Source organism: Heteronotia binoei, chromosome 13 (assembly GCF_032191835.1).
Source record: "Heteronotia binoei isolate CCM8104 ecotype False Entrance Well chromosome 13, APGP_CSIRO_Hbin_v1, whole genome shotgun sequence".
NCBI lineage: Eukaryota > Metazoa > Chordata > Lepidosauria > Squamata > Gekkonidae > Heteronotia > Heteronotia binoei.
This window is the reverse complement of record NC_083235.1, coordinates 18,873,009-18,933,721: the sequence shown is the minus strand read 5'-3', so window position 1 is coordinate 18,933,721 and position 60,713 is coordinate 18,873,009. Positions and strand designations below refer to the sequence as shown.

The 60,713-nt window shown below is 44.3% G+C and overlaps 1 protein-coding gene and 1 non-coding gene across 3 annotated transcripts; both read right to left on the bottom strand.

Moving 5' to 3' along the window:
- Positions 1–950: 950 nt before the first annotated feature.
- On the bottom strand, positions 951–44,382 carry PBX4 (PBX homeobox 4). Of its 2 annotated transcripts, XM_060252338.1 has the most exons (9): positions 43,987–44,376; positions 25,435–25,508; positions 12,185–12,426; positions 10,375–10,565; positions 8,685–8,820; positions 6,881–7,037; positions 4,877–4,983; positions 2,596–2,682; positions 951–1,657 (listed from the first exon to the last, which is right to left on the bottom strand). In XM_060252338.1, exons 1-9 carry the CDS (start codon positions 44,169–44,171, stop codon positions 1,565–1,567), a joined length of 1,272 nt encoding a protein of 423 aa, XP_060108321.1. In that variant the 5' UTR covers positions 44,172–44,376; the 3' UTR covers positions 951–1,564. The 2 variants fall into 2 exon arrangements, with proteins under 2 accessions (XP_060108321.1, XP_060108322.1); XM_060252339.1 differs by lacking the exon at positions 4,877–4,983 and having other exon boundaries at positions 1,423–1,657; positions 43,987–44,382.
- TRNAM-CAU (transfer RNA methionine (anticodon CAU)) lies at positions 18,265–18,332 on the bottom strand. Its single transcript has one exon. It is a non-coding gene; the product is annotated as a tRNA-Met (tRNA).
- Positions 44,383–60,713: the final 16,331 nt, after the last annotated feature.

Below are 60,713 nucleotides of genomic sequence, written 5' to 3'. Positions count from 1 at the left end.
CCTTTTAGGCTTTGCCTTTGCATAGCATTCCTGGACTTCCTTGGTAGTCTCCCTTCCAAGTACTAATCAAGGCTGCTCCTGCTTTGCTTCTAGGATCTGGTGAGATCAGGCTAGCCTGGGCCATCCAAGTCAGGGTACAACAGCCCATACGTACCTGCAAATAGATCACAACTTCAGTGGCTAGGATTTCCTTTCCCCTCCCATTCTAGGCAGGCTGGCCCATTTTATTTTTAAAACTACCTCATACATTTATGAAGAGCCCCGTGGTGCAGAGTGATAAAGCTGCAGTCCTAAGCTCTGCTCACGACCTGAGTTTGATCCCGGCGGAAGCTGGGTTCAGGTAGCCGGCTCAAGGCTGACTCAGCCTTCCATCCTTCCGAGGTTGGTAAAATGAGTACCCAGCTTGCTGGGGGGAAAGTGTAGATGACTGGGGAAGGCAATGGCAAGCCACCCCGTAAAAAGTCTGCCTTGAAAATGCTGTGAAAGCAACAGCACCCCCGAGTCAGAAACAACTGGTGCTTGCACAGAAGACTACCTTTACCTTTTACATATACATTTATGTAATTCATCAATTCATTACTTTTTTAAAAAAAAAAGCTGGCTTAAGTTAAAAAAAAAATCCCTGGAGGACAGAGGGGGACATTTCTTAGCAATATTCTTCCAACTGTTTGAGTACATACTGACATTGGGGCAAGAAGTACCTTCATTAAAATACTTTCTTTTCTATACTACCTGCTTGGAAGCTGCCAACCACCAAAAACATGAAGGAAGGCTTAGAAGGAGGCAGGAAGTGGAGGGGAAAAAAGACTTTGGAAGTTTATTCTTTGATAAAATTTCAACTGAAAGTGGTGGACTTTGCAGTTAACATTTTTTTTCCTAAATGCACAAAAAACTATTCACAGGGAGGTCTGAGCTTACTCTAAGACATTAAATTAGAGCTACATGAGAGCGACACAGAAAATGAAGTTTCTATTCAAGGGGCAAAGTCCAACAATCATTTTGGTAAAGCAATGGCCCGTTCTGGTTAATGAGTTCAAAGAAAAAGAAATCTTCCTATACAAAATTACAATACAGAGAACGCGTACAATTACAATACGAGAAGGGCTATTTTGTTAGTAACTAGCATCTAGAACAGAATTATTTTATAATAAAAACACGTAGAAATTAAAATCAAGTTGCTATTTTCTTTCTTAAACTGGAAAAAAAAATGGAGACGAATCCCAAAGTTCATTCGAGAGACACTCTTCAGACTCTTAAGCATAAAAGTGATATTTCTTTTCTTTTTTTCTTTTAAAAAAGGAATTTGGTTTGGTAAATGAAGCCAGTTCCTTTACAACCCTAAAGGGCAGAAGCCAGAAGAACTCAAGCACAGCATGCCGAGAGGTAGAGAGGTGTCCATATATAATCACAATCTTCTATTGGTTTTCTTCTTTTTTTTTAAATCTGAGGTAATTAGCTGTGTGTGTCAAGTTGGAGAATCAAAAGTATTGGCAAAAAAAAAAAAAGCAACGTTGACGAGTTACACTAACGACCTCTTTCCTCTCCTCAAACAGGTCCTAAAAATTTAGTTAGATGCATCAGAATTAATGCTTCCGGGATCCCCGGCAGGTGAAGTGATTGATGAAGGGGTAGTTGCATCCTGCCAGCTGCCATTTGCCTGAAGAAGGAATAAATGCATTGTGTTAAGTCCACTGGGTGATACTTGCATCCTAAACCCATTTTGATTACGAGTTTCCATGTCACAACAGGAGAGCGTTACACCAGGTATGAGACACGCACTTTGGTCCATAAAATTTAGGCTTGGAGCAAAACTCACGACACTGCAGTTCACTTTCCGGGGCACGGAAGGCAAAGTACTGTGTAAAATGCTGTTTCCACTGCCTTTGTTTCACGGCTTCTCCCGTTTCCCCAAATGGGACTCCTTTGCTCTTGCCCAAGTTCTACTACTAACTGGCTTAAATAGGAAAAGAAACCTATCGTGAATGTGAATTGGAATTACTGAACAGAGTAAGGGATGGAACTGCATTTGCAACGAGATGTGCTCTCATATATAACTTTTTCAGTTTCCAACTTCAGATTTGGGGATGGATCTCAATCCAGGGCCATGTGCTGGATTTCATTGTAGACTAGTTCTGCACTCTGTCTGTTGCAGTCTCTTCCTCCAACTGGCAGCTCTCTCCTCCAATGGGAGGGGGGATTGGAAGTAAGGTGGCCTTTCCTTCTAATCCACTGAGCCGACTGGGGTGGGCAGATAAGCTGGCTTCTCCTGTGACCATCCCTAACCAGTCAGGGTTCTGGTCTTCATAGTACCATGATTGATACAGAGAAGGGCTTCCCTTAGAGTTTAAAGAGCAAGGGCTTTTTAAAAAAAATTCCAGTCCCTAGAGCGGCAGAGATTGGGAACAGACTGCCTATTGCCCCCCCTCTTTTTGGAGCAGCACTGCGTGATCGGCAAAGTGCTAGCAAACATTAAGGCCGCAGCAGAGGTTGGTTCATTTTAACTGTCTGCAGAGGTGGCAATGGAGGTTATGTCTGCAGGCATGTCTGAATTCTGGAGCTCTAGATAATTCACTCTCAAAATCGGAAGCTCCTTACGTCAATGCGCTGCGTCGAATATAGAGGGTTCCCCACGATGCTGTCATATCTTCCTGCCTGGTGTATGACATGGTGTAAGGAATCCATCTGTAACAATACAACCAGATTGGCAAGAAAAAAAAATTAAAAAGCAATTAAAAAGATCAAACTCTGAAGTATCTTCAGAACCACTGTCTAAAGCCCCACTACCCTGTCTGTCTTCAAGCAACCCTCGTAAGACCAAAAAAGCTGTGTGTGTCTGATGTACCAGCAAGTCCCAGCTAGCACCAAAGTCTGTATCCACTTTTGGATTTATATCCCGCCCTATTCTCTGAATCTCAGAGTGTTCACAATCTCCTTTACCTTCCCCTCCCCACACACACACACAACAGACACCCTGGGAGATAGATGGGACTGAGAGAGCTCTTACAGCAGCCGCCCTTTCAAGGACAACAGCTACGAGAGCTATGGCTGATCCAAGGTCATTCCAGCAGGTGCAAGTGGAGGAGTGGGGAATCAAACCCGGTTCTCCCAGATAAGAGTCCGTGCACTTAACCATTACACCAAACTGGCTTGTTCTACATTTCTGTGGCATTGTGACCACCCTATGTGTCTTGTATAGAGGGCAGAGCCCACCATCAGAGCGGGAAGGACTACTGCAATGAAGATGGATGAACCTTAAGGCACAGCAGTTTGACCAATGAAGGGAATGGCCCAAATACCTCCACGCTGGAATGTGTGGTGCAGCCCACATCCTTCATGGCTGACATCCATGCAACCCAGCCGGCAACACCAGAGACCTGCAGAGAGTGCCACCATGCACCCTGGAAGCTGGGACATTCACTTCTGGTCCAAGGTGTGGATGCTGATATCATTATAGTAATACTGCCACAGCCATTAAGGAGGACGCTAAGGGTGCAAGCATGTCTTGGCAGTTCTCTGGATTCCTCTAGGTGTAGGCACAACAGACCTGAAACATCCTTCATGCCTAGTTTGACACTGACCTTTCTAACGTGTGTATTTACACGACTCTACCTTCTCACACATGACATCATAAACACTAATTGGTTAGGCCTATAGATGGGAAGACGCAGAAAAAAACGGGGGGACTTTTTCTGAACTCTGCTGCTGGGGGTGGGGGGAAGAGAAATTTGGGAGAATGCTGGGAAAAAATCCTACGAAATAACTGCATTTTTGCAATGGCTGAAATGCTTCTTGAGATGAGCTTTCTCTCAGTCAAAATGTATTGCATGAAAGAAAATCCAAGAACTTGTTTCAATTTTTCCAATGGAAAAAATTGGAAATTTTGGAGAGGCCAGGAAAAAAAGCCCCATTTGCTTAAAACGACTTTAATTGTATAGTATGAAAATTAGTAAGAGTCTACAGCATCACAGAGAATAATAACTATGAATACTGGTGACACATTTTCAAGAATGTTTCTGTTCAAATGTAAATAACATTGACAACAATTAATATGCAATGTGTTTAATAATAATACATTATTAAAGAGATCAGTGTTGTCAATATTATAAAGATTAAGCTGATATCCTAATATACTGGCAGTCTTAGCTATTGTGACTGTTTGGTGCTGCTGTCCAAATAATATTTTCATTTACTGCAGAATTCATTTTCTGCTTTCAGCTTCCTTTCCTACCTCACACATGGTGAAAATTAAGATACATGTGTTAAGGTAGTGTGTAGGGTACAGCATTTTACAACTGTTTTCAAAGTACTAGGTATATTAGCAATTTTTCTTATAGAAAATGAAGACATTTATGCTTCTGAATTCCATAAATATGACAAATAATACGTTATATTTTAAATAATGCATTTTAAGATGTTAAATGGGCAAAATTAGTTTAGGTTTGATAGGAAAGCAGTACTGCATAAATTTCAATTTCCCCCCTCCAAATTTCCATTTTTCTGGAGGTGGAGGGGGGGGGAAAAAATTAATAAAAACATGTTGTTGCTTTTCTGTGGCTTCAAAATTTCTGGAAATATGACATCTCTAGCCAAGCCTACTTCCAAACTCCTTATAGCTTTAGGATAAAACAATACAACTTTCAGTCTTTCCTTGCCTAAGCCAGCACAGGGTGATTTAGATAGGATAAACTACACAGAAAACTACAAATTAATTATGAAATTATCAGTCTCCTAGTAAATAATTCCCATGGGGGCTGTCCCTCTTGCAACATTCCCAAGCAATCTTAAATTCCAATAATCAATAAAAACGGTTCTTTGACATATGGACTGGCAACAGTGTTGGGGGGGGGGTGTCACACAAACTTCTCTGCACACCCACCTGTGACTGCACATTGGCTCCCACTGGCGAGTTCTGGTAGGAAGTGAGTGACTGCAGGTTTATAAAGGAATCTCCAGAATTTGTCATTTTAAATGACCCAGAGGAACCTGAAGAGGAAAAGAAGTTACCTAAGGGCATGTCCGCACCTGCTCATTGCTGTGACAAAGAAAATAGCACAAGGAACTATTGTGTTTCACGGCAGATCCTGAGATTTATCACTAATTGTCTTTGTGTAGCGTTCCACATCTGAAAGCTGAGTGGGTACTGGCTGACAGCGCACAGCCTTAGCTATTTCACAAATGTGTCTCAAGGTCTCTTGTCCTGTTTTCGGACTGTGTTCCAGAGAACACTGGGGTTCCTTGGAAACCTAACGGGGATTCCTCAATCAGAAGATCAGGAGTGAAAGACAAACTTCTCTAGAATACAATTTTTCTACCAGTGTTGATCTTCACTTGCAACATACATCTGCATGGGAAGGACAGTGTGCTCTAGGTACTCTCTCGCATCACATAAGGCTCGAAAGGCCAGTGCCCCACTGAATGGAGTGAGCACCCTAAAATATGCCTGGCAATACTTGCAACCAGTGTTCCCTTCTAAGCTGAGTTAGCATGAGCTAGCTCACAGATTTTTATCTTAGCTCAGGAAGGATGACCCCAGAGCACACTAATTTATGCAGCAGCTCACAAAGCAGAATTTTTGCTCATAAGACTCTGCAGCTTAGAGCGAACATTGCTTGCAACACAGGTCAGTTCCTGGACAGATCTCCAAAGGACCAGCAACACGCAAGCCAAAATGAAACGGGTTCCCTTGAAGACTGAATCCTGTGCACCTTTAATATCCTGTGCATCCAGGTTATTAACAGATGAGTACCCACAACTGCACAGGTTCATCATTGTTTTAAAACAAACAAAAAAAAAAACCAATTGTCTCAAGCACAGTTTCAAGACAATGATGCATGTATGTGTATGGCAAAAGCATAAAAATTGATACTGGGAAACGGGAACAAACTGAAGCGAAATTAAATGTGACATGGAGCAGTGTGAAGACGCATCCTTATGTGAAAGACCTACAGCCTCCAATAGGTGAACAGAGATTAAATAAGGCAATTCCACTTCCCAACAGAGTTCAAGCAAATTTTTGTCTTCAGTGGAAACAAAAAATACTGCAGAAAAAGAATTTGGGCTTGGATCCTAAGGTGCCATCCCATCAGCCCAAGGGCAGTTCCTCTGATGGAATGGCAGTTCTGTTTGCAAAGGGTGGAGAATTTTGGTTGATTCTTCCTTCCCCCTCCTGCTACAGATTCCCACTGTGCCCCAACTACTCTTCCAAGGGGTTCACTGACCCACAGGAGCACAATTTGGGGGGGGGGGGCATAGAAAGCTGCAGTGGGAGGAGGAGGAGGCAGGAAAATTGCCAACCAGCAACTGAACTCTTTGACCTGTTCTTTGGTTGTCAAAATAATTTGTATTCTTTTTGTTTTGTTTTTTGTGTTTGCCTTCGCTTGCACTGGAATCCTCAAGTGCAACTCCTCCACTCACCCTGCTTAGGAGCTGAGCCTCAGTTTGTTCCTTTTTAGAGAGTTTTGTGTGTCCAGATGTCAGTCAAGCCCATCAAGGAAGAAACACACGTTTATTAAGATCAGTTTCTCTCAGGATTTCAATTAGCAACATGCCCTTAAAGAAGAGCGATTTGTTCAAAATGTGCATGGAACTAGCATTGCTTAATCAATCTTGAGTCAACCAGAAGGACAACTTACATATTGTCTTTTTGTTGCTAGACCCACAAGTAGAACAATTAGCAAGGTTCTCGAATGGCATAAAATGGCAAAATGACTGCAGAAGAATAACTGGAAGAATTTAGACATATAATGAAGTTCTAGACAACTTTCAAACAGGGCAGATCACTATACTTCAGTAGCCTTGATGGTTTCAGAAAACTGTGCACAGCTTCATTCAGTAGCTGCAAAACCAAGCACCACTTCAGACCCAGCCTTTCTGTACTCACCAGAATTTGGGGTAGGTGGAGAGCTTGCCTGGTTGCCCTGGGCTACCACATTGGTTGCATCCACCGCAGTTTTGGCAGCATAAATGTTAGCCTCTTCTTGGAATTTCCCCATATTTTTCTTATACCGGATCCTCTTGTTACCAAACCAATTAGAGACCTGCAATGACAACTTCAGTTAAGGAATAGTCGATTTCAATTCTATCAACAGAAGGCAAAAATTTCTCAAAAGAGAAATAAATCTGTATTTCAAATCTGTTGGGGCCCTAACCCAAGTGTTGACACCACCAACAAAACTGCACATCCTTTAGAATGGCACAAGATGATGCCTCTCTTTTAATACATAGATACACCCTATGTGCCTTGAGATGATCTTGCCTCAAATCAATTCTGTACAAGACACAGAAAGCAGTTTGGCATAAGAAAGACTGTAGAAATATATGCCTAACTGTATGCCACAGCCAGGCAACCAGGACCTCCTCTCCTTTTCCAACGCCAGATATTTAATTAAAAGATACAGCATACTAATAGCTCAGACAGAGGGTTCAATCCCATGGATCCAGTCCACCAACAGTGGCACTGTCCTCTTCTGCAAGAGAGGGAAAGCTCATAATGCCAGAGCAAAGCACCACAACAGGTGCAACAAATCTGCAAGAGCCAACTTGTCATTAAAATCTTTGATGTACAAACATCAAATTCCTTTGGTGCAACAGGACAGCCTGGATATGTAGCACCCTTCAGCTTCCCCTTTCTCCCCTGGCAGGCCTTGAGAAGGCCTCAGTAATCAGGAGGGGGTGGGTTGCTTGCACCCTATTCCCTCTCCCTTGTATTCTGGGCAGTGGCCTGTGTCTTCCTCCTTTGCCCTTCCTAGACCTGACTTCTGAAAGATTCCCTGGGGGAGGGACATCCCCAGCCTCTTTTTTCCCCTCCAGACTGAGATCTCAGCGCTGTAGACTGCCAGTGCCCCAGGTCTGAGCACATCCTGCCCCCCCCCCCAAAAAAAAGAGCTTGCTTGCAACCTGCTTCAGCCTAGTGAGGCTGAGACCTGCTTTGGCCTAGAGAGCCAGTTTGGTGTAGTGATTAAGTGAGCGGACTCTTATCTGGAAGATCCGGGTTTGATTCCCCACTCCTCCACTTGCACCTGCTGGAATGGCCGCAGGTCAGTCATAGCTCTGGCAAAGATTGTCCTTGAAAGGGCAGCTGCTGTAAGAGTTCTCTCAGCCCTCACAGGGTGTTTGTTGTTGTGGGGGGGGGGAGGTAAAGGAGATTGTGAGCACTCTGAGATTGAGTATAGGGTGGGATATAAATCCAATATCTTCTTTCCTTCTTCCACCCTACGAGGTGCTCATCTCTGGAGTGGACTTCTTCCCTATCTGGGCCTTCCCTGTATCGGGCTGGATCTTCCCTATCTGGGCCTTCTGTTGCCATGCCCCGGGACCCTTTGGACACAGCCAAGGCCTTGGCCTGTTGCTGGGTTGCTCCCTCAACTCGGCTGCCTCCAACCAAATTGGTAAGTGTGGCAGCATCACGTCCCAACAATAAATTAAAGTTGTACCAGCTGGGTAGACTTGTATTACATACAATTTCATAAATAAACACAATGTAGTAAGTTACAATACTGCACCATACATTTAATTGAGGATAAATGTCTACTTTGCAAAATATAATTACTTTTAAAATGGACCCATCTTTATGTACCCAGCTTCAGATCTTTTTTGTTGCGTATTTTCAAAAATTTTAAAAAGCTTGCACAATAATTTAATGATAGGTGTGCCAGAAGTGGCTTCCACCACAGTGTGCATCCTACCTGTGAGACTGTGATGCCTCCTTTCTTGGCTAGCTCTTCTTTGGCTTCTTCACTGGGGTAAGGATTACTCAGGTGAGAATAAAAATACTCATTCAAGACTTCTGTCGCTTGCTTGCTGAAGTTACGCCGCTTACGCCTGGGAACACAGTGCAATTATTTGCTCTGCTCATGTTAGGATACATTCTACTTTCAGCTCAAGGCTGGAAGGAGAGTCACTGAGGACCCCAGGAAAGGATATACTGGTTTAGGCAAGTTGTTCAAGCAGTATTTCTAGCATGGGGTCTGACTCTGGAGACTATCTCTATAATGGAACTTGTTACATACATTTCCCAAGACAGAAGTTATGTTGAAGCAAAAAGCATACAGTGTTAAAACTGTTATATTATACTTCCACAAGAAGTTTTTTATTTAAATGTAAATAATTTTGACAATGATTAATATGTTGTAATGATTTAATACATTACTAAAGCTCAGTGTTGTCAACATTATAACATAAAAGAGCAAGAGTCCAGCAGCACCTTGAAGTAACAAAATTTGTGACGGGGGATGAGCTTTCATGAGTCACTGCTCCCTTCTTCAGATTTTGTTAGTTCTTTAAGGTGCTACTGAATTTTTGCTCTTTTCTTCTGCTACAGACATTGGCCACCCATCTTAATCTTTCAACATTATAAAGTTTACCTTAATATCCAAACAAGCTGGTGATCCTACCTATTGTTATTCTACCAGAGAGAGTTTGCCCACATAAGATACTTCCTTTTGTTTATTGTTTTCTACCTTCTACCCCTGAACTGCCAACTTGCTCCTTTTGGGGAGTACAACCCTCCCCAAAACAGGCAGCCTCTTGCTCTTCTGCTTTGCTGAAAAACAGCACCATATTCACTTCTGGACAGCACTTCAAACTCAGAAGTTGGCAAACTGCTAAGCCCCTAGACCAGGAGTCCCCCAACCTTTTTAAGCCTGTGGCCACCTTCGTAATCCTGACATAGGGTGGTGGGCACAACTACAAAATGGCTGCCCCAGAAGGCGGAGCCAACCACAAAATGTCAGAGAGTGAGGCCATACGTAACTCTTGCAGTAACTCCAGCTTTTCAGGCAGAAGCTCTGTTTAACGGGATGCCTTTTAAAATGAACATAATGTTTAAAAAAAAAATTTTTGCATACAGTTTTCCTGCAGGCACGTACTGTGGAGGCAGCTGCTGCCAGAGCAACTTTTCAAATATCTGCCCAGACAATCAGATCGTCAATGGCCAATTTTTGCAGGGCAAAAGCCTCACCAAGCCCTGCCCACTTTCTAAAAACATTCAGTGGGCTCCAGGAAAGGTGTCAGTGAGCACCATGGCACTCATGGGCACCATGCTGGAGACATCAGCATTAAGGCAGTGCTTTTTCCAAGAAAGCATATTCCAGCCATTTCATACAGAGATCTATATCTGCTTGCACAACCAATGTCTGGCATAAGCAGGGATGGAATTCTAGCAGGAGCTCCTTTGCATATTAGGCCCCACCCACCTGATGTAGTCAATCCTCCAAGAGCTTACAAGGCTAGGTCTTGGAGGATTGGCTACATCAGGGGTGTGTTGGCTAATATGCAAAGGAGTTCCTGATAGAACTCCACCCCTGGGTGTAAGACTGTACGACGCCCTGTGCTGGACACGATGGGAGCAATGGATCCTGAGCATTCGTTAATTACCTTGCATCAAGAAACCGCGAGCGCAGGATCATCACAGCCTCACACGTGCTCTGTTTCAGCTGCATTTGGATGGTGCTGAACTTGCCATGAATTATATTCACCATGCGCTCAATTTCTTTGGGTGAAATTGGCCTTGTCCTACTCTGCTCCCGGAGCAGGTTCATAACATGGGTAGTGAACTCACTGCAGGCCTGGAAATAAAGAAATAAGCCCTTTTAACTGCAGAACAAATCAAGGTCTCTCAAAATAGCCTTCAGGTAGTAGCTGCATTGCATCCACAATTTAAATGTAAGGATTCAACCATGTGACATCGTTAGCAATCTCAAGATTAACACAAGACAGTCTTCTAAGCAGTACTTAAATGACTTCGCTGGATTTTGTATCAGGCATCGTCTACATGATACTTGTACGGCAGAGGTCCCCAACCTTTTTGAGCTTCTGGATATATTCAGAATTTGGACAAGGCATGGTGGTAGGGTTGCCAAGTCTGACTCAAGAAATATCTGGGAATTTTGGGGGTGGAGCCAGGAGCAATGGTGTGACAAGCAAGAATGAACTCCAAAAGGAATTCTGGCCACCACATTTAGAGGGACCATGCTCTTTTTAAGTGCCTTCCTTCCATAGGAAATGGAGGATAGGGGCACCTTCTTTTGGGGCTCATAGAATTGGACCCTCTGGTCCAATCTTTTTGAAACTTTTTGAGGAGAGGCACTGGATGCTATGCTGCAAACCTGGTGCTTCTACCTCAAAAAATAGCCCCCCCCCAGAGCCCCAGATACCCCCAGATCAATTCTCCATTATACCCTATGGGAATCAATCTCCATAGGTTATAATGGAATACCCAGCAGTCATTTTTCTCCCCCCCCTCCCGCTTTCTGATGACCCTGAAGCAGGGGATCCCCTGCCTCCAATTGGGGATTGGCAACCCTACATGGTGGGCACAGCAACAAAATGGCTGCCACAGGAGGTGGAGCCAGCCACAAAATGATTGCCACAGCTTAGCTTTAGTAAAATTGTGCAGATCCTTGTGCTGTGGTGGAAGATGCTACCAAAGCAACACTTTTTTTAAAAAAAAAAAATCTGCACAGACAATCAAATCTCCAATAATAAATCAGAAGCCTTGCTGGGCAAAAGCCTTACCTGGCTCCACCCAATTCCTCAAAATGCTTGGTGGGCACCAGAAAAGGTATCAGCAGGCACCATGGCACTTAAGGGCACCACACTTGGGGACCCCTGATGTACAGCCTATGCGAGAGACCACAAAACCAGCACAGTGCCATTGCATTTTATAAATAACAAAGACATATTCCAACAACTTGTGCTGCATTAAATATTCTTGTATACATTTAGGACTCGTAATATAGGATTATGTCTACACAAAAATGATCCTTTTTCAAAGGCACAGCGGAGACATTAGAAGCATTTTTTACAGGAGCTGTACACAACATTCAACCCCACAAGCTGATGTCGGCTTCCAGACAAGGAAAGGATACAGTCCATATATGAGACACTTCCTGGCAAAGTGGGGCAGTTCCAAAGAAGAAAGTTACACAAAACTGTTGACTCAAGTGCATTTCAGGCAGCCAAGACTTAGGCAAGGCTACATTGCTGTAGCAACTGGAAAGCCTGTAAACAGATAACAGGACTTGCAAGATAGAACGCCCTGATATTTCAACACCAGCGCAACAAATAACAGCAATGAGTCTTTAAAAAAAATAGAAATACAGTGTACTCCCTGCTTTGTGACCGCAAAGGAAAAACAATTGTTTTTAACGGAGATGATAAAAACTCTTCCATGCAGAAAGATCACCTGTTCATATTTCTCTAGCTCAGAGTGGTATATCTGTCGGATCTGTGACAGCTTGGCCCTGTAGTCTGAGTGTTCAATGCTATTGTCATTTGGACAGCCACCTGATGTTGCCGCTATAGCCGCTGGTCCTCCTCTTCCCCGCTTCTCCGGCCCGGAGACACCCTCAGCCAGCAACATGTTATCTAGTCTCATTAGCTGAGCATCAGGGGGGTCTTCTTCCTGAATACCTCGGATACTTAACACTGGACAAACATAAATAGGGAGGCAGAATGTTATTTCAGAAGCAGAGAGGTTCAGTGAGCAGTTAATACCACCCCCATGGCTCTATGTGTTGTTTGTATACGTATACATATAAGCAACTATAACCTCAGGTGCATTTGTGATGCAGCTGTGCGTCCCACGTAATAAAGGCCAGTAAAAATTACAAGTTTTCTTTTTGCTCAGTAGGTAACTACAAGCTAAAGGGGTGGGACCATTAAAGAGAAATGAGTCACATTTGTATTGGTAAAACACAATGGGAAGTTATTGATTACCAAGAAGAACAATGACATCCGATTGTCTACCCCACAAAGGTGAACACATGAAGTTGCCTTACACTGAACATGCTCAGAAGGTATGCAATGGGCCCCAAGCAAAACTGAGCTTCTTAAAATTTCAGTTTTCTAATCATCACCACAGAGGGAACGCAGCATGGTATAGCCCACTCTTGTTAGATCTTGGAAGCTAAGCAGGGTCGTTATTTGGAAGGGAGGCCAGTTTGGTGTAGTGGTTAAGTGTGCGGACTCTTATCTGGGAGAACCGGGTTTGATTCCCCACTCCTCCACTTGCACCTGCTGGAATGGCCTTGGGTCAGCCATAGCTCTGGCAGAAGTTGTCCTTGAAAGGGCAGCTGCTGTGAGAGCCCTCTCCAGCCCCACCCACCTCACAGGGTGTCTGTTGTGGGGGAGGAAGGTAAAGGAGATTGTGAGCCGCTCTGAGACTCTTCGGAGTGGAGGGTGGGATATAAATCCAATATCTTCTTCTTCTTCTTCAAAGCAGATTCTGCAGAGGAAGGCGATGGCAAACCATCTCTGCTTCTCGCTTGTCTTGAAAGCCCCTTGCAGGGGTTGCCATAAATTGGCTGCAAACTGACAGCACTTTACACACACACACACACACATCATCACCACCACTTACCAGGCTGCAATAAAAATGAAGTCCAGTGGCACCTTAAAAGTGGTCCAGCATGAGCTTTCATAAATCAGAGCTCACTCTGTCAGATGACTCAAGAAAGGTTATGCGGGAATACATGCAGTTAGTTTTTAAGATGCAACTGGAGTGAGATATTTAGCTGCAGCAGATTAACACAGAAACCACTCTGGAATTACTACTGCAACATTTACAGGTAGTTTCTACATGGACAGGGGTATAAGCTTGCAAAAAAAAAAGATTTGGTAACTATGCACTGTATACTGGAGTGCTTCCAAAAAGATGAGGATTGACTACACCTCTTGTAAAATGGAATTCCTTCCTAAGCCTGTCCTCAGTTTTTTGAAGACCATCTTTGCTAGAACCAGGGCTGCAAAGATTCAGTCTTTAAAATGGCAAACACCGCAGTTTTGTGCCAGACCACCTGAGACAAATCACAACTCTCTGCACCCAAGAAGGCTGTTTTCTTCAGCCTACAGGAGACAAAACTCTGCAATGAGGTTGTTCAGAGTTCTACATATGGGCAAAGTTCCAGGCACTCAGTGGATACGGGGGAGGGGGGGATGGAAATAGTAAACAAGTTGCCCCAATTTAGATAGCCTAGGCCAGGGGTGGCCAGCGGTAGCTTTCTAGATGTTTTTTTTGCCTACAACTCCCATCAGCCAGCATGGCCAATGCCTGGGGCTGATGGGAGTTGTAGGCAAAAAAACATCTGGAAAGCTACCGTTGGCCACCCCTGGTCTAGGCCATCCTGGTCTCATCAGATCTCAGAAGCTAAACAGGGTCAGCCCTGGTTAGGACTTGAGTGGGAGACCACCAGAGAACTTCAAGGTCACAATGCAGAGGCCGGCAATGGCAAACCCCTCCTATGAACATCTCTTGCCTTGAAAACCCTGCAGGATCACCATAAGTCAGCTATAACTTGACAGTCAAAAAAAAAAAGTCTAACTCAGAAAATATCTGGGGACTTCGGGGGCGGAGCCAGGAGACTTTCACATTCCCTAAAACAAATAAGGAAAAATACAGCAGTGCAGTTCTCTTGAATAGTCTTCATTTCCTCATCCCCAAGCAGCTGCACATCCCCTGTACACATACTCTCTCTCTCTCTCTCTCTCACACACACACACACACACACAGAGCAGCCAAAATAAACAGTTTGCAATCCTACACTTGTGTGGTCTCACTGGGGCAATTTACTCACAAGTTGCTAAAATTTCAAGTTCTTCAGACTAATGCAGGGAATCCAAAAGTTCTAGTTTACCCTTTACTATGCAAACAACTTCTGAAAAGACTGTAAAACAAACAGAGTGCCTAGGCTTCTTTCACAGCTGCTGGGAGCAGCCATGTTGTTCTGCTGGCTCACCGCTCCCCCATTCAGCCTGGCTCCTAGATTTAAAGGCACAGACACACCATCTAAAAAGTAAGCCTTTCCAAGCATCTTCTTAAGCCTTCCAAAGTGGAAAGGCACAGTTGTCTGGGGGTGGGAAGAAGCCTGCAAAACCAGAAGATCCCCCGCTGGGATCTGGGAATTAGCAAGCCTACTTTTTTCATATGCATTCTGCCATTTGTAGGATCAGGCCACTGCCACCCCTTAATCCCAATTTGTGCCTCTCCTATCCCATCTCCCTCACTCTAACACTTCACGCATGCAGCTTGACTTTCAGCACTCTCTGTATTCTCAAGGGGAGGTGGATGTGAGCTATTAGTGGAGGTGCCAAGGGCTGCTTCTATGTTGGTTCTCGAGTAGGGTCTAGCCATAAGCCCAGTGCCATCTGCTGCAGCACTGCATCAGATCTACACACCTGGATCGTCAGTGCTGCAATGACTATTCATCAAATCAGAATCCCAGACAACCTGTTTCCTAGTACCCCACTAGCTATAATGCCTTTTGGTCCTAATAAAAATTAATTAGTTATACCTTAAAGTGCGAGTGTTTTATTTTGTCTGTTTTATTTAAACGACACTCTAACTGAAGCTCTTATATTTAAAAAAGCTCATGTTAAAAAAAAAAAAAAAGCTCTTCATCAGGGCCAAAGCATTAAAAATCATTCCTTACACAAAGAAAGGATTTGTCTGTGTTAATTAGCGGAGTGAAACAGCTATCTTTATTAAACAGCTTCAAAATATCACTCAAAGCGAGTTACTTTAATATTTATCCCAATCAGTTAATTAATCAATTAAATGGGTAATAACAAGACAGTAAATTGACTAAAAGGAACCTTTTAATTGGTTGGCAGCTCTAATTTTTATGGATGCTCTTAATGGACAACGCTCAGCTTCATAAACCCCTTAGAACCTGTGCAGTCACAGACACTAACATGCCACTATTTGGTCTGATCCCTAATCATAACACCCTCTACATATTCATCAAAATGGAAAATAATTAGACTGAGCCAAGTGAAATTCCCATCATTTCTAATTAGCCCTTAATTAAAACACATCACAACCTAAGGTACCGCGGCCCTACTCAATATGCAAATGCAATCATTGCAATATATTTACATATCATTAATTAACACGCTGCAGTGCCGTAATGAACTGTACGAGAGCACCGGTGCCAAAACAAGAATGATATGCAATTTGTTTAGGCTCGTTTTCCAATCCAGATTTTTTTCTCTCTCCCCACCCCACCCCTTTCACGTGGTAAGAGAGAAGCAGGGCTCATATTCCTGTCTTATGATGGAATGTTTCAGAGGAAGAAACATCTACTGATTAACTCAACTATGCAGAAGATAGGCTTCAGATAACCATGCTGATTCAGTCAACATGAGTTTCACCAGGGCTTTTTTTTAGCAGGAACGCCGCAGTTCCAGCTGGCTTGGTGTCAGCGGGTGTGGTCTAACATGCAAACGAGTTTCACCTTTGGCTGAAATAAGCCAAGGAGTCCAAGGGATACGTGGTTCAACTAGGAGAAGAGGGACAAATCTATCCACCTATTTATTTTAATCCTCCCCTTCCTTCAAGCAGCTTGCCTCTCTCCTTCCCTGTTATGTCCTCACAACAACCCTGTGAGGAAGGTTAGGCTGAGAGAGTGTGGCTGGCCTAAGGTCTCCCTGGCCTTAATATGCCCTCCTCAACAGCTTTCTCCCATGTGAGAGGAGAAGCAATGAAGGGGCTCTTTGGGTCCCTTTGCGCCAGCGTAAATTCAATTGCAAGAGAGGCTTGGTTAAAGCCCTCCTTTTTATTGCACACTTCAGCTGCTGCAATCCCGACTGAAGAAGAGAGTATTTCAAGGGTTACAGCTCTGCCCAGTCCGCCAAAGTTGTCCTTGCTCCGTTCAGTACATGGTTCCTATTTTAAAAAAACTTGCTACTGACTGGGGATGTAGGTTTTACGTGACTCAGTACAATAGCGGTTATTAACAGTAGCTACTAATAATGAAGTGCATGGGTGTGCATTTGTATTATTAAAGATGCACTCATACTGCTAGCAGTAAGAGGACACATGAAACCAATTACCCCTGCAGTGAGATTGTCACTAACACTAGCTCCCGTAATACAGCGTGTTTCTGTTGAGCACTTCTAGGTGTGACAGTAATGTACCAATCAAGCACAATTACTGCCAAGTGCTTCAAACAGAACAAGAGCCCACCCTCACCCCTATTTCCTCTTTTAAATGCATATAACCTGACCAACTGCCCCACTTGGTCGTCTTTTTTATAAATACAGGTGCATGTTGAATAACTGGTGTCACCCTTTACTCCGTACACGTAAGTACTGGGTGAGCTGATTTATGAGTGATTCATCTCCAGTCATCAAAACCATCTTAGGCCTCACCTCCCCTGTGTTTAGGCTATTCTTTTCAGGCCCTTCATGTGTGGTAGAAGCATAATTATTGTCTTAAAGAATTAGTCCTCTGGAAGGTCCAAGAACTAAACTTGCAACCTAAAACTAAACTCTTTCACTGTCAGTAAACAGGAGTAGAAATCTGGAAACGAAAACAACATACCCCCCCCCCGCAGTTTTCACATCTGCCTTTCCCCCCCTTCCATATTCTATTCTCCTAACTTCAGTGGCAACTCCGTGGCACCTGCAAGCACAGTTCCACTAGTTTTCCTGGCAACTAGACCCCCCAACCCACCCTCTCTCTTTCTATATGTAATGGTTGAGCAACTGTTTCACTGTAGCTGAAAAAGTGTGCTTGCACATAAAAGCTCATCCTTTGGCTACTGTGTGACACAAGAGTGTTGGACTGGATGGGCCACTGGCCTGATCCAACAGGGCTTCTGTTGTGTTTTCATATCTGGGGCAGTGATGCTCTGTATTCTGGGTGCTTGGGGGGCACAGTGGGAGAGCTTCTAGTGTCCTGGCCCCACTGGTGGACCTCCTGATGGCACTTGCGTTTTTTGGCCACTGTGTGACACAGAATGTTGGACTGGATGGGCCATTGGCCTGATCCAACAGGGCTTCTGTTGTGAATAAAACTTTGCTGGTCATAAAGGTGCCACTGGACTCAAACTTTGTTCCACCAGCTTGTACTGTGAATGTACACTTTGTGCTGGGGGTGGGGATTAACATTCACTGCTTGTGATGCATAATGGAATATGAGTTGCCCCCACATTCAAAATGAACCCTACAGAACACTAGGAAACACAACAATAATTTCTCTGACCCCCAGAAACATCCAGGAACATTAGCTGATATGAGATGGCCTAACTGTTTCTGGCTTATCCAGCAGAGACCATGTCTGATTCAAAGGTTTTATTTATTTATTTATTCATTCAATTTCTATTCCGCTCTCCCCCACGATCATGGGGCTCAGAACATATGAAGCTGCCTTATACAGAATCAGACCCTTGGTCCATCAAAGTCAGTATTGTCTACTCAGACTGGCAGCAGCTCTCCAGGGTCTCAAGCTGAGGTTTTTCACACCTCTTTGCCAGGACCCTTTTTTGGAGATGTCGGGGATTGAACCTGGGACCTTCTGCTTATGAAGCAGATGCTCTTACCACTGAGCCACCATCCCAATGATTTGCCAACATAAATAGACAAATATAAATATAAATTTGCACTAGCAACACATGAAATGTGGTGATAGAGGGCCTTCTCGCTGTTGGAATGGGTGACTCAGCATGCCCGGACATGGGGGAGGGGGAGTTCCTACATCACTCTTAAGTGTGTATATCCCTGAATGGGATGCCTCTCCTTGTCTTAACCTGGGAGCTGCCCTCTGACCCATCCTCTATCTTTGTCCTCTCTCTCTCTGTCTACATGGCCTTCCATCTACATACATGTCTCTACTGGTCTCTCCTTATACTTCCACACACAAGATGCCGGACGAGCTGGCCATTTGTGACAGGGAAAGTACTCTTTGGATTAGGCTTCTCTTTCCCTTGTTTTGATTGCAACCTAAATGTGAACTGGAGTTACTTGAATAAATGTAAGTTTACCTTTTTTGCAATATACTCCTTGGGAGATGTATTCACTGCATTTAGTATCATGTTTCTATGACTGGGCAAAACTCTGCTAGATTAATCAAATAACTCAATACCAGTAAAATCTCCAGCAACAAACCACCATTGAGGTGTTATTATGAATACTATACTAGTAGCCATACCACTGCCTTCTCCACACCCTATCTTGAATCACGTGTGTGTGTACGCCTGTACTAACCATATATCCCATTACCACTCCTTTTCACAGACATTCAGTCATGGACAGTCAACATCTACACCCTTTGACTTAGCTGTATCCTCCACATAGCAGTACAGAGACTGAATTTTTGTTATGTTGTGCAAAACTGACCTGTTAACAGGATCCTTTCAGTATTAAGCAATTCATAGTTACAGCACATACATTCTCAGGGGGAGCCTGAGGCACTATGTGCAGCCTTCAAAGAGGGATATGAACATATGAAGCTGCCTTATACTGAATCAGACTCTTGGTCCATCAAAGTCAGAATTGTCTAAGACTGGCAGTGGCTCTCCGGGGTCTCAAGCTGAGATTTTTCACGCCTACTTTCCTGGGTTGGAGATGCCGGGAATTGAACCTGGGACCTTCTGCTTACCAAGCAGATGCTCTAACATTGAGCCACCGTCCCTCCCCGAATGCCATCCCAGATGCGATACTGAACATATGAAACACCCCAATATTTACAGTGAACCGAAAATTAGTTCTTTATGACAGGAACAGTGTACAAATGTTTTACCAGACCCTCCACTAAAATTTGGTAGAGCTGTCAGGACTTGCAAAAAACTGCTTCAAAGGTAAAACGGGTCTAAGGGCAACCAGCTGGCAAACTCTACCTCACCCCCCCCCCCCCAATGCAATGGATTCGATGCACTTCCTCTGCAATCTGACATGTCCTTATAGTAAAGCAGCAACATGGCATACTCTTCACATGAGAATAGCAGTCTGAGAGCAATGAGGATACCAAGAGCCATTAAATCGAAGGCTCAATCGTGCCTTCTACCCAAAATGCCTGCGGTTTTACTTGCCCCTTTTGTTCAGCTGCAGGTATTAATACTGAACTTGTAAGTCTAAGAATGACAGAATCTAAAGAAAACTCAGCATATAGAGACAGATTTTACCCACTGTAGTCGGGAGACACCACCCTCTAGCTTTTTGACCACGGACTATTGTAAACCATGCTGCCACCTCAACAAAGAGAACAGGGGTGGCGGAGAGCAAAGACAGAAGGCCAACCAATTTAAACTGATGCAAAGTTGAGAACAAGCCCGTATCCCTAAATCATCAAAACAGAGCCTCAGCCCTAGTGCTACAGTAGGACCAGGCCTTTGTCTGCTCGAAGCCGAAACATCTGCTCCCCATAATTTAAATAAGGAACAGACAGGCCATCAGACATTCAAAAACCGATGAGACCCAAACAAACCCAGCGTAACTATGGGGCTACAGTCCCTCGGTACAAACATGCTCAACTTTAAGTGAATCTTAACTTACAGGATTTGGAGGGGAGGGGGGAAAGCCAACTATACACCCAGAAAGGCAAATTCCAATCCAGAAACACATTTCATTAAATACAGCTTTTGAATCCATGCCCTTTCAGTTGCAGGAAGGAGAGAGGACCAATAAAAGCAGACAACATTCTCCTAGCCCTATAAACCTATCCTGCCATAAAGGGCAATTGCTATCGTAAGGAAGAAAAATATGCTACCTATAAACGTCTCATTATAAACCAACATGCCCAGATTGCTTTTTGCAGTATTTCCACAGACTGGGTAAAGCTGAAGAGAATATATTGAACTGAAGATGTCTCTCCAACTCAGTGCACGTGAGCCCTCACAACAGCGGGAAGAACCTCTGCACTAGGGAAAATTACCAGGCTCCTCTCTTACTACTCACTGCCCCCCCACCCCCATTCTAAGGGTGGTCTGCACACTGCTTATGATTACAGATAAGCCTCACAGTGGAGCAGCTTGGGGAAACCCCAAGCCAGCACAGGGCCAAATGTGGACTGCACCAGGGATGTGCAGGAAAAGACATCCTAAGCCTCCCTTAGCCCACATCCGCAGGATGCAAACAGGAAACTGAACTTTCCACTCGGAGATACAAGGACAATGCGCCTTACACGGGTGTCATACTCCTAGGCCTAATGAGGCCTACAGGCTCCATGGAAGTCTGTATCAGAGTAGCTAAAGGGCCTACAATTCCCAGGATCCCTTATGTCCCTCTGATTGGGTGGGCAGCAGTTTTGGAGGGAAAACTTGCCCTGTGGAGACCAGAGGGGTGGGGACCTGGAAAGAAGGAAATAAAAGGCCAAGCTAGAGAGGGGGAAGTGTTCTCTCTGGAGAGCCTGTAGTCAGGTGAGTTCTCTCTGGAAAAGGCTGGGAGGGAGCGAAGGCTGCAGTCATGAGGGCTCCCTCATAGAAAGTGTGGTGAGTCAGTTGTGGAAGGGAATATATAGCTAGTCATGTCAGGGCTTTTTTTTTTTGCTTTGTATCACCATCTTTACTGTTTTCCATGTTCACTATCGCACTAAAAATTACAACCCACTTGTTAGTTCTTGAGCACTTGCAATAGACTCGTTATTGTTATGCTGCCTGGGTCTGCACACCTCTTCAGTCACATATAAAAGGTGCTCACTGAAAAGGAAGACAGAAGTCGGGTGGGTGCTCTGGGCCCTTCCAGACAGACCCTTAACAGAGTGGTGGCAGCCAGCTGAAGGCCCTCCTTGGTCCCCTGCTTGGGACAGCAGGTAAGCAAGAGGAGAGAACCTCTTGCCTTTGACTCTTGTAAATTCTGCCTCCACTCTATTGCAGTACTGGCTTAACTTCCTCTCTCCGCAGTAGCTACCAGTATCTCCCATTGTAGAAGACTAAAAAGTACATGCACTGTACAGAAAGCCCCCATGCCCTGCTGGCAGAACATTGTCATGAATGGCTTGATGCACATCCAATTGCATCAGCACAACAAGTAACAGAAACAGGGAACACAACCACATTTCTTGATCACTCTCAACCAGTCCACCCATTGCATTTAATAGACAAACATCTGGGATGCCTTTCTTTTGCAGGATCTGAGCCCTATGTATGGCTTACCCAGAAACCACAAAGATTGTTCCAATGCAAGTCCCCACAAGGAATGGGTAAGTATCAGCCCAATGACTCTCTTCCCCAAGAGTAGGTGTAGATGGAAAGCTGGACCTCATTCATAGTGCAGCACCAACCATCTGCTGAATTGGATTGTTTGACAGCTATGCATTACTGGCAATGGGTAGGTGCCTACCCCCTGCTCACTGCTAACCTCAACTGTCTTCAGCATGGGGACACTCATTGGGAGGGTCCACTGAGAGGGTACACCAATATCTGCACAATTAGGCTCTATCAAGGAGGAATTAGCAGTCTCCTTTGTGTTCACAATTCCCCTCCCTGATCACTGTTTGTGACATGCAACTTCTATGATCGGGAGCAAAGATGGAGAATAAGGGTTGCTGGAATGGCTACCAAAAAGCAGCAGTAATGAACCTCATGAATCCAGCAGACAGATGATTCCAGCATAACACTCTATGCCAAACAATTGGCATCTGGGGCAGCCAGTCAGCATAAGGAGCCCAGCTCCAGTTACTGGATTCAATGGCAGAAAACATCAACTGTCCCTGGAAGGAGTTGGGCAGCTAACCACATGTGTGGCTTACCTTCGGCATGCTAAGCCTGTGCTGTTCCACAATGCTATGCTTTTTTTGGCAATCTTTCCTGCCCTGCTTTACGTGGCTAGTTTTGACACCAGGATCAGCAGGTGATTCCAAATGCCCCATGACATGTTTTTCCCCCTGTGAGCTCAGCTGTTTCGTCTATATTTGGACTGTCCATGCTTCCAGCCTTATACTCCCTTCTTCCAAAAGCTGGAGGAAATTGAAAGTTTCCCCTGGGTAGTTCTCAGGAATGATTCTCCATTCAATAGAGTATGTTGTATTTCCTTTATTTCTTCCTTGTTATGTTTCATAAGCAGATAGGGGCAGGATGATGTCAGGGAGGCATACCAGCGTTGGCAAGTTTTGATTGGCTGTTTATATATAGGGCTGGCCACTCTGATGGGTGTTGTTATAATGTGTTTATCCCTTTGGAGTCTGGGGTCCTTTCTGGCATTTCTTTTCTCTGCTGAGAGAGCATACTTAACAGTTATGCCATGCTGGCATTTAGGGTTTAGGAATAAATTGTCTATTACTTGAAATAATCATAGACACCATGCCCAGATTAGGTGCTGCTGCAAAAAACCAACAACAGAATTCACAAGGCGCCTCTAAAACCTTGTCTGGAGAACTGATGTCTGAGGTTATCACTGATACACAGAGAACTAGTGCAACATTATTGCTAAGGTTAAAGAGACATGCAGTGTTTTTAAGAGAGTGGAAGATGACACAGGAGAAACTAATGCCACTTAATCTAATGTAACACTAATTTCTTTTGTTCCTAGTGTCCAATTTCAAAGAACTGAATAGAAGTTACAGAATGACACGGACACACCACTTTCAACACTATTGCTTAACTCCAGGCAAGTGTTTCAAATCCGTTCTTGGCCACAGGTTAAATGTCTTAGATAAGCTATCCTTCCTCAGCCTCAGTAATAACAGTGATACTGGCCTACTTTCTACAGCTAACTATAAGGATTAATGAAATAATGCTCACTTAGAATTTATGGCTTAGAATATATATAGGGCTCTAAAAATGAGTAGTCTAGGTTTCTGTACTAACACTGTGCATTTAGTATAACTGTGGTTTCCACACTTAAAATCATACCTGACTGAAGAAAGGAAGAGCTTCCCAGCTACAATTTACCACACTAGGAAAAAATGTGTGGATAAAAATATGACAAAATGATGACTTCAGCTGTCACCACCAGGCACAGGTTATCAGAATCTCCCTAATATTCTTCAGTGAATTCCCTGTTCAACCCTCTCCCAGGTAAAATAAATAGTTCAGCAGGATTTTTTTCTCTCTTGGCTTAGATTCACTATCCAAATTCATCTAATCAAGCTTCATGTGGGAATAAGTATGTAAAATAAAATGTGATTTACAATCACATAGTGGGGGGAAAACACTAGAGAGAAGAAAGGAGTCAGACAAATCTGCCACATGTTGGCACCTGGGTTTTAGCCACTGTGTGACACAGAGTATTGGACTGGATGGGCCATTGGCCTGATCCAACATGGCTTCTCTTATGTTCTTATTAACAGTTGCAATCAAAGAAGAAAGGTGTAGCCTGTCTCACTTCTGAATGACAAACTACACCTGCCATCTCCTGCCCACTGTTAGAAATACAGGAGCCTTGGCCTCTGTTCCCTTTCCCCACCCTGTAACTTACAGATACCCATTTGCCTGGAGCACCCAAAAATGGCTTTCAGCTGAGCATCTTCTCAGACCTACTGCACTTGCCAGGAAATCTTTTGAACTCAACTCACACACAAGGATGTTTGAATGATTTCCTGACAGGGGCAAGGCACAGTATGAAAGATGGTGAGATCCCGTGCATTTTAGAGTCAGCTCTATCACAGATCATAACGACACGACAACTCAAATTGCTGAACTGCTATATGCCAGGCACAGCATCAAAGACATCAGCTGCCATTGCCACGTTCATGGCATTAATATGAACGGCATGTAAATTATATTCATTATGAAGAAATCAAATTATATAAATCAGCCCTAGCTCTCTAGAGCCAGACGTTTCCATCGTGGCCCTCCATGCTCAACAAGTTGCCTCACTGTAAAAGGGGGTATTTTACAATTAGGTTAGTTTCACATATAACAATCCTCCAATGTCAGATTCAAATCCAATCAGCTCAACAGAACAAATACAAAAAAGCATGTTAACAAGGCACTAGTATGCTACAAAATGACTGCACAGGTGCTTGGAACTGAACAGCTGATCATACTGCCTTAACTAGTTCAAAAGCTATTAACGCCTTTAAAAAGTTAATATGGGGCAAGGGAGATGTAAATGCAGTGGACAGTAACACCAATGTCTTTGCTTACAAGAAGCGCATCGAATGAATGTGGCATCAGATTGAATTCTTTTTTAAAGTCAGTAAATCAAACAGATGCCTTTCCTCCCACCGGCAGAACAAGGCCCAATATCCCATAATAGAGGCAAAAAATACCCAAGCTGCTGACACATTTATGGTGGAATCCCACAGCTTTTTTTGTAGAAAAGGCCCAATTGGAAATCATTTGCATATTAGGCCACACCCCCTGAAGTTACCACTGTTTTGCGCTGGACTTTTTGGTAGAAAAAGCCCAACAGAAACTCATTTGCATATTAGGCCATACCCATGGCACCAAGCCAGCCTGCGTTCCTGCTCAAAGAAAAGCCCTGTGGAATTCTAGAAAAAAGCTTTCCTGGGTGTTAGCTCCACGGACAAACCTAAGTGGGATTTCTCTTTTAGATTACAACATGGCAGACGGGCTGCTTAAATCCTACTGATTTCAGCAGGATTTTGGCATCAGGATTGTGGTCCAAATCCCACAGATGCTGACATAAGCATTTGGAAAAGTGTGGCTTTTAAACTGTAAAGTTAACTCAGTGCCTAAAAGATGAGTCTTGGCTGCCCATCAGGCAGTGCTATAGCTTTTCCCAAACAAGCTTTCAATGCAAATGCCAACACACCTGTTTTTTCTTTAATATCGCACAGCACGCTGAAAAGAGCAGGTTTCATTCGGTGGCAATTCAAGGCGTGTTTCCTAAAAAGGACAGAGGGGGAAAAAATACATGAATGGCAAAGCAACAGAAAGGATAACATCAGAAAGAAAAAAGGGGGTGACAAAGAGGCTGGCGGTACATTCCATTCAAAAGCCACAGTCCGTTTTGCACCAGAAAATTGCTCCGCCAAGGTTCATTTATAGCTTGAAATACACCACTGCCTACAGTAGCTAAGCATCAAGAAAGTTAAACTTGTATATAATTATACAGAAGCTTGTTGATTTTAAGAGCATATGGGAATCCTCAAGGCTGTGCTCCAGATTAGCATCCTTGCACTTCCTTTAACAAGGCAGTCTGTTTCAAAATGAGGGACGCTAAGATAAGCCACAAAAGGAATACTTAAACATCCTGCTGCTAAACTCTGTTTCCAGCAAAGCCACAGAACTGTCAGTGTTCCCAATATATTATTCACTCAAAAGAGTGCAGCGAAAGACAGCTACGCCAGTCTTAAAAGTGAATGCCAAGTACAACTAAAACACAGCTACGAAGGTATGATCAGACCTTCAAACTCAGGGGTACTAAATTCAAATGAGATGGAGGGCTAAATTCTTCATTCAGAAGATACTTGGAGGCACTACCTTTAGTTTTTCCCACATTTTAAAAAAAATTTCCACTGGAATACAAAACCAAACAATCAATTTAAGCTCAACTATACATTCAAACTAGAAATATTAGAAGCTGCTCCTAAAGCTCTTGTGACTTACCTGCAAAATGGTGCTTGTATATATAGAAAAATCAAGTAATTGGAATGACTTCAACTTCCATTGTTGGGAAGTTTTGGGGCCTGTTGGGGGCACATTTCCCCCCGCTAAACAGCAGCAGGGAAGCACCCCACAAAAGCAGAAACCCTAGGCCAGGGATGTCAAACTTGCGGCCTGGGGACCGAATCAGGCCCCCGGAGAGCTCCTATCAGGCCCCCAAGCAACTGGCTCTTGCCTGCTTCCTTCTCTCTCTCTTGCTTCCTTCTGCATCTCAACTTGTTTTACAAGGCTTGCTCAATCCAACAGGAGCTACAGAGCAAAACCTCAATTTTCTTTATTGGTTGAGGCTCCTCCCCCCTCCTGGTCCCCTGGGGAGGAGGGAAAGAGCCAGAGCTTCCTTTGCCCAGTTCCCTGGATCCCATGGGAGAAATAAAACGAAAGCACATTTAAGACCAACAAGTGCAAATGTTTTAAGCATGTTTTAAGGGTTTTAAAAAAAATCTTTAGTCATGTTTGTCTTTGTCCTTTAAAAAGTTTATATCTCTGCTACTTAATCTTAAATAGGTGCATACATGGCCTGGCCCAACATGGCCCAGCCCGGCCCAGCAAGGTTTCATTTATGTCAGATCCAGCCCTCATAACAAATGAGTTTGATACTCCTGCCCTAGACCATAGATGAAGGGTTTCTCTCAAAACAACAAACAAGCCTTCATTTTGGTGCTGTTGCTTTCCTCAACAAAAAACCCAGAAATAAAGATCTGTGGGCCAATGAGTTCTACCATTACTGTAGCTAGGCCCCACACTGTACGAACATTATTTCTAGGGTAGTATCATCATGAGAATGCTAAAAAAAAAAGCAGTGTGGCACCTACACATCAACAAGGTGCTTTATGCGCCAGTTGTCAATTTGTAGGTAAGACCTCATTAAAACACATTTTCCTTAGAAGCTGGCCCCAGTCTAGAAAATAATACATCAAAGTAAACATACTTCAATCTACACTGAGCATGTTCCTTCAAAAAAACGCTGTCTGGCACCCTGACCTGGATGGCCCAGGCAAGCCTGATCTCATCGGATCTCGGAAGCTAAGCAGGGCCAGCCCTGGCAAGTACTTTGATGGGAGACCTCTAAAGCAGAGGTGTCAAGCATGCAGTTTGGGGGCCGAATCAGGCCCCCGGAGGGCTCCTATCAGGCCCCCGAGCAATTGGCTGTCATCTGCTTTCTTCTTCCTCTCTTTTGCTTCCTTCTGCATAACAGTTGCTCAATTGCACAGGAGCTACAGAGCAAAACCTCTATTTTCTCCATTGGCGAAGGCTCCTCCCTTGAGGAGGAAGGGGGGAGGAATAGCTTGCTTTGCCAGGCTCTCTCAATTGCACAGCAAAGCTACTGAGCCAAGCATCTCTTCTTCTGTTGGCTGAGGCTCTTCCCCCACCAGTCCCCTGGGGAAGGAAGGAGCTAGAGCTTCCTTTGTCCAGTTCCCTGGGTCCCCTGGGAGAAATACAAAGAAAGCACCTTTAAGACCAATAAAAACATTTTAAGCATGTTTTAAGTTTTTTTAAAAATATATATTTGTGTTTGTGTTCTTTATAAAATTTATATCTCTGCTACCTAATCTTAAATAGGTATACATATGGCCCAGCCCTACATGGCTCGGCCCAACCCGACATGGTCCGGCCAAACAAGATCTCATTTATGTCAGATCTGGCCCTCATAACAAATGAGTTTGACATCCCTGCTCTAAAGAATACCAGGACTAGGACACAGAGGCAGGCAAACAAGCCACCTGTCTGACATGCCCAAGACCCAGCAAGTGTTGCCAGAAGCCAACCATAACTTCCAGGCATGCATACATGCATGCGTGCACACATATTCTCACCATTAACGATTATTTAAAATCAAAAAAGGTTGCCTGGGAAAGTTACACATTCACCCCTACAAAAGCAGTCCAAGGAGAGAGGCAGTTGAGGTAAAGAATCTCTTGGTCCCAACTTGCAACAAAAAGTGCAGTTCCAGTGTTAATTTTCAGCTCCTAGCATAACTCATTTCTTGAAAATGATTCCCAAAGCACCTCGCTCCACCTGATGGCTGGCAACTTCTGCATCAGCTCGAAGAATACTCGCTTTTCAGGTGAACTCCACAGCCAGCAGCCGTGACATTCATTTTCGTAGGACACATCAGTCCCCAGAGAAACTGCAGGTGCTCAGTTTGCATGGGTGGCAAACACAAACCTGCTGCCCTCAACAACTCATGCACTTGATCAACAGCCAAGCCACGGGAGCGTGCTAGAATCCTTTTCTTCCTTGGCAGGTTTGAAAGAAGTACGCTCTTTTATTCCCCCAGCTACCACTTGATATTTTACTACCAGCTCCTGTGGATTAACTAGGACAATAAAGCGCAGTTCTTCAGAACCTAACATTTACATCACAAAAGTAGCATTTCCAGCACACGGAGTTTACAGTTTTGACTAGAGACCCCCAGAGAGTCAGCTCTGAATAGAACTTGCAAGGGATGACCCTTTGAAAACGGGTAACTCCCCCTGATCATCCCATGATAGCAGGATGAATATAGTACAGTATTAGAAAAATACAAGTGCTGTACTTTCTATCCACTGGAAACTCTGAGAATGCCCCCAACTATATAATAGCAACATGTAGCCACCATCTAGGAATACCTAAATCTGTGGGAAGGTGCCATGCAGGCACTAAATAGTTTTACAAACTTGGAGGACTCCCTACTAGTCCTTGGGAGTCGCAAGGTCTGCATTGGTTAAGTCCTTCCAACACTTGTGCAGACAACAAATCTACCTCCTCCAACAGCTGCTGCAATTGTGAAAACAACTGTGGGAGCTCCAGCAGGCCAGGCAGCAGAAGCATGATGCCAGGCTAGGCTCACTGTAGCTGCCCCAGGCTTGCTGGCACTGGAGAGGATGTGAGGCAGATGTGGTAGGCCTGGCGGCAGGGGCCTGGAGCCACACTGGGCTTGCTGGGAGTGGAGGTGATTGGGGAGGGGTGAAACTGGAGCTGTGTCTGGCTCACCTGCAGCGTAGAAGTCATGGGGGGGAGGGAGGAGACCAGGTGGGCCCAGCAACAGAGGCTGGGTGCCACACCAGGACTGCTGGGGAGAGCTGGAACTGTGCTGGGCTCACCAGCACTAGAAGCAACTGGGGAAGGAATGGAAGATATGGCAGACCCAGAAGCAGAACTGCATCGGGCTTTCTGGGGGAAGAGGTGGGGAAAGGGAGCTGAAGCTGTACCAAGTGTGCTGCCAGTGGAGACAAGGGGAGGATGGGAACCAGTGTTCCCTCTAAGCTGAGCTAGTGTGAGCTAACTCACAGTTTTTTAGCCTCCAGCTACATGTTTTAGCCTTAGCTCAGGGAAAATGGCCCCAGAGCAAACTCATTTATGCAGAAGCTCACAACTTTAATGCCAGTAGCTCTCAGAGCAGAATTTTTGCTCACAAGACTCCACAGCTTAGAGGGAGTATTGGTGGGAATTGCAGTGGGCTCCCTGGGATCAGCAGCAATGGTGGGGAGGAGTCGCAGCTAAGAGGGAGAAGGGATCCCCCTGAGACTATTATGGGTTCCAACTCGTACTCCCATATTATGTGAAGAGCTTATTCTAAATTCTGACTCTAAAGGTAACAATTTGCCTACTGAGGAAACCTGAATGGCTGCCAAAAAAACTGCACATTACCAAGCATTTGTGGACATGTTCTAGGGTGTACTTGGGGTACTAGCAGGGCCATTACACCTCACTTGTAAATTCTGACAACTGAAAGAATGCTAAAAATAATAACATCCAGCATCCCCTGTTGTTCCATATTATGTGTGGGAAATCCACAGCAGTGGGACAGCTGTCTGCTAGAGGAGCTTGATCTGTCACAGACTTTTCAAAAGAAACTTCCTAGAAAGGTTCCCCCAGGTTTTGTGGGGTAGTATGAAAACCATAAGGTTATGGGTAATGGCATCCTGTGTCAAACAATGGCTGCACAGTCCTCCAATTAAAAGCTATCATAAATGCATTAAAGGGAGAGTGCTAGAGACGAGACAGGGCAATTCAAAGTTGAAGTATCACTCTGTCAATGGCCAGCCCTCCTAATCCAAGACACTTAGGGCCTCCTTGACCATATAATTGTCTTCTGACCGTAGATATCTGATGCTATTTCAGCCAAAAATTTGCCTAATCTATTTGATGGAAATGGTAACATTGGCCTTCTCTATATTCCACATGAGTAATTATGCACTGAAGGGCTTAACATTTCCTTTGTTCTACATTAAGGGTCAAATTACATGTTACATATAAATATATGTAATTATAGTAGGGGTTTTTTTTTTAAAGCTGCTTTAGTGGACACAATTGACTATGGAGAAGAACTGACAAGGGAGGAACCTTTAACCCTGTCCTGGCCTCATTCCCCTCGGTAGCTTCTTTCCTTCCGCCGCCCCAGGAGGTTTTAAAAATGTCACACTTTCTAAATGTCACTGGTGGGGGGAGCTGCTGCTGGGTCACAGAATCACAGAGTTGGAAGGGGTCATACAGGCCATCTAGTCCAACCCCCTGTTCATTGCAGGATCAGCCTAGAGCAGGGGTGGCCAAACTTGCTTAATGTAAGAGCTACATAGAATAAACATCAGATGTTTGAGAGCCGCAAGACATGAATGTCAAATGTTTGAGAGCCACATGGCAGGTGGGCAAGTAGATGGGGGGAAAGAGGGAGAAGTGGAAAGACAGCAACTTTAACTTCAAATGCATTCTCCAAGCCATTGGCTGGCTTGGCTTCAAAAAGAGATTTAAAGAGACAAATGCCTTCTCCAAGTCAGCTGATGGGACGGTGGGGGCTTCGAGAGCCACACAATATGTGTGAAAGAGCTACATGTGGCTCCTGAGACGCAGTTTGGCCACCCCTGGCCTAGAGCATCCCTTAACAAGTGCTTGTCCAGCCACTATTTAAAGACTTCCCATGAGGGGGAGCTCACCACCTCTCTAGGTAGCTGATTCCACTGTAAAACAACTTACTGAAGTTTTTCCTAATATCTAGCTGCTATTTTCCCGTCCTTAATTGAAACCCATGATTGCGAGTCCTATCCTCTGCTGCCAACAGGAACAGCTCCCTGCCCTCCCTCTGAGTGACAGCCCTCCAGATACTTAAAGAGAGCAATCATGTTCCCCCTCAACCTCCCCTTCTCCAGACTGAACATCTCCAGGTCCGGCAGCCTTTCCTCATAAGGCTTGGTCTCCAGGCCCCTGATCATCCTCATCACTCTCCTCTGCACCCCGTTCCATTCTGTCCACATCCTTTTTGAAGTGAGGCCTCCAGAACTGCACAAAATCCTCCAGTGGTCTGACCCACTATACCGTGGGAATATGACATCTTGCGATTTGGACATTATGCCTGTTGATACACCCCAAGACTGCTGCATCAGTCTTTTTTGTCACTGCATCTCAGTGGCTCCTCATATTTAACTTACAGTCCACTGTACCCCCAAGATCTTGTTCACACACACTGCTACCCGGAAGCTTATCCCCCATCCAGTATGCATGTTCCTCATTTTTGTTACCCAGATGTTCAATTTGGCACTTATCCTTGTTAAATTGTATCTTGTTCACTTCCACCCACTTTTCCAGCATGTTCAGATCTCATTGAATTCTATCTCTATATTCTGGCGTGTTCGCTGCCTCTCCCAATTTGGTGTTATCTGTGAATTTAATTAGTAGCCCCTCCGCGCCCTCATCCAGATCACTGATAAAAATATTGAAAAGTACCAGTCCCAGAAATGAGCCCTGCGGCACCACACTAAACACCTCCCTCCATTCAGATGAAATGCTACTGACAAGTAGTCTTTTGAGTGTGGTTCTCCCTATACACCTACTATCCTAGAGTCCAGTCCACAGTCCTCTAGTTTACCTATCAAAATATCATGTGGAACGCTGCCAGAAGCTTTACTGAAATCCAGGTAAACAACATCAACCGCATTCCCTTGATCCAGGCACAGCATCTGATTGTCACTTGATCAAAGGAGGAAGTGAGGTTGGTCTGGCAGGACTTGTTGGGGACAAATCCATGCTGACTTCTCCAGATCACCAATTGTCCTTTAGGTGGCTCAAAGACTGACCCCTATAAACTCTGCTCCAGTATCTTCCCTGGGACAGAGGTCAGACTGCTCATCATCCCTCTTTCGGAAGCTGGGTAATCCCTCCTTCCTTCTTTGAAAATTGGGATAACCTCTGCCCTCCTGTCTGGAAGATGATGGACAAAAACTCCGCAAGCTCTCTAGAAAATTCTCTGAGCACTCTTGGGTGTATAACATCTGGCCTGGGGGATTTGTACTCAGTCAATGCAGTCAGGTGCTTCTCAACCACCTCTCTGTCCAGATGCTGTGCCTTGCCTACTACTATCTCTAGATGAGCCTGTTCTCTCCTTCATGGAAAAAACTGAGGTCAAATAGGCATTAAGTCTTTCTACTTTCTCTCTATCCTGTCAGTTTCTTCATTTTCATGCAACAGTGGGCCCATCACCTCTTCTATCTTGCATTTGCTCCTCACGTATCTGAAGACGATTTTCTTGTGGTGAGCCTCCCTGGTTAGCTTTAGTTCACTGTGAGCTTTGGCCTCTCTGATGGCTGACCTACAGTGCCTAGCAACCTGCAGGTACTCTTCCTTAGAGGTATGTCCTTGCCTCCATTTCTTGAACATTTCCTTTTTCTCCCTTAGTATATCATGGAGTTCTCTGCTCATCCGCATTGACTTTTTGGATTCCCTACCATGTTTCCTTCTTGTTGGAATGGTGATGGCTTGATTTTCCAAGAACTCTTGTTTTAGGAGAGGCCACCCTTCACTTGCTCCCTTCCCTCCCAACAGTCTTGTCCATGGAATGAGTCTCATCATTTCTCTGAGTTTATTAAAGTCTGTCCTACTGAAATCTAACATCCACATGTGGCTATGAACTTCCTTGGTCCCCAACAGCAAAAGAAATTCAAGCAGTGCATGGTCATTTCCCCCTACGGTCCCCACCACTAATCCCATCTACCATCCATCCATCATCCATCCATCTTATTTATTTTTGTATCCCATCCTTTCAACAAGCAGGCTCGGACCCATCTCTTGTCTGTTGGTCAAGGTCACCCACTGGCTTCATGTGGAGGGGTGAGGAAGCAAACCTGGTTCTCCAGATTAGAGCCCATGGCTCTTAACCGTGACATCATGCCAGCTCCTCTGCAAGTGAGTTGGGGTACTGTTTTCAGGGACAAACTGCAGCCTTGTAAAATTGTCATGGTTAGCGAACACAGCACTGGAGGAAATTCTTAATTCTTCCTCCTTTCACCCCTGCTCTGTGCACCACGTAGGTAAGAAAGAAAAAAATACTGGGAGAACCATGCAGAGAAGTCCCAACATTTTATCTGACTTCTCAATAACTCAGGCAGAAGCAAAATGACAAACTGGAAACAGTGTGTCTTTGTTTTATCCAATGCTTTCTTTTGTATTACCCATACCAAAGAATTGTTACCAAACCATATCCACCACATGAAAGAGAAGTAAACAATGCTGTATTTCTTCCTGTATCAGGTTTGTTCCATCCGGAAACTAATTTCAGTCTTATGAAAAACACAAAAGAAGCCACTGTCCCTCTGTTAAACAGTAAATATGGCTCAAACTAACATCTTGTCAAATAAAGCCATAGGTTGTTGTAGATTTTCTGGGCTGTGTGGCCATGGTCTTGGCAATGCCAAGACCACGGCCACACAGCCCGGAAAATCTACAACAACTAAAGGACTCCAGCTGTGAAAGCCTTTGAAAACATATAAAAGCCCAAAAATCTTTTCATGCAGAATTCTGTCGAACAGCCCTGAAATACAGTGCACCCAGTTATTCAGGTCAAGCAGATTGTTTCCTATCTGAGCTATCATTTGTTACCAAGGTCCAGAACACTGCCTCTGAATACTATTGTTCATCTGTAACTATTGTTCATCGAGTATCTTCTGTGCAAGCACACATGGGGACTGCAGGCCTGTTACTGGATAGGTCTTTACATCTAAAAGCTTGTTACTGCCCAGGGACTATGTGCCCCTGTGCAGCATCACCCCCTTTACTTTCAATACCTTTAGCGCCGCCGAAGCCAGAGCATGCAGTAGGGCAGGACAGTAGGTATGTGCCCTGCACAGAAGATACCCAATGAGCACAGTTACAGATAAGTGCAACTTTGTTTTCATCATTGATCTTCTTTACAGCCCCACATGAGGATTCTAGCAAGCTACTCACCAGGAGGTGAGGCATACTCTTCTCATTTGAACAATGAATGAAGAAATGTCTTGCCCACCTGAGCAGCACATCTCGTCTGCAGATCCACAGTGTAGTGATGTACAAACCTGTCTGCCGACGACCATGTGGCAGCTCTGCAGATCTCTGTCAAAGGCACTCCATCCAGGAAAGCTGCAGAAGCCATTGTCTAGAGCAGCAGTCCCCAACCTTTTTGGCACCAGGGACTGGTTTTGTGGAAGAAAATTTTTCCACGGACTGGGGGGGTGGGGTTTGGGATGATACCATTGTGCACTTTATTTCTATTAGTTTGGTGTGGCGGTTAAGTGTGCGGACTCTTATCTGGGAGAACCGGGTTTGATTGCTCACTCCTCCACTTGCAGCTGCTGGAATGGCCTTGGGTCAGCCATAGCTCTCACAGAACTGTCCTTGAAAGAGCAGCTTCTGGGGAGAACTCTCTCAGCCCCATCCACCTCACAGGGTGTCTGTTGTGGGAGAGGAAGGCAAAAGAGATTGTGAGCTACTCTGAGACTCTGAAATTCAGAGTGGAGGGCAGGATATAAATCCAATGTCGTCTTATTATTATTACTGCATTGTAATATATAATGAAATAATTATATAACTCATGGTCCAGTTGCTAACAGGCCATGGCCCGGGGGGTTGGGGACCCCTGGTCTAGAGGAATGGGCATGAATGGTCAATGGGCATGGTAATCTGGCCCTCTCATTACACTCCCTAGAGGCCCTGACAATCCACTAGGATAGGGTCTGAGATGATGCTCTCTTACCTCTATACCTGTGAAACTCCAGGGTTCTCTTAAGGCAAAATAATAATGCCCTCCTAATATCTAGACAGGAGCCCTGTGGCTCAGAGTGATAAACTGCAGTACTGCAGACCAAGCTTTGCTCGTGACCTGAGTTCGATCCTGGTGAAAGCTGGATTCAGGTTGTCGGCTCAAGGTTGACTCAGCCTTCCATCCTTCTGAGGTCAGTAAAATGAGTGCCCAGCTTGCAGGGGGGAAAGTGTAGATGACTGGGGAAAGCAATGGCAGACCACCCATAAAATTCTGCCAAGAAAATGTCATGATGTGACATCACCCCATGGGTCGGTAACAACTCGGTGCTTGCACAGGGGACTATCTTTACTTTTTTAATATCTAAAGAATGCAATGAGCGTTCATTCTCAGAACTCACTCAAAAAAAATATGGGCAAAACAATATCTTGGGATAAATGGAACCTAGAATACCTTAGGAAGAAGCCTAAGACTAGGGAGAAGAAGATTACCTTTTCAGGAAAGAACTTAAAAATGGGAGATCTAGCTGAAGTGCTGGTAGCTCCCTCACCCTCCTGGCTGAAGTAAAAGCTACTAAGGAAAACACCTTCATAGAAAGCTCTGTCAAAGAACAGGACGTTCAAAAGGTTTGAGCATTAATTGTGCTAGCACAACAGATAGAGACAACTGGGGTACTAAAGAATCCCGGGGTGGGCAGAGATTACCTAACTCCTAAAGAAACCTCTTCGACAAACTTGATCCTCCCTCAATTCCTCTGTGATAGCAAGAGATAGCAGCCAGGTAAACATTCAAAGAAGAAAACGTTAGGCCCTTAGTTTTCAGGTGAAATAAATAATCAAATATTACCTGCTGCAGGTCATCCCCTGGCGAAATGTCCTTCTCACTACAACAGAGAGAAAATTGCCTCCACTTAATACACATAGGATTTCCTAGCATGAGACTCCTGTCAGTGCAGGACAATGTTGTTAACATCCTTAGGGAAAAAAATTAGCTTCCAAGCCATCAGGCTGAGGCAGTTCAGATTGTAATGAAGAATCTGGTTGATGCTGGTTAAATCTGGTCAATTTGGCAGGGACAGGAACCGGCCCCGGGAGATTGCCAGAAGGACCAGAAACCATATTCGAGGCCAAAAGAGAACTACCAGGATCATGTTTGATCTCTCCCTCCTGGCTTTTTCTGTTACCCTGATAACCAAGTGGGGATGTGAAAAACAGGGTTCGCTGCCAGCACAGCTGAAATGCATCCCCTAGGGAACCAATTGTTGTATGGAGATCCTAAGATTGTCCAGCAGCCAGAAGTTCTAGCTCCTTTAGTGTTATACACACTGGGTGGCAAGCTAGACTTGCTTTTTAGACAAAAAAAAGGTTCCGGAGGTGGTTTGCCATTGTCTGCCCCTGCGTCACATCCCTGGTATTCCTTAGGGGGAAAACAATTTCTACTCCTGCTCAGGAATACCATCTTACAGCCTTCTCGTTTGCTCTCATTGCAAACAGACTGATGTTTGGAACCCCCCCAGAGAGTAAAAAGTGGTTCCAGGCAAGTGGCCTTCATGGACCACTTGTGGGAGAGTATGCCAGCCCTGCTCAATTTGTTGAATTCTGTGTTTAAACTCCCAGGGATGTGGGTAGCTTGAATTGGAGCACTGAGCTTTACTGCCATGTCACATGCAAAGGTAGTTTCCTGACATAGACCTCTGGACCCTTGCTTGTTTTAAATAACACACTTAACTGTATTGTCCATCTGGACAAGAACAGATTGGTTCCGAAAGACGTCTGAGAAACAACTATGGGCATCGCTGACGAAGAAAGAAATTGCTAATGATCACCGCCATTATAAAAGCACAATTAGCATTAGCACTTTTATCAATTTAATTAAGTGATTTTAAACTTATCAGAATTTTTTAATGTTTAATGTTAATGTAACCTTGTCTTTTGTATAAGGGAAATTGAATGATGTTGTTAGCCGCCCTGAGCCTGCTCCGGCGGGGAGGGCGGGATATAAATAAAATTATCTAATCTAATCTAATCTAATAACGAACTGCTTGCAATTTTAAAATGTTAATAAGCAGCAGTTTCTCATCTTCTAGCCAAGTACCCCTGGCCAGCAATACACCACAGTGGGCACCAGAACCAAAGAGCAAAGTGTCCATAGTAAGGACCACCTCATGCTCAGAAACTCTTTAGGAAATCCCCTAGGATAAATTATCCATGGAAAATCACCACAATAAAGAATGTATGACAGGTCTGGGAATAGAGAATCTGTGCCATAAGGCATGGACTTCAGCTCCATAGAGATAGAAACCAGAACTGTAGGGGTCACGTATGTAATCTGGCCATAGGCAGGACAGCAGCAGTAGATGCCATATATCCCAAAAGCTGCTAGGTTGGATCCCCTTAAAGATAAAGAGAAAAGGGGAATAGCCTTAAATCTTAATCTGTAACCAAATCTTAACAATGGACAAAACCCACTTGTCAGAGGTAATAGCCTAGCAAGCTGTAGCAAACTGAGCTAACCTGGCCCCGAACTTAACAGGAGTTGGCAATGCTCCTAGTCAGAAGGATGACTTCTGGGATGGTTGCCTCTCTGGAAGAGAGCGGTTGTTGAGTCAACCTACATCGATTGGAGCCTGTCATAAACATAATGGGGTAAATGGCTTATGGGTAGGATACTGAGACCCCAAGGGGCCAAAAAAGCAGCAGTCCTTTTGATACGGATGCCAGGGCTGTCTCATGAAGGACCTTTGCTAAACTGGGACATGGACAATTGTGAGACTCCTAGGGACTTTAGGGGGATTTAGTGAATTTAGGGGGAGGTATCTGTGAGTTTCCTGCATTGTGCAGGGGGTTGGACTAGATTACCCTGGAGGTCCTTTCCAACTCTATGATTCTATAACTTAGCTGTCAGTTTGTTCTTCTTTATCAGGGAAAGCATCTTGTCCATCTTGAAAGAGAAGCCAATGGAACCTTCAAAAGTAAGTCCTCAGCTTTACGCCTGCTCTCCATAGGCAAGGCCATTGATCTTAACCATGTGTGGCACCTGAATACAATGGGGCTTGCCATGGCCTGCGCAGCCAAATCTGCAGAATATCGTCCCATCTTAATTTGCTGCTTTGAAAGTTTAATGGCCTCCATCTGCAGAATTTTATCAAGGGGACGTTTATCTTCTGGCAGGAGTTCAAGGAACGGAAGAATCCTCTCCCACAAGAAAAGCTGATAACCAGCCATGATGTTTTCAGTTAGCAATTCTGAAACCTAATGCTGCTGAAGTACATAATTTTCGACCCAGAACATCAAGTGGTAGGCCTGATGACCCTTCAGCTGCATCTCCTCTATATCCAAGGAGGATGGCAGAGGATGATTTGTCAAATAGCTAAATGGCTCCTTCTTGATATTATAAATATGCTCTTCTGAGCGTACTCTTTTGGAGGTAAGCTAAAGCTTTTTACCAGAATTCCTGAGTGAGGTCCTCAAGGCCCTCCAACACCAGAAAGGCAATAATCCCAGGAGACTCTGAATAGAGGCAACTCAGTATCTTATCTTTGAGCTTGTGCTCTGAGGTAATGACTTCTGTCTTGAGAGACTGGGCCATACGAATCATCTGTTCTCCAAACATTCAGAGATCCTCCAGGAAATGCCAGAAGCAGCTCACCTGCCCTCTTGTTGTGTCAGATCTGCTGGATTCAATCACCGTTTCTTCTCCTCTCACTGCAAGAATAGGAGAACGTGACCTGCATGTGATGGTCACTGAAAGCAGATACAATGACTCCCACTGAGGGTAATGATACAAACTCACATCCCTGGGGCTTGCAAATTGTCACTGCATTCCTCCATATATCCTGGAGACATCATGTAGGGTTGTAAGGCCACTGAATAGATAGTTGGGGCTGAAACCATGGCCATTTGCTCCAGATCAGACTCATGTGGAATCTGGTCACGTGGTAAGCCAGTATCCTTTTCCACATCAGATATAAAAACAGTTGGAGATCTTGGACCTAGAGATAGAGCCCTGGGCTTCTCCTGCAAGGGTGATGTTGGCTCAGTAGCGCAGACAGGAGCATTCTGCTGGGAAGCCAATTTACAGTTTTCCTTTGTCTTGCCTTTAGTTTTAGCTGGAGGCTCGGAAAAGGCATGGTGAGCCTGAGGGGACCAAGTTCAGATCCGCCAAAACACAGATTTGGGAGGTGGAGCCAAACATGTTGATTCCGAAGACACAAAACTGAGAGCTTTCTCCAGGGCTGACTTGGACAAGGGCTCCAAGGCTTTAAGGGCTTTTTTCCACAGTGCTGCCTTAAGTTTTGTCACTCTATCCTCCCAAGCTTTAGGGGCAAAGCATTGGCAGGCCTTACATGTGGAGACACTATGCCGTTACCCAAACAGAGTATAAAAAGGCCATCAGTTTGGGTCATCTTCACCCCACATTGGGAACACTTCTTGAAAAGGGCCTTCTAAGCCACAGAAGTGACTCAGAAGCCAACACAGCTTCAACAAATCTGGAAGAAAAATCCTCATGACTGCAGCTGGAGACTCCAAAACCACGCCGTTCTCCTTTGGCAGCAAAAGAGGAACTAAGGGTAGAGGGGGCACTACTGCACAGAAGCACATGATCCGTGGGCAGGAACAAGTTCTAGCTCCAGTGCACAGTGCCCCCTGGAAACTTTTAGCTGTAAAGACCTGGATCCAACTCCAGCTGAAAGTTCCCTTTCCTGCTTCCAATGACAGACCTGCTCATGTGCAGTCCCCATATGCAACTGCACAGCAGATCAATTATGAACTTGCTACAAGCTAGACTATTTATCAAACTGATATTCAGAAATTCAGTTTGGGGCATGTGAACATCTTTTGCCACTGTCTAGCATTTCCAATCTACAGCTCAATAAAGATTAATTAGGCAACATGAGGACATATGGAGCACTACACCAATATATTGCAGAATACCTCTCTGTTGTGTCTGGATCCAGCTCCCGCTGAAAGTTCCTTTTCCTGCTTCCAATGAAGGCATCATTGGAGAGAGAGAGAGAGAGAGCAAGAAGTAGCCAGACAGGATCTAGTTCAGAGGTGAACATCTTCCCTAAGGAACATTTTGCATTGAACTCTTTGTCATTTGGATTTTGGCCAGTGACTTCTTTCTATGGGCAGACAGCTTTAGGTAATTCCATAGGGATTATTTAAGAGACAGGTGCTTTACTTCTGGCTCTCTATGTACTTTTTTTAATACAGGTGTGCCTCCCCCATGTTCCTCTTCCTCCCACCAAAAAGAGTTATTTTCACTGAACGGCTATAATGATATCCCCAAGTTCTCTATTCTACTTTCCAGAGAAATAGCATTCAAAAGCTCTAGTACAAGGAGCAAAGAAATTAATTTTTCCATAAACAGAAGTCCACAATCATTCTACTTACTCATCTTTACCTAGTGACAGTACAGGTGAAATAATATTTTGGGTTTATTTAACTGAATACAGCCAAAACTGTCCAATAAACATATGTACCCAAACAGAAATTATGAAAAATTTCAAGTTATAATTTAAGATACAAATCAGCAGCAGATTCATTTTATTTCATATGAACACGGTCAAAACTGTCCAAAAAACATATGTCACCCAAAAATAAATTATGAACAAGAGTTTCAAGTTATAATTTAGATACAAAGTAACAGCAGGTTTGTTTTATTTTACCTTGTATAGTTATGAGAAGCACTCGAGGCTGCCCTAGTAATAGCCTCATTTTCTGTGATAAAGAAATGGACATCCAAGATTTGATTAAAATTGCAGGAAAACAACAGATGATGGAACAAAAAAAAAGTTACTGGCAAATCACTTGACAGCCCATACATAATGTCATTGGAAAGAGGATGAAATTTCACAGCCAAAATCTGTGAAAAGTCTAGACGTGCTGAAGAACTACATGTTTGCTTCAGCCTGTACCCAGCTTGCTACTCAACACACATTTATAATGCCCTTCAACTTACTTTGGGCAACTCCGTATCTGGGTGGTCAGCATGGTATGAAATGAAGCTGTGTGATCCGTTCAGCATACAGCACTTTGCAGCACATGTCATTAGCACCTTGCCTGGTCACATATAAGCAAGTACTTTATACCTGCTGGCAATTTTAAATTATTGATTTTAAATTGTGATTTTATGTATTTCATCGTATTTTGTTATTATTTATGTTTGTAAGCTGACTTGAGTTCCTATAAGGAAAAAAGGTGGCTAATAAATATTTCAAATAAATAAATAAAAATAAGTACAGATCACCTGCAGTTGACCATGAAGGAAACTGGTTTCCTCTTTTCTTCTTTTCCCAAGACCCAAGTTGACTCACATAGACCTTTGCAAGTAGGTGTTTGGTGGCCAGTAACTTTTGAAGGCTTACTTGTCTAGCTGCCATATAGTTACATCCAATCCATATTCTTAGTGCATCGACTTAGTGAGAAAAAAACACAAAAAAGAGAACAAAGCAGAGTCAAGTAGCACCTTTAAGATTCATTTATTTATAAATAAAACTTTGTTGGTCTTAAAGGTGCTACTTGACTTTGCTTTGTTCTACTGCTTCAGGCCAACAGGGCTGCCCACGTGGATCTATCTAAAAAGAATGAGAATTCCCATCCTAAAGACAGAAGCTCTCCCTGCCCACCACCGTCTACGTATACTTTAACGTAACACAAAGCATTCCAACGTAGTCCTAATTTTTATCACAGATATTGGGCCTGCTGGAATCAACACTACTGCAAAATAAACTTCTTTACAGGCACAGTGGGTGCTTTCACACACACTAAATAATCCATTTTAATGAAATCTGCTATTAGATTTTACTGCGTAAAATGAAAAAACCCACTTGCAAACTGTACTGTCTCTGGGTGAAAGCACCCAATGATAGCTAGCTACGAGCTCAGTATATTTTCAGGGTGTGAGCTTTCAAGAGCCAAAGCTCCCTTCGTCAGGTGCTGCTAGAACAGTAAGCCTTTTGCAACTCTAGTGTGCTGGCAGCTCCTAACACAAGACTTAAGGGAGATACAGTTGGAATCAAAGTAAGCAGTTATAAAATATGTCACAGTCTTTTAATGTTTCCGCTCACTTCGCTTCAGTAGACATATATATCCAGTGTAACGTTGGCTGTCTGTAAGAAACGGCTGGTGTGCTCACCAACACAGCACAGACCAGTACTAAATAAAAGCCATTGTCTTAGGAGAATTGTTCAACAAGTCACTCATGTGATAACTGTCCATTGTTAGTTGTAGTCTGGCCACCAACAGCCTGCCATGCTACCAAGCCTCTTCATTAAGCAAATATTGTAAACCGCCAAGCCAAGAAAGAATGAAAATACTACTAGGCTGCCTCAAGTCCTAGCCCAGAATTATGACACCAACAGATATCACAAGCAAAAAAAAACTAACAAAAAACACCATGATTTGAGAATTCACTGAATGAATTCCAGGTTCTTGCAAACACTTACTCTTGATCATTACTTTACATCACCATCAGTGCTTGAGGTGAATGCCTCATGCCAACTGTGCCCACCTAAGATATTGGCCATAGTACTAATTCAACTGCAAAACCACTTTTCTTGATTCGCTCCCTAAAGATTAACTTATTGTATTCACTACGTCTGCATGAATGGATAGTGGACTTGTGAGAGCAATACCCCCACTTTGGGACATGACTCCTCCAACAATGCTTTACATTTGTCCCTCTCGAAACAAAAAAGCTTTCTCTCTTTTTGCCCAAATGAAATAACTCACACATTATTTTGGACATATCTTGGATCGGGGACCAAGTAGGTTAACATTTAGCTATCCTTTTTGTCAGATATAAGAAGCTAAGCAGGGTCGTATGGGAGGCCACCAAGGAATTCCAGGGTCGCTATATAGAGAAAGGCACTAGCAAACTACCGCTGCTAGTGTCTTGCCTTGAAAACCCTATAGGGTCACCATGAGTCAGCTGTGACTTGACAGCACTGTGCATAACATACACATAAGTCAGCTGGTATTCACCTTAACATGGAACACTATTCTGAACTACAGGATCCTGCATCAGAGCCCAAGGCTCAGAGGCCTTCTATCTCCAGACTACAAACCAAGACAGATTTCTGGTGTCACGAGCCAGTACAATAATGATTTTTAGGTTTAAGACTTTTTAAGCGTTACATCTGCATCAGAGTTTGAGTATGACCCCCCCCACACGTGTTTACAAACTCATGTAGCACGCAGGTACGTTCCTCAGGGTGGCTGGACAGACTCACCTGGAGACAGATCTGCCTTAGTGTAATGTGGGAAACAGTGCTAGTGCCGTGCACAGAAGTCAGCCGCTAAAGGCCTAAAAGCCCCAATGCTCCAAAAACCTTTTGTCTATGGATATATAGCTAGATCCCAGGACAGAACCATCCCCCCCCACCTCAAAGTTCAAATGCACACAAGCACGGGCCTAATTCCAATTGCTCAGCACTCTCGATATTCTAATACCACCCCCCCCCCAAAAAAAACCACCCATGGCATTCAAAGCTTCAGCCCCCTCTGATTTAAAGAGCACAGATCCAGTACCCAGAAGTGTTGGTTCCTTCACCTTCGCAGGCCAGAGTCGGGTGCCCCAGCACCAAAAATGTTAAAAAGCCAAACAAACCCAGCGCAGACGTTTCTCCCCTCTGCTACACAAACACCCACACGAAACCCCTCCCCCAATAAAAGAAGTCCCGCACCCCTCTCTCCCTTCGCCAGCCCTCACCTGGCCTGCGCTTCGTCCAGGCTCTGGTCGGTGATGGCCATGATCTGCTGCAAGATGTCCCCCGTGTCCTGAAGCCCGGGGGCTGCCTGAGGCTGGGGCGGGCCCGGCGGCGCTTGGAGGCGGTGGGGCGGCGGGTCTCCGGCGGGAGCCTGGAGACCCGCGAGCAGCCGGGATGCCTCCTCCATGGCGAAGGTGGGAGAGGGCCGGGAGAGAGAGGGGGAGGGGAGGGGGAGGGGAAAGGAACGGGGGGGAGGGGAAGGGAGCCGCCTCGAGCGGTGGGGGGGGGGGAAGTCCCGGCGCGGCTGGAGCCCCCCTGTCGCCTCTGCCCGCCTCACACACTCACATCCATACAACAGGGCCCCGGCGCCCCCCTCTCGCTCGGGGCTGGCTCCGCCCCCTGCCCCCGTCGCGCGACGGGGCTCCGCCTCCCGAGCGGTCGCTGCCTGCCAGGCAGCGGCCCCGCCCCCTTGTGTGACAAAGCCAGGCTCTCCGCGGCCTCGTCACAATCGCTGCCTCGGGGCGGGAGGGGGAGGGGCGGAGCTGGCGAGGAGACTCGAGGCTGCCCCTGACTGACTGAATGACTGACTGGGTTCTCTCCCCCCCCCTCCCACCGTTCAAGGCCCTCCTCCTCTCCGCCGGGCGCCTTCTTCCCCCACAGGCGCTTCCCAGCGCTGTTTCTCTCCCTTTTTCCGTTCGGAAAAGCGGAGTCGCCGCCCCCGTCCCTGATTCTAGCGCGCCCACGCCACCCCCGCCGCCTGGTGCCATTCGCGAGCGGGCGACGGTTCCGGAGGCTCGGCTTTCGGCCAACGGTTTGGGCGTCGATTCAAACTCCGCCGCTCGCCTCAAACGGTTCCAACGACCGCTTTGCGCTCGCGCTCTGCCCCCCCCCACACACACACACCGGTTTCCGTCCTCATAACGGACTCCTGTCAGTCTTCCCCTCAAACTTCAGTTCGAAAAGTATCCCCCGAAGGAAAGGGTCGCCTTATAAAGCCGCCTGGCGAAACTCTCCTCGCAGAACTGTCACGGCCAGTGTCCCCTCTCTGAGCCAGGGGTGTCGAACTCATTTGTTACGAGGGCCGGATCTGACATAAATGAGACCTGGTCGGGCCGGGTGCATACCTAGTTAAGATTAGGTAGCAGACATATACATTTTATAAAGAACACTAACAAACACAAATGTATATATTTTTTCAAAAAAACTTAAAAGCATGCTTAAAACGTTAGCACTTATTGGTCTTAAAGATGCTTTCTTTGTATTTCTCCGTGGGATCCAGGGAACTGGGCAAAGGAAGCTCTGGTTCTTTCCTTCGTTCCCCAGGGAGAAGGAAGCTGATAACAGCCAGTTGCTCGGGGGCCTGATGGGAGACCTCTGGGGGCCTGATTTGGCCCCCAAACTACATGTTCGACATCCTTGCTCTAAGCTGTGGAGCTTTTTGAGCAAAAATTCTACTTGGTGAGCTACTGGCATGAAAGTTGGGAGCCAGCAATTTGGGTACTGCATAAATTATTTTGCTCAGGGACCATCCTTCCTGAGCTAAGACAAAAACATGTGAGCCAGAGGCTAAAAAACTATGAACTGGCTCACACTAACTCGCCTTAGAGGGAACACTGGTCATCGCTACTACAAATATAAGTGCTGTTGGGAGAGAGTTTTAGGGATAAGGTGGACCTCTGGAAAGACAAGGGGGTTCCAGAAAAATCAAGCCTGAACTCTCCCTAGAAGCTTAAAAGGCTGTCCTACTTGGTCACGTAGGACGGAGGAGACCAGAGTCACTGGAAATGACAAAAATGCCAGGAAAAATTGAAGGCAGCAGGGAAAGAGGAAGACCAAATTGATTGATTGGCTCCATCAAGAAAGCCATGGCCATCAGTTTGCCAGACTCCAGCAAGACTGTTAACAGAACATTTTGGAGGTCATTAATTCGTAGGAAAAATAGAACAAAAATTGAGTCCAGGGGCACCTTTAAGACCAACAAGGTATGAGCTTTCTGGCACACGTCCTCAGATACAGCTTCAGGCTAACACAGCTGCCCGCCTGAATTAATTGATAGGGTTTCCTAGGGTGCCAGCTACAGGATGGAAAATACCTGGCGATCTGGATGGGGGTGGAATCTGGGGAAGGTGGACTTTAGGGAGGGGTAGGACTTCAATGGGGGTATAGTATTGTTGAGTCCACCTTCCAAAGTGGTCACTTTCTCCAGGTCAACTGATCTCTATAGTTTGAGATCAGTTGTAATAGCGGGAGATCTCCAGTCACCTCCTGGAGCTTATTGTATTGAGGTTACAACATACAATGAGAGAGGTCACGCAGGAAACCAACAACATAAACCCAAATGTTCCTGTGACCAAAATTACTAAAAAAATACATACAATATCTCTTACAATAAGGACAGGCAAACCATAGAAATATTATTCAAACAAATTCTCAGTCCAGTCCTTCTGAATACAGTTCACAGTACTTCTGTAAAATTCACAGTTGGCTTTGAGCCAACAGCATTTTGTCTGTGAGAAGCAAAAAGGAAGAGGCACATTGTCCAATATGAGCTTATGTATTGAGTTTGTATCTTTAAAGATGTTATGGAAATAACATTATAGACATGTGCCTGAAGAAAAACATTATTGAAACAGGAATTGAAATACCGGCTGTCCTGTTGCACACATTATATTTTTATGGGATTTATGGAGATGCAACATTACTACATGTATGGGATACATTGATATCATCAGGAATACTGTAAATTCTACAGGAGTACTGTGACTGAATTTTACAGGAGTACTGTGAACTGTGTTCAGGATTGGACTGAGAATATATTTGTGTGAATAATATATCTATGGTTTGCCTGACCTTATTGTAATAAATATTGTATGTATTTTAGTCATTTTGGTCACAGTAACCTTTGGGTTTATGATGTTGACCTCCTGGAGGTTGGCATCCTTATCGAAGTGATTTGATGGTGTCTAGTACCAATACTCCCTCTAAGTTACCTTGTGGTAACATCATGGTTATTACAGTGCAACTGGTTATTGATATGCTGTGCCCTTCCACCGATGGTGCGTTTTATTTGTTGTTTTTACTGTTAATTTTAAACTGGTGTTTTAACTTTGATATGTAGGTTTTTATTACTATTTTTATATGTTGTGATCCACCTTAAGCCCGTAACGGGAAAAGGCAGACTATAAGCCTATTAAATAAATAAATTAGAAAGTTGTGGAGTCTTGTGAGCAACAATTCTACGTAGGGAGCTACTGCATACATTAGTTTGCTCTAGGGCCATTGTCCCTGAGCTAAGACAAAAATGTGTGAGCCAGAGGCTTAAAAACTGAGCAAGCTCACACTAACTCAGTTTAGAGGGAACACTGCTTAGTATGCACACACATTATTTGGGTTGTCCCCCCAGAAAACTGTAGAAATTGGGGGGGAGGGGGGCTGAAGTGGAAGCTCAAACATAAACTTATTTTACTGCTTCAACAGCATAAAATATCATTTATAACTATAACATGTAAAATTGTGCTAAATAGCTTTTTATGAAATTTAAAAGTATAAACACATCAATGTTCTACAAGTAAAACAATTTTTTTTTAAAAAAATTGATATCTGACACCTCAGAGTGGGCTGTATGCTGTGCTAATTTAGCACTTGCATCTTAATTTTTGCCATCTAAAAGGTAAAGGGAAAAATAAAAGCTGAAATTAGGGGAGGGGGGGAAGTGTCCAGAAAAGAAAAGAAAGCATATTTGGATAGAAGCAGGGCTAGATTCTGTACCCTTGAGTTTTTAAAATTCCCACTGGGAACTGGGAAACTCTGATGTACTGTAGGGTGTTGTCTAGCCCAGAGACAATCAGAATCAACTTTCACATAGTGCCTGAGGTCACAGGAGACCTGAGGTAAAACAGATTACTTTTCTCTCTGAATAATATCAGCATAGATTTTCAGATCATTGGGCTTGACTATGAACTAGGGTTGCCAATCCAATTCAAGAAATATCTGGAGCCAGGAGACTGTAGGGGTGGAGCCAGGAGCAAGGCTGTGACAAGCATAATTGAACTCCAAAGGGAGTTCTGGCCATCGCATTTAAAGGGACTGCACACCTTTGAAATGCCTTCCCTTCATTGGAAATAATGAAGGATAGGGGCACCTTTTGGGGGGCCTCATGGAACTGGGCCCCCTGGTTCAATCCTTTTGAAACTTGGAGGGTGTTTTGGGGAGAGGCACTGGATGCTGTGCTGAAACATGGTGCCTCTACCTCAAAAAACAGCCCCCTAGAGCCCCAGATAACTATGGATCAATTCTCCATTATACCCTATGGGAATTGGTCTCCATAGGGAATAATGTCCAGCAGACATTTCCCTCCCCCCCACTTTCTGATGACCCTGAAATGGGGGGAGGCCCTACAAACCGGAGAATCCCCTGCCTCCACCTAGAGATTCGGGACACCTAGAATATCACAGTGAAAGTCTAAAACCAAGCAAAACCTGTGAAATAATTAATGAAAAAACTCAATGCACAACTTGATCTTATTACAAAATTTTTAAAGACAAAAAACTTATTAACTAAATTACAATTACTTAAAGATATACAACACAAGAAATCATAATATCAAAAATTCATCCTAATTACAATCAAGCGACAATTAACAATTCTAACAGTTCCAATGTGCTGAATTAAAGCGCTGGTGCTCCAGATAGAATTCCACAGGAAAAGTTTCTCTGTTTTCAACATGCTTTTTCAGTCATGCCAAATTTCTGGCTTCCAATATTCATACAAGAACTTTTCAAATGTGGAGTTGAAGTGGGTATACAGCAAGCCTCTAACAGGAACATGCCTTTACTTCTGTTTCTGGGAAAACCCTTCCTCAGAGAGGCATATCCCACTGTATGTGTCTTATCTATCACTTGCGCACAGCACTCAAGTGCAGAGGAAATTTTCTTAGTCTTGTTTGCCTAAATTTCGCTTGATGCACTGTTAACCCATCACAGCCAAGTCTGGAGGCGGGCTTCAGCCCCACCATTGTCAGGGTCCATGCACATTCAGCTACCCATAGTATGCAACATAAACTCTGAATTTTAATCAACAAAATTGAATACAGGCTTAAATAGCTTTTTAAAAAAAATACACTTGAGAAAAAGCCAGTTCTTGAAGGACAGGAATGTGCTGAGCTTGCAAAATGAGCTCCCCCAAAGAAAACTGCAATATATTGTGCCTGAAATGTTTAGAAGGTTTACTTTCAAAAAGGATATACCTTGCACTTTGTGAGTGAGCAGAATATTACACTGAAATATTGTCTGGTGTTTTGAAGAAACCTGTAGGTATTAGCAGCTATGGATATCTCTGTGCCTGGCTCAGCAAGAAAGCTGCCTGGAGCCAAGAGGAAAGTTGGAGTACAAATGTTTTAATAAATAATATTTTAAAATAGTACTCTCTGCTGAGTTCTGCTACAGATACCTAATGTAACCACCAATCATGATCCAGTGGGGGAAAAAAATAAGTAAAACACTCTAAATAGGCTGAAATAGCATGTTGCTACTCCAGGAATACCTTTTTACTTATCTGCCTTAACTATAATTGTTCAATTATCTAGAATTTGTGAAATATTTTTTCCTAAATGTTTTGGCAACTGTATTCTTTATAGCTATGAGCCAGTTTGGTGTAGTGGTTAAGCGTGTGTACTCTTATCTGGGAGAACCAGGTTTGATTCCCTACTCCTCCACTTGCAGCTGCTGGAATGGCCTTGGGTTACCATGGCTATCTCAGAGCTGTCCTTGAAAGGGAAGCTTCTGTGAAAGCTCTCTCAGCCCCACCCAGGGCAGGGTATAAATCTGCAATTCTTCTTCTATGGTGATCTATCTCTGCTCCAATTTCAATGTGTTCTTTTTGTTTGTTTTTGCTGTCATGACTTATGGCTACCCTAGGGTTTTCACTTCAAGAGACAAAAAGGTGGTTTGTCATTGCCTGTCTGCATAGCAATCCTAGACTTCCTCGACAGTTTCCCATCCAAGTACAAACCACGGCTGGCCCTGCTTTGTTTCTGAGATGTGAGGAGAGTGGGCTAGTCTAGAGCAGGGCTAACGTATTTGACCTTGTTGGCAGATTAATTAACATAGCAAGGGTGCACAATCTGATTAAAGAGTAGATAAAGGTTTATTTAGGAATTAACATACCTGATAGGAAAGAGGAGGGACAGAGATAAGTTCCTAACTACATCTGTAACTGCTGACCTACGTAGTTGGCACTTCTGAGAAAAAGGGGGAAATTAGGGCTGCAAAGCTCCTGGGCTGAGCAAGGGTTCTCCCACCCTGGAGGGTCCCAGCCCGCCAGCTCACATTGGGCCAACAGGGGGAACCTCCCCCAATATTGCCAGCATGATGATGTCACCCGAAAGTGATGTCATTGCACCAGCGATGTTGCTCACTGGCCTCTCTAGGCGTTTCCGGGAAAACTCTATGGTTTTCCCAGACGCTCTATCGATTTGGGAGGGAAAACGATATGGTACAATAGGTACCATAGAGTGTTTCCCTCCCAAATCGATAGAGCGTCTGGAAAAACCATAGAGTTTTCCCGGAAACGCCTAGAGCAGCTGGTGAGCGACATCGCTGGCGCAATGACGTCACTTCCGGGTGACATCATCGCCTGCGTGTGTAAAAAAAGTCCCCCACCGAAGGCCGCGGGGACTTGGGAACCCTAGGGGAAATTGCCCTGAGAGTAGCAATTTGGAGGCAGACAAGAAATGACATTTAACTGGAGAGATGGTGCTGACCTCACTATCTAATTCCCAACAGTACCCTTGTGCAAGTACTTATTTCCACATGGGGCACATAGAGGGTAAACAGATCTTTCAGCATACTTGGGACATTCCCCAGGTTTGCAGAAAAATGTGAAAATTAAAAAAAAATCATGGGGGGGGGTTACATTTCCCCCAAAAGTAAAAAGTGCTGTCTGTGCATGGGCATGGATGGCAGGAGAGTGGAACCTCCAGCTGGGTGGCTGTTTCTGAGCCTACATCATGCTGAGGGCTTCCCAATTGATGAGCTGTTTGCTGACCTGCATGGCTTCAGTTGCCAGCAGCAGGTTTGGACCCTGGCCTGGCGGGACAAGGGAGCCACTGCCAGCCCCCAGGGAGGGAGGGGAGGCAGGCGAAGGGCCCAAAGGAGCAGTGGTGGTAGCTCTCTGAGAGCCAGCCCACCTGCCCTCTGCTGCTGCTGCCCAAGCTGGCCCAGTGGCCAGTCAGCCAAAGCCTGAGCAAGCACTCTTGAATAGGGACATTTACTGACCTGTGCTGCTTCAGAAGGGATTGTCTAAGGCTGGGAGAGAGACAGAAAGAAGGGGGTCTATCTGAGAGGGGAGCAAAAGAAAGAGAAAGAATAGGGGATTGTTGGGGAGTGAAAGAAAAAGAAAGGGAGAGTGTCTGGGGGAGAGAAAGAGGAGCAGACTAAGAAGGGGGGAAGAGGACATTGAGAAGGGTAGGGGTAAGAGAAGGGTGAGAGAAGAAAGGGTTGCTAGAGAAGGGGATAGGGGATGAAAGCTGACATAGAAGAGGTGAGAGGAGAAGGGTAGATGAGGGAACATTGATAGATAGGGTGGATGCAGAAAGATACAGGAGGGAACACTGACAATGAAGGGAGGAGAAGGAAGCAAAAGTGGGAAAATGCTCCTTCCCTGCGAGTTTCTTGCGGGCCTCTGCTTGTCCTATCTAATTGTCTTCTTGCTGCCCCCTGCAGGGTCTTCTTCTTTGCACACCAGACATTGCCCTTTCCAACAAACCAAAGTTAAAACCATATGCTTTCATCACAATCACAGTATTGGATATATTTCATTGCTTATTCCGCCAGCCTCCACATGCCATTCAATTGGTTCCGTCTCAGATTACTTGAGGTAGTCCTGTATGAAGGTGGAAGGGCAAATTCCTTGTCTCAGGTCAAGGAGATTCAGGGTGTCCTTTTTTGAAGGCTGCAGATTTTGAATTTTGCTGCAGATATAAAGCCAAAGCCTGGAATCAAAACATTTGAAGCCACATCTTCCAAGCACTCCCTTTCTCCAACTGCTTCCATGATGAGAGTCAAGACCAGGGATGACCAAACTTGCTCAGTGTAAGAGCCACAGAGAATAAACATCAGACATTTGAGAGCTGCAAGACAGAGGAAGGAAGGAATACACGAATTTGTGGGCATTCAACAAAATTGCTGAGCAGTCGAATTAGAACGAATAGAAGGAAGTACTTCTTCACCCAAAGGGTGATTAGCACATGGAATTCATTGCCACAGGAGGTGGCAGCAGCTACAAGCATAGACGGCTTCAAGAGGGAATTGGATAAGCATATGGAGCAGAGGTCCATCAGTGGCTATTAGCCACAGCATATTGATGGAACTCTCTGTCTGGGGCAAAATGATGCTCTGTATTCTTGGTGCTTGGGGGGGGGGCAACAGTGGGAGGGCTTCTAGTGTCCTGGCCACACGGATGGACCTCCTAATGGCACCTGTTTTTTGTGTGTGACACAGAGTGTTGGACTGGATAGGTCATTGGCCTGATCCATCATGGCTTCTCTTATGTTCTTACGTAGAGGGGAGAGGGAGGGAGAGGTGGAAACATGCATTCTCCAAGCTGCTGGCTAGCTTGACTTGGAGAAGTGATTTAAAGAGACAAATGCCTACTCCAAGCTGGCCAACAGGGCAGTGGGGGCTTCAAGAGCCACACAATATATATGAAAGAGCCACATGTGGCTCCCGAGCTGCAGTCTGGCCACCCCTCTTCAAGACTAAAGAGTCACTAGCAGCAAATGCAGTGGTATGCCTATCCAACCAGTCATCTGGGAATCATGGCGGCGGGGGGGGGGGATAGATAATTTTTATTATTCAAACACATTATTGTTGTTGTTAAGCTTATATAACACTTTTCCACTCATGGGTCCTTAAGGTGACTAACAAGTAGATAAAAAATATAAAGCAATTCAAATAAAACCTTCGTAAACCATTCAAAGCAACCAACAGACCAAAGCAACAAACACCATCCCTTATTTCAATCCAATTCAAAGTACCTCAATAAGATCTAGTTCGTTCCAGAAGGCATGTAGGGTATTCATCTCACTTCCTGGGGAAGGGAATTCCTCAGCTTGGAGGCAGTGGGTATAAAAAGCCCTATTTCCCTGGAAGCAGGGGTCATTTTGTAGAAAAAGAGGTGCCGGAGCTCATTAGCACAACTCATTTGCATATGCCACACACCCCTGACATCACCGGAAGATGTACTACATTATATCAGCTCAGCATCTACCTTAAAATGCTTCTTGAATTATAATTGTCACAATAAAACCTTACATCGTATTTTTAAAATTACTTTTTCCTACGTGGCCACAGTGGCATAATGAAGATTTCCATCTGTCTGCTTTATGTGTTATTCTCCCATTTTTTGTGGGAGGAAATATTAGAAAGTTTGTCAAAACTTACGAGTTCAGCAAAATTCTCACAGGTTTGAACAATGGAGCCCAGTAAGTATGGGGGGGTAGGTTAAGAAAGAAAGAGCACAATAAAATTTAGAGGTTCCGGAGCTCTGCTCCCGTGACCTCCTGCCCAAAATGAGGTCTGCCTGGGAGGAACCTATAAGGTTTCTGTACTGCAGATTTGTAGGTCCCCAGCAAATTTGTTATTCCAATAGTTTTCTGGAGAAAGAGAAAAACCCTGAAATCTGTTTAAGTCTTGATATTGTTGAAAGAAGATGACTCGTCCAAGTGAATCAGATGCCTTGTCCAATTGAGAAATGAGCATTTGACACTCATGGCACAATTTGCTAAATAATTTTTCTAGTCTCTTAAATTTCTGCTGGCCACTGCGAAGGCATGCTCACATCGTGTTGTTATTGGCATCGAATCGTTATATACAATTCTGGCAAGCAGCACCAATATTGGGTTAACTCTCACTGATCCAGACTTAGCCAGGAGAACTGTGGATTAAAAGCAGGTAACCATTCACACACACAGGAAAATATTCGCACACACAGACAGTCCTTACTGTGAAGTGAGATGAGAGGGCAGAGCAGGGATGTCGAACTCATTTGTTTTGAGGGCCGGATCTGCCATAAATGAGACTTTGTTGGGCTGGGTCATGTTGGGTTGGGCTGAGCCATGCGCATACCTATTTAAGATTAGGTAGCAGAGATATAAATTTTATAAAGAACGCAGACAAACACAAATATATGTATTTAAAAAACTTAAAACTTGCTTAAAGCATTAACACTCATTGGTCTTAAAGGTGTTTTCTTTGTATTTCTCCCAAGGGATCCAGGGAACTGGGCAAAGGAAGCTCTGGCTCTTTTTTTCCTTCCCCAGGGGACTAGGAGGGGGAGGAGCCTCAGCTAATAAAAGGAAGAGAGGCTTGGCTCAGTAGCTCTGCTGTGTGATTGAGAGAGCCTGGCAAAGAAAGCTGTTCCTCCTCCCTTCCTCCCAAAGGGAGGAACCTCAGCCAATGGAGAAAATAGAGGTTTTGCTCTGTAGTTCCTGTGCAATTGAGTAAGCCTTGCAAAGCAAGCTGTGATGCAGAAGGAAGCAAGATATAGGGAGAAGGAAGCAGATGACAGCCGGTTGCTTGAGGGCCTGATAGGAGCCCTCTGGGGGCCTGATTCAGCCCCAGAACTGCATGTTTGACACCCCTGGGGTAGAGTTTTGGTGCCAAAGGGGAGACATACAGATCTGAGCAATGGGGCACAACCCACTGGGAAGGTCTAACCTGACTGAAATGAATTGCAGCAGCATGCAATCACACCAGTTACTTCGGGAGCATGATTCTTCCATAGCTTCCATTCATTTCAACAATATTTCCACAGGTGAAAGTCTGGTGAACTTGGGCTTTTGCCTGTGTTCATTTGTCATAAAGTCTGAAGAATTGGAAGGAGCCCCATAGGCCCTCTAGTTTAAAGTTCTGCTCAGTTTTGGAAATCCAGAGCTAGAGCATCCTTGGAAGATGGTTGCCTTCCTTCTGCTTGAGAGAGAGAGAGAGAAAGCCCACAAGTCCGGTTTGGTAACTAATTCAATTGTTGAACCTGTATTTTTGTTAGGATATTTCTCCTGCTATTCAACTGAACGCTACCCTCCTATGAGTCAAGCAACAAATCTTTATTTTATTATGTATTTATTTAGTGAACTTATATTCCGCCCTTTCCCATAACAGGCTCAGGGCGAATCACAGCATAAATTAGACAATAAAATCTACAATTCAAATTCAAAACAATACAATAAAACCAAAACAGTTGAACAGTAACATGAAATAAGGTGCATCACCGGCGGAAAGGGCACATTTCACAAAGTACATTTTTTTGGCCCAGGAAGAAGTGATGGTGTTTAATAATCAGATTCAGCACCTCAACAAGGCAATGAAGCATGATGTCGCAAGTCTTTGACTTCTTCCATGTGACAGCCTTTCAGACAGATTGAGGAATATGCCCATATCTCCTCTCGGTCTTTTTCTTTTTCTTTTAAAGACTAAAAATACTCAGTTCTTTCATCCTTTCCTGGTAGGACTTATTTTCTAAACCCTTAGCCATCTTGATGGCCTGTCTCTGAACCTGGTCCAATTTATTTACATAAGAACATAAGAGACGCCATGTTGGATCAGGCCAATGGCCCATCCAATCCAACACTCTGTGTCACATAAGAGATGCCATGTTGGATCAGGCCAATGGCCCATCCAGTCCAACACTGTGTGTCACATAAGAACATAAGAGAAGCCATGTTGGATCAGGCCAATGGCCCATCCAGTCCAACACTCTGTGTCACATAAGAACATAAGAGAAGCCCTGTTGGATCAGGCCAGTGGCCCATCCAGTCCAACACTGTGTCACATAAGAACATAAGAGACGCCATGTTGGATCAGGCCAATGGCCCATCCAGTCCAACACTCTGTGTCACATAAGAACATAAGAGATGCCATGTTGGATCAGGCCAATGGCCCATCCAGTCCAACACTCTGCGTCACATAAGAACATAAGAGAAGCCCTGTTGGATCAGGCCAGTGGCCCATCCAGTCCAACACTCTGTGTCACATAAGAGAAGCCCTGTTGGATCAGGCCAATGGCCCATCCAGTCCAACACTCTGTGTCACATAAGAACATAAGAGAAGCCGTGTTGGATCAGGCCAATGGCCCATCCAGTCCAACACTCTGTGTCACATAAGAACATAAGAGACGCCATGTTGGATCAGGCCAGTGGCCCATCCAGTCCAACACTCTGTGTCACATAAGAACATAAGAGAAGCCCTGTTGGATCAGGCCAGTGGCCCATCCAGTCCAACACTCTGTGTCACATAAGAACATAAGAGAAGCCCTGTTGGATCAGGCCAATGGCCCATCCAGTCCAACACTCTGTGTCACATAAGAACATAAGAGACGCCATGTTGGATCAGGCCAATGGCCCATCCAGTCCAACACTCTGTGTCACATAAGAACATAAGAGAAGCCCTGTTGGATCAGGCCAATGGCCCATCCAGTCCAACACTCTGTGTCACATAAGAACATAAGAGAAGCCATGTTGGATCAGGCCAGTGGCCCATCCAGTCCAACACTCTGTGTCACATAAGAACATAAGAGACGCCATGTTGGATCAGGCCAATGGCCCATCCAGTCCAACACTCTGTGTCACACAGTGGCCAAAAAAAAAAACCCAAATGCCATCAGGAGGTCCACCAGTGGTGCTAGTTTCTTACCAGCACTGGAGACAGTACTGTGGATGGGGTAGAGCACAGTAAAGCACAATTATACCGATCATGATAATTGTGTGCTGTCACATCCCAGCCAGTTCATGACAACCCCAGGACCATGAGGGTTTTGAGGCAAGAAATCAGCAGGGCTATTGAAGCTGCTACTACTATTTCTAGGGGTGCTCACACTATTGCCAGTTCAGATCATGTCCTGATCATCACTCACAATCATGCGGCTGATCTTTCAATAACTGGACTGACGATTCATTGACCCCTTTGCAGCTGTTTGAAGGGAGACAGCACACCTTCCCCAGCACAGGGCATAAGAGCACGATCAGATTTCACACATGTACATTTTCATCCAGCCTGGAAGACTTTCTTCTGCCTGCCCAGCCACTGCTGCCTGCATACCGCGTTGCTCCGCAGTGAATGCTCAGAGTGAATCACTTGTCAAGCGTATAAACAGCTGCCAAATTAACCATTTTTCATTAAAACATCTTGCAGCTTGCCGTTCTCTTTAACAATGGTAGCGACTGCAAATGTTTCGTTTTCCTGTGTGTGTGATTATGTAAAGCACGATTGGCATAATTTTTCCTGTGTGTTTGGTTTTGTCATAGTTAAAAAACAAGATCATATAATGTCAAAGTACTCACTGTGTTTGGGGGATCCAGACTAATACCTCTCACAGAACAGCAGGGGTGGAATTCTAGCAGGAACTCCTTTACATATTAGGCCACACACCCCTGATGTAGGCAATCTGCCAAGAGCTTACAAGGCTCTTTTTCGTAAGCTCTTGGAGGATTGGCTACATCAGGGGTGTGTGGCCTAATATGCAAAGGAGCTCCTGCTAGAATTCCACCCCTGGGGAACAGCATGGCCATCGCAGTGGCATTTCTGAGGAGACAGCATCTTCAATAAAAGTCATACATGTCTGTTTCGTAAGGTTACATGAAACATTCATTCTTTTATTCTAGTATTGAGAACAGTTATAAATGACACACGCATATATATATATATATATACAAGACTGGTCATACAGTAAAAGCTAAGATGCCACAATCCTCGTGATCAACCCAGAGAAGCTGGAACTGGGTGCTGTCAATACTATTTTCTATCACCTGCCTTGAGGATAGAACTTGCCTGGATCTGACAGGGCTGAGAGGAAAGTTTTGGAAGTTGATAATAATGTTAGAAATTTTGAAATTCACACAGAGAGGAATTGTTTGCTTCACTGTTCCACTTTATCACATTCTGTCACTTCAGAATGAAGATCATGTACTAGTCACAATATTTTCAAGGGAAGGAATGGGTACTGGGACTGCTTAAATGATGGGTTGCAACTCAGAAATGGAAATGCATCCTTCAGGGTCCCCTGTATTTCCTTTCTCCGATATTGTTAAAGTTTATCATTGTTTAGCAAAGCTCAAGTCAAAAGATTTTTTTACAATTAATTTTTACACAAATGCTCATTTTTTTAATGTTTAACTGGGTACAGGTTTTCTATGTGCTATTTCAATGTGTATTCTTGACTTATAAGTGTTGTGTTAAAAATGAACTTTTAAAAAAAGAGGAAACATAGTTCAAGTGTTATAGGGACAAGGGGAAAGGCTGAGCATCAATGATTTCTTTCAATGACCAATAGTAGATTTCATAAGTAGGGTTAAGGCTTGCCAAAGGGCTGGCTGTAAAAATGAGAATAGCCCCCAACTTTGTAGTAATTTGCAGTCATCAGAAAAGCATTCAATTTCCTTTGCATTGTGTTTGGGAGGGACTCAGTGGTAGAACATCTGCTTGGTAAGCAGAAGGTCTCAGGTTCAATCCCCAACTTCTCCAACTAAAAAGGCTCCAGGCAAATAGGGGTGAAAAACCTCAGCTTGAGACCCTGGAGAGCCGCTGCCAGTCTGAGTAGACAATACTGACTTTGATGGACTGAGGGTCTGATTCAGTATAAGGCAGCTTCATATGTTCATATGTGGGCATACTTAAACTAACAAACTCCACTCTCGCTTTTGAGCACTGTCACCAGTGCTCTCTGCATGAATTGGGGTATGCTAGATTGCCAACAATATCCTAGCGAAGTAAATTAGGCTTGCAGTTGCAACACTGTGTCCTTACGGGTGCATTGACTGTAGATCAGTGGCACCAAGCATCCTTAACAGTCGAAAGATTGACTGACTTTTAAGAACTCAGAATACAAAAATGGATTAGGAATTATTCAGACAAAAACCAATAATGAGACAGAGATTGAAACTGAACTGCAGTAACTGTTAACAAGAGCACCTGGAACAACTTTCACAGGCCAAAGAGAGTTGTTAAAGACTATATTTGCCACTGTGAATCCACTGCATATGGTTTTGCACAAAACTGTTAATGACCATTCCATAATAGCAGATGTTTCTAAAGCTAGACTTCTAATGATGAAACAGAACTATTCATTTGAGCCCGGATATCTTTCTGCTACCAAAGTTTTGATCAATTGACCCAACTAGTTAAAGCTAACCCATGTCTCAAAGAGGGATGCTTTAACACCAGCTTGTTTGGGTTGCAAGCAATGATCTGATGTTTCATGGTAAAAAAAAGAAAGAAAGAGCCTAGTGGCGCCACCATAAAGACTAACAAAATTAAATTTTGTTGATCTTTAGGGTGCTACTAGACTCTTGCTCTTTTCTGTGGTTACAGATGGACTAGTACAGCTACCCATTTTGATTTTAACTGCCTGTTTGATAGTTCCTCAATCTGTTTGGCAGATGGTTTGACTTTGTTCCTTACTAACCCCGAAGTACAGAGTAACTGGTTCTTCACAGCTCACTCACAAATCATCGATCACTCACAAATCATGCAAATTCTCACACAGCCCACTGAGTTCTGCTCCCTCCCCACCCATGCTTTGTAACTGCTCTACTCAGCAGACAATTGTTTAAATAGACAATTCGATCACTCACAAATCATACAAATCTGTCATCAACAAATGCAACATTTCAATAAAATCCTAACCATTTATGTTTGCCTAGACGGTCGTTGCTCTGATCTGGATACCCCAGATTTGGCTGATCTTATCAGATCTTGGGAGCAAAGCAAGGACATGATATTCATCGACTGTTTATAAGTGGCTTGGAACATGAGATATTGTGGACCATATTCAACCCCTCCATGAAGAAGGTCTCTTGAAACGAGCCAATAAGCTGGCCAGCTCCACTGAGGTGGTTCAGAGACATCCTTTGATTCCATGTTGGCATCAAATTATTGGACTTCATTAATATTTCCGCACAAGCACTTTACAGCATTGGACTACACCGTATTGAGAAAAGAATTCAACTTTGAATTTCTATTGGCCTTGCACATCCATGAATGCTGGCTTGCTCTTCTATGAATGTTAATGAATTGATTACAATTTTGATATATATTTTTTTATATTAGTTATTAGTTCATGGTCAATTATTGTTTATTTATCTCACTGTGTCCACAGCAGGTGACTGCAAGAAATGTGGTTGTGGACAGTGGTCCTGCCTTTTGTAACTTTTTTGCCAAGGGGGACAAAGACCCTTTTCATCTCCATCCAGTGCATTCCACATGCATTTCAAAGCACCATACCTTCTAATTGTACCCATACTGAGGGGCAAAAGTTCTGTCAATGGCTTCAGTAGGTAGCCATGCTGGTCTACCACAGAACAGTTAGATTGGAGTCCCATAACACCTTACAGACCAACAAGAATTTCAGGGCATACGTGAAGGCTTATACCAGACTCCAATCTGATGGATGTTAGCCACTAGGCCCGCTCATATCTCTTATCAGATAAAGGGGACAAAGGCAGAGAATAGTTGTCACAACCCACCACCTTGACCTGCCCGAGAGCCTTCCAAGGCCATCTGGTTGCTTCTGTTGGAAAGAGAGCACTGGATTATTGCTTCCTTGTGTACTTGTTTCTGACATAAATTGAATTTTGTCTAATTCCATAGGTTACTCGTGAACTATTGGACTTTTTTTTTGGTAAGCACAGTAACTATTTTCAGGCTTGAGAATGAAAATCTGCCTTTGTTAGGAAAAGTAC

Excerpts from the sequence above, each read along its gene's own strand:
- PBX4 (XM_060252338.1), bottom strand. The coding sequence starts at position 44,171 with ATGGAGGAGGCATCCCGGCTGCTCGCGGGTCTCCAGGCTCCCGCCGGA. Across the intron at positions 10,566-12,184 it reads AGCTAGAGAAATATGAACAG|GCCTGCAGTGAGTTCACTAC; the intron begins GTGATCTTTCTG and ends CTTTATTTCCAG. Across the intron at positions 8,821-10,374 it reads TCGCGGTTTCTTGATGCAAG|GCGTAAGCGGCGTAACTTCA; the intron begins GTAATTAACGAA and ends CTGTGTTCCCAG.